This window comes from Sceloporus occidentalis, unplaced genomic scaffold (genome assembly GCF_023333645.1).
Source record: "Sceloporus occidentalis isolate IW3139 unplaced genomic scaffold, rSceOcc1.0.p SCAF_155, whole genome shotgun sequence".
NCBI classification, from domain to species: Eukaryota; Metazoa; Chordata; class Lepidosauria; order Squamata; family Phrynosomatidae; genus Sceloporus; species Sceloporus occidentalis.
The window spans coordinates 414,456-475,403 of NW_028317135.1; the positions used below are offsets into that span (position 1 = coordinate 414,456).

The window sequence follows — 60,948 nt, forward strand, 5'->3', positions numbered from 1 at the left end:
GTGGAGCGGACATGAATTCTGCCGTCCTCATTTTGATTGATCCACTCAATCAACATCTTCTCAGTGAGGAAATACTGCCTTACATCAAATGTACACCCATGTCCTCACTTTTCCTCCTCTGAAATACCTTTCCCTCCTGTCCTATTTAAATGTCCCGGCTCTCTTCTCTCCCCCAAGCCGTGCATATTGGGACCACTTAGTCTTTCCCGATTATTTTTATTCCGTAATCCATGTACAATTTCGCCTCTAGGGTCTCTCTCCAGGATACCCTATTGATGGTGAGCTCTCCAGGGTGGGGTCTGACCGGTCATTAAGATGCTCGAGAGGGACGCAAATAGGAGTAAAAAAAAAATTAGGCAAGAATGAGCCAAAAAGACACATAAGAGATGTTCCACAGCTTATGTCTGCACGACAATGTTCTTTTATTGTTTTATTTATGACTTTTCCATCTAGTTTTCATTGACCCCCAAATAATAAATTCCTTTTATAATAATATATTCTGGCTATGCTATGTGGGTTTGGATAGTATAACCACCCTGCTTGATAATATGGAGTAACACGAAAGGGGATTAGATTTACTGCAGCTTGGCGTATTAGCGGCAGGATTACTGGGGATCTCTTGTAATAAGGGAACTTTACTGGGATTCTCAAATCCTAATTTAGTTCTCATACAATCATATCCTTTCCAGCTTTAGCATGAAATGTATGAACGCACACGTGGATCTCTTCCCACCCAGCCAATGTGTCCATGTCACTTTAATGCCCATGCGTGGTCTTCAAGATACCCTCTATAGAACCCCACAGGGGCAGAACCGCATTAGCAACATAAGCAAATGTCTAGACTGAGTCCCAGCTGTAGAAGAAGAAGAGCCCCACAAGCTTAGAGTTACTTAAAATTTAGAAGATGCTGTCTTAGCACCTGGGAGATATGTCCCACAGGTCAGTATCAACAGGGAGAAGATGGCTTCCCATTGGAACGGCCAGGTACTGGCTGTCTGGTCTTAGATAAATTATGTGAGAACAGTCAATTTCATGTAGGTATGATCATCTCATTTCAGTCGATTGGATAAAGCTGGCAAACCCCAATCTCCCAGCACCAAAACACCCAAGGAATGTCTGGGTCTCAGTGCCCCAGGAGGCATGCCAATAATGAACTTGCAAGGGGTAACAAACCCACCAAGTGTGGTTTGGGAGCTGAGGTGGCCCCACTTCTCACCCGCAGCAGGATGCCCCAGGGCAGACCTGGAAGTAAATTCAACGAGCCGGGTAACAACGTGGAGAACACTTTCCTTTTCTGCTAAATGCCAGCAAGCCGTGCCAAACGCTCTATACACAGAGATCTGTATCCGGGAGTTCCCCTTTAATAACCGATTAGTGATGTTGGAGCAGACATGAATACGTTGGTAGAAGATAGTGGCTGTGATAACTGTCTGTGATAGCTGGGATGACTCATTCGTAACAAAGTAAGAGCTGAATCCGTAACACGAAGAAAGGGAAACTTCTCTTCACCTAACGAGTCCTCTGTAATCGCCTTCCCATTCTGCCAGACTCTTAATACGACTCAGGAGACATTGATCCTGACAAGGGACTGACCTGACGCATCCGTTCTTTGTTAGTATAAACTCATTAAGTACTTAGTGGAGATCGGGAGTGGGTTCACAGGCAGAACTTCAAAGACGCAGTCAGTACCGGGCCAAATAATTTAACGCTCATCATCCGGGGCGATCATTACATGTGGACGATCACGCGTGACACCCATGTTGGTCATCTTATTCGAGCCAAATCCAAGGTGGTGGTGAGGGCTTTACGGGAGAGAAAAAGTTAAAGCTAGACAAGAGAGCCATTTTAGGTTGGGACAGTCCTAAACATTGGGAGATCTCAAGGCAAAGGCAGAAAGGTCTTGTTTTCTCATGACATGTTTACATGACCTCGCTCTATTAGCCTCTACCACTTCTGCTGGGAGACTGTTCCACTTTTATCTCCCCTCTCGCTAAACGAATGACCTGGTGATTTGCCCAGTTCTCCTTAGGGGCAGATAGGGAGAAAAGTCTTCCGAAGATGGTAAAACGCAGACATTATTCCAGATGAATCGCTACCTGCTAACGCAGGGGCGGCATCGAGGATTCCTGCGCAGGAATGGGGTCTGTAGGAAGGCTACTTGGTGCTCGCCTGTCAAATGGGTCAAGATACTGATTGATTGCTTTATAAAACGGGAGTTAATTAAAGCAGCGTTACAGTTGTGTAACATGCATGTTCAATAATAAGATGCTCTTGGGAGTAACAGTTAATTTTGAATGTTAGTAATTAGAATCAAATAATGTTATAATTAAAAAAGCAATAAGATCTTTGAATGACGCCAAAATTCCTAAGCATGTATTTCTGGTCGTGCAGGGAGAACATGCTAACCTTATGTGACCCGGGGCCCGTGAGACACGAAACCGGGCAAAAGAAGAATGTTTGTGTTTGGAACGATGTTATCATTCCACTCCTAAATTGTGAGATTAGGCTATGATCATCTTGTTGTCTTCATCCTATTCTGCGTTACACTCTGAAACTACAAAAAATACATGAATAAAGAATTTGTCAGAAGTCAAGAGGAAGCAACAGGTTACTGTCCGATGTCTCATCCTGTGTCCCAGAGACACGACCAACGGAGTCAGCGCCGGCGCATTCGTCTGCATCAAGCACCGTCATACTGGATTTTATGTGTCATTTATATAGATATATCCCCTTAATATAATATGTTATGGGGACATAATACGACGTAAAGATGATTCCTGGGACAGGACAACCTCATAAACCAGGAAGGCAGCAGATTAAATCTGGCTATTTTAGGAATATATGAGGTCAGCTTTTCACCAAAATATGCTTATTTGCTGTTCCAAGAGAAGAAAAATAATAGTGGGGGGCGGGGCCGGCGCTGAACCAAGATGGCTGCATAAGTTCGCAGCTCCGTCTACCGTCTCGGGACTATTAGCCTTTTTTACGCTCCCGCGATCATGGGGAAGTCGAACCGCGCTGCCGGTACCCCTAAAGCTCCTGGCACTCGGGAGAGACCTCCGGCGTCGTCGGTACGCCACTTCTTTCGGGGCTCTCAAGACTCCGAGACTCGCGGCCATGTGTCCAAGATGGCGCCGTCTCCATCGAGCCGTGCGAGCGAGTGCTCTGACGATGCCTCGCTCGACCAGGATACCACGCTTTCGGATCCTCCGGCGGTGTCACTTACCTGGCAGGACGCTTTGAAGCAGCTTCCCACGAAGGCAGATCTCGTCTCCGTGATTGACGCCGCCCTGGACCAGGCCTTGCAGGGAGTTCGTGCTGATCTTACGGCGATTAAGCAAGACATCCAGCATATTGGTGATCGGGTTGCAACGCTGGAGGAGGACCATGCTAAGACCTGTGAAACGGTGGATGCTTTATCCGCGATGCACCGGGATCACTCTGAACTTTTCCTTGCCCTACGCAGACAGCTTGAGGACCTGGATAACAGGGGACGCCGTAACAACTTGCGCGTCCGGGGCCTACCCGAATCAGTGTTGGCCGATGATGTCCGTATGACGCTACAGACCCTGTTTAATCGGCTCCTTCAACAGCCCGACGATACCCCGATAAAGTTTGATCGAGCCCATCGGGCGCTTCGTCCGAGAGGCCCTCCCTCGGCTCCACCGAGGGACGTGGTCTGCTGTCTACATGACTATTCCGTCAAGGAGGCTGTGCTCAAGGCATGTCGCCTCTCGGGCGACTTGGATTACGAGGGGGAACAGGTCAAGATTTTCCAGGACTTGTCCCCGATCACCCTTCAGAAACGCCGGGCCCTCAAACCCGTTACTGCCGCGCTTCGGGAGGCGGGTATCCCCTACCAGTGGGGTTTCCCGTTCGTCCTTATTGCTCGTAAGGACAAGGATGTCTTTACCCTTAGGCACCACGGCGATTTGGAGGACTTCCTTACTCACCTTGACCTTCCAGCCATTCGCCTTCCGGATTGGGAACTCTCTCTGGAGGTTCCGAAACAACTCACCAACCCTGCTATGTCCTGGACGGCTCCGGTGCAGCGTAGGAAGAGGTCTCGGCGGGCCGCGTCTGCCGCGCCACTGCCGGAGGGAGATGCCTGATGGATTGGCCCCGCTTGCGACGTTCCGTCCCTCGTTGGTTCCTGCGTCTTGGTTGGCGGTCTCCCTTGCCTAAGACTTTTCGCCGGTTTGGGTGGTGAGTTGGTGGAGTTGCGGGCATTGGTGTTTGTGCTCCTGTTCGCCCCTCCGGATGGAGAACTTTGGACGCTATTCTTCGGACTTTTCGGACTTCGGCACTTTTGTTTTGTTTTTTCAGTTCTTTTTCTTTCGCGCCCGCCCGTTTCGTTCCGGTTCTTCGCTGTGCACTCGCCGTCCCTCGTGCACCACATTACACTATTGTTGTCCGTTGCGCCGTGACTCTGCAGTCTCCGTATTTTTGCATTGTCAGGTCCCTTGTTCTATGGGAGGTTTGCTGTCTCATGGCCTTGTGATTTCTCTGCTGCTCTTCACTTTGTTTGTTTTTTTTTCTCACCTTTTTTGCCTTTTACTTTCATATATACTGCAATACTTACCTGCTGAGCGCTTATTGCCTTCGGCGACCGTCAGTGGACGCTTGTCAGGAGCAGGAATCAGGAAGGACCAGTTCAATAGGGAGCAGAGCTCAATATGCAGGCAGAGGCGTTTAGCAGATAAGGCCAACAACGCTGTCAGGAAAAGCCGAGGTACGGTACACAGGCGGGTCACGAGGTACAGAAGGAGCAGACTAGCCAACGTCAGGACACAAGCCGAGGTACGGTACACGAGCGGGCAACGAGGTACAAAAGGGTCAGGCAAAGCCGTAGTCAAAGGAGAGCCAGGAATCACGAACCGTTTAGTAGATAAGGGTCAGGCAGGAGCGAGGTCAAAGGAAAGCCAAGTAGGTACACGGAGAATCACTAGGAAGGCGCACTCAGGATGTAGCAGGGAAGCACAATAACTGAGCACTGAGCAAAGCTCAGTGCTTGGTTTTAAACTTGCCGCTCGGGGGAAGCTCCGCCCCCGAGTGGGAGGCTACAGCGGCGAGTTCCCGCGAACCTTGTTCGGGGAACAATAAAGGTAATAGAGGGCGCGCGCGCGCGCGCCTAGCAAAAGCCGGATCCGATGCCCGCGGGTAGCGGGCATCCAGGTAAGAGACCGCGTCGGGTCGCCGGACCCCGGCGGGTACCGCATCGGGTCGCCGGACCCCGGCGGTTACCGCAACGGGTAGCCGGACCCCGGCGGTTACCGCAACGGGTAGCCGGACCCTGACAGTTCCTCCCCCTAACGGAAGGCCTCCGGCCTGTACGAGGACCAGGGCGATCGGGATGCCGTCGGTGAAAGGAGGAAACTAGAGCGGGAGCATGGACCGAATTGGCAGGTTCCCAAGAGTCCTCGCTGGGATCATAGCCTTTCCATCGGATCAAGTATTGCAAATGGTTGCGAAATAAACGCGAATCCAGGATCTCCTTAACCTCGTATTCAGGGGAATCGTTGACGGTGACTGGTGGGGGAGGACTAGCATGTCTCCCGGGAAATGGGTTCATGACCCAAGGTTTAATTAGGGACACATGAAAAACTGGGTGGATGGATAAAGATGATGGTAATTGTAATTTTACTGCCGAGGAGGAGATAAGTCGTACAATAGGGAAAGGACCAATGAACTTGGGACCCAACTTCTGCGTAGGACAAGTCAACTTAAGATGTCTTGTGGACAGCCAGACCTTGTCTCCAAGTTGGTAGGATGGGGCTGCTCTCCGGTGACGATCTGCAAAGTCTTTATAGCGGTGTTGAGCCTCAACCAAAGTCTTGCGTAAATGTACGAAAGTTCTTGACATACGTTTGACATGTTCGGCAACCGAGGGTACTGGGCTGAGGATCGGTGCTCCAGGTAGCATGGAGGGGTGATATCCGTATGAGGCAAAGAAAGGAGATGTCTGAATTGAGCGGTGGATGTGATTATTGTAAGCAAATTCAGCGAGTGGTAGGTATTGGCTCCAATCGTCTTGTAAATACGTAGTATAGCACCTCAGATATTGTTCGAGCGTCTGATTAGTTCGCTCTGTTTGTCCATTACTCTGAGGATGGTAGGCGGAGGATAGGTTACGGCTCATGTGAAGTTGAGTGCAAAATGCCCTCCAAAAATGCGAGGTAAATTGTGATCCTCGGTCAGAGACGATTCTCCCAGGTAAGCCGTGTAGTCGGAAAATCTCCTTAATGAATAAAGCGGCCGTCTCGGTGGCAGAAGGAAGGCGCCTATAGGGAATAAAATGTGACATCTTCGTGAACCGGTCAACAACCACCAGCAAGGTGGTAAAATGATCCGATTGTGGGAGATCTGTAATAAAGTCCATTGAGATGTCTGTCCAAGGATTAGAGGGCACAGGAAGAGGCTGTAAGAGACCTGTCGGACTTTTAGGAGCCTCCTTGGCACGAGCACAGGTGTTGCATGAAGCGACGTATCTTCGAACGTCCTTATGAAGAACCGGCCACCAAAACATCCGCTGGATCAAGTCTATGGTCTGATGAATGCCCCCGTGACCGGCAAATGGGGAGTCATGATGAGCTTGAAGGATCTGTAAACGAGCCTCAGGAGGAACATAGATGCGCCCCCGGTGGTAGTATAATCCTTGGCGTCTTATTAAAGTGGACGTCTCCGAGTTGTGGCCTCTCGAATGTTCACGTACGCAGTTCCAAATGGTATGTGTGAGAGAAATGAAATGAGTGGTTGGTAACACTGTATCCTGTTGCGCGGGATCTTTCACAGGTGCCTCAAACATACGAGACAAAGAATCAGCTTTTACATTACGTGAACCAGGCCGATAGGTGATGTGTAGTTGAAAACGAATAAAAAACAGAGCCCATCTAGCCAGGCGAGGTTGTAACCGTTTAGCTGATCGTAGATATTCAAGGTTTTTATGATCTGTATATACAGTCACTGGGTGTAGAGCACCCTCCAGGAGATGTCTCCACTCTTCAAGGGCCAGTTTTATAGCTAATAGTTCCCGTTCCCCAACGCAATAATTCCTCTCGGCGGGGGACAGAGTACGTGAAAAGTAGGCCACAGGGTGTAATTGTTCATCTTTGGCTTGTCTTTGGGATAAAACCGCTCCTACGGCAGAGTCAGAGGCGTCAACCTCAAGAATGAAAGGAACTTGAGGGTTAGGCATTTGAAGAATTGGAGCGGAGACAAACCTTGTTTTAAGAAAGTCAAACGCTTGTTGAGCTGCCTTTGACCAGATGAATGAAGTGGTCTTGGAGGTCAAAGCTGTGATGGGTTGTATGTGTTTGGAAAAGTCTCTAATGAACTTTCGGTAATAATTAGCGAACCCAATAAATCGTTGCGCTCCTTTACGATCCGTAGGTGGTGGCCAATGGAGGATGGCTTCGACTTTCTTGGGATCCATTTGGATGCTGGTTGGAGAAAGGATGTAGCCCAAAAAGTCCACGCTTTGTACCTCGAACATACATTTGTCTAATTTAGCATATAGGCCATGAGTTCTTAATCTGGTAAGCACCTGACGAACATGCTCTCGGTGAAGTTCCAGGGTGGCAGAAAAGATGAGGATGTCGTCCAGATATATGATAACGAAGTGATCCAGGATATCACGAAAAACATCGTTAATGAAATGCTGAAATGTGGCTGGAGCATTACAAAGTCCAAAGGGCATCACTCGGTATTCGAAGTGGCCATAGCGACACCTGAACGCGGTTTTCCACTCATCTCCCTCCCGAATCCTCACTAGGTTGTAGGCACCCCGCAGGTCAATCTTGGTGAAGATTTTAGCCGAGCGAGCATGCTCAATTAATTCCGGTATAAGTGGTAGAGGATAGCGATTTTTTACAGTGATATTGTTAAGTTCGCGGTAATCAACACACGGACGTAAACTGCCATCTTTCTTGTGTACGAAAAATATGCCAGCACCCGCCGGGGATGTGGAAGGACGGATAAATCCCCTGGCGAGGTTATCCTCGACATAGTCTTTAAGAACAGCGAGTTCAGGTTCCGACAACGGATAGATCCGACCGAAGGGAATGGCTGAACCGGGATACAATTCGATGGGGCAGTCATACGGCCTAAATGGGGGTAGAGTCTCGGCCCTTCTCTTCTCAAAAACATCCGAAAATTGACGATATGATGCAGGTAACCCTTGAAGGTTGGTGGCCGACTGGGAGATGCAAACCGTAGTAGGAGACAGGCAGGTCTGGTTGCAGAAATGCGAGGTAAAGCGGAATACCCCCGTCTCCCAGTTGATACAAGGGTTATGGGTACGAAGCCAGGGAAGTCCCAATATAATAGGAGAAATAGGAGAAGGAGCAACGTCGAAGTGAAGAGATTCCACATGTCTGTCTCCCAACTTGACGAGCAGAGGGATGGTCTCCAAGACAATAGGACCGGTCTTTAAGGGACTGCCATCGACTAGCAAAATGGAGAGGGGGTGCTTCTTTCGTTGAGTAGGGATGGAGTGAGTCTGAACATACGTGGAGTCGATGAAGTTACCACTGGCTCCGGAGTCGATCATGGCTGAAAGGCTAACAGCTCCTTTATTCCACTGTAATGACACGGAGAGGGAAAGGTAAGCAGATGTGGCAGGTAATTGATCAGCATGAAGTTGAAGATGAGCTATAGGCCTCTTACCCTTAGCGTGGCGAGCCCTGGCTCTGCAGTCCTTGAAAATATGCCCAGGTCTGCCGCAATACAGGCACAATCCCAAAGTCCGGCGACGTTCCTTCTCCGCAGCTGACAAAGGACCTCTGATGATGCCAATCTGCATGGGTTCTTCCTGGGAGGAAGGTGCAGGAGATGGAAGTAGAGAACGCACCGGAGGCCCGGCAGAGGTGGTAGCCAACCGTTCTCTCCGTCTTTCACGAAGGCGGCGATCAATCAGGGTGACGAGGGTAATAAAGTCTTCCAAACCGGTAGGGGTAGTAGTACGGGCCAGCTCGTCCTTAACAGCCTCCGAGAGACCCCAACGAAATTGGTCGTGTAATGCAGCCTCATTCCAGGAAGAGTCGAGAGCAAGACGACGGAATTCGGTGATATACTCCTCCACTGGTCTTCTCCCTTGCTTAAGGTCTCTTAAAGTGGAAGTGGCAGTAGAGGCTCTAAAAGGGTCATCGTAGAGGGTGTCCAGAGCCTGCCTGACAGAAGGCCAGGAATCCAGGACCGAGTTTTGGGTGTGGATCAAATTATGTGCCCACATCTGAGGTTCATCCGCCAGGAGGGCGATGACTGTGTGAACCTTAACATAGTCCGTAGCATAGGTTCTGGGCCTCAAATTAAACAGGATTTGACAGGAGGTAATGAATGTACGGTATTTGGTACGATCTCCCGCAAATCTATCAGGAAGCGGAATAGCAGGTTCGAAGGCCGGAACTCCCTCCGGGGCTGGAACAGGAGGAGAAGCGGCAGCCTCGGATGCAGCTCCCTGATGAAGCTGAAGTTGATGCACCTGTTGCTGAAGGTGATGTTGGTTGGTCTGCATGTCTTGGAATGATTGTGTCATAGCTGTCATTTGCTGAGACAGGGTAGTTAGTGCCTCTGTAAATCCTGCGGGCTCCATCAGGGCTCAGTTATTATGTCAGGAGCAGGAATCAGGAAGGACCAGTTCAATAGGGAGCAGAGCTCAATATGCAGGCAGAGGCGTTTAGCAGATAAGGCCAACAACGCTGTCAGGAAAAGCCGAGGTACGGTACACAGGCGGGTCACGAGGTACAGAAGGAGCAGACTAGCCAACGTCAGGACACAAGCCGAGGTACGGTACACGAGCGGGCAACGAGGTACAAAAGGGTCAGGCAAAGCCGTAGTCAAAGGAGAGCCAGGAATCACGAACCGTTTAGTAGATAAGGGTCAGGCAGGAGCGAGGTCAAAGGAAAGCCAAGTAGGTACACGGAGAATCACTAGGAAGGCGCACTCAGGATGTAGCAGGGAAGCACAATAACTGAGCACTGAGCAAAGCTCAGTGCTTGGTTTTAAACTTGCCGCTCGGGGGAAGCTCCGCCCCCGAGTGGGAGGCTACAGCGGCGAGTTCCCGCGAACCTTGTTCGGGGAACAATAAAGGTAATAGAGGGCGCGCGCGCGCGCGCCTAGCAAAAGCCGGATCCGATGCCCGCGGGTAGCGGGCATCCAGGTAAGAGACCGCGTCGGGTCGCCGGACCCCGGCGGGTACCGCATCGGGTCGCCGGACCCCGGCGGTTACCGCAACGGGTAGCCGGACCCCGGCGGTTACCGCAACGGGTAGCCGGACCCTGACAACGCTATAGCTCTTAGGTCTCTCTTCCTCTGCGCGGTTCATTTAATTTAGCTCCTGTCCCGTAGATGGGGACGTTTGGTTTGGCTCCCGCCACCTTTGTTCCCTGTGACCGATACGGTCCTTTCCTTTGTGCTCTTTTTGGCACCCCCCCCCCAGAGCTTTCCTGTCCGTAGGTGGACAGTTGATTTGGGCCTGCTTGCAGTCCCCGTGCTCACCCTTCATATTGCTACAGCAATATTACTAGGGATGTTTTCCCTTGCATCGCACCACACCTTACACACATTTCACACAGTTTGGTTTATGTTTTGTTTTCTTATGTTTTTTGCATGTCCCAAGGGTCCCGGGTACAGGTTGTACTCTTTCTGGTGCTCTCTACTTTTTTTGTATGGCTCCTCAGTCTCTTAACTTGGTCTCCTTGAATATTAGGGGCCTTAATAAACCTCAACAGCGTTCTAAACTCTTAGCGTTTTTTCACTCCTTTAAGACGCATATCGCCTTCGTGCAGGAAACGCATTTTTCTACTAACAGGGAATTTCCTCTTTTAAATAGGCACTTTACCCACTCCTTTCTGTCCAGCTCTCCTTCCTCTAAAACCAAAGGGGTAGCTATCCTCATACATAAGTGTATCCGCTTTCGTCCCTCTGCGACGTGGAAAGATGACGAGGGGCGAGCTGTGTTTGTTAAGGGCTTTGTGGGCTCTCATAAAGTCACCTTGGCGAATATATATGCTCCTAATAGTAACCAAGCCCGCTTTGTTGTCTCGACCCTATCTAAATTGGCTGATTTCCAGGAGGGTATCACCATCTTGGGGGGAGATTTTAATATGGTTTTGGACCCTAAAATGGACACCTCCTCTGGGAGTTCCCATATCCCCTTTTCTATGATCCGTAAAGTATCCCACCATTTGCGCTTGAACCAGCTGGTTGATGTATGGAGGGCCCTCCATCCTACGGTGCGGGATTACACCTACTTTTCCCCTAGCCACTGTAAATATTCGCGTATTGACGCTTTTTTCCTGTCTCACTTTCATTTGTCGGTCCTGCGTTCGGCTAGCATCGGTGTGGCAACGATTAGTGACCACGCCCCGATTTTTCTGAAGCTCGCCCTCTCTGGTCTCCCTAGGTCTTCTTGGCATTGGCGTCTCAACGAGAATTTGTTGAGCGACCCTCACCACGTTACCCAATTGACTTCTCATATTAACCAATATTTCGCGGAGAATGCCACCCCGGACGTCTCGAAGCCGACTCTATGGGAAGCCCATAAGGCAGTTTTGCGAGGTCATTTGATCAAGTTGGGTGCTTCAGTTAAACGGTCCCGGGCGGCAACTATTTTAAACCTTACGCAGCAAATTGCGCGTCTGGAGGCCCGCCATAAGCTGACCCTCCTCCCCTCCGCCCAGGTGGAGCTCTCTGCATTGCGTACGAGATTGGCGGCGCTTCTGGATGATAGGACTAGGCGTAATTATCTTCTGGTACGGCGTCAGTTTTACGAATTTGGTGACAAACCTGGCAGGCTCCTGGCTCGGGCGCTGCGGGCGAAGCGAGCTCAAACTTATGTTCCGCGTATTAGAGACTCTGCTGGCCGTCTTCGCTTTCGTTCGGAGGACATTGCCGACTGTTTCAGACGGTACTATGCCTCCTTGTATAATTTGCCGGGTCCGGGATCTCCCTCCTCTGAGTCGGAAGCGGCCACTGCGGCTTATTTATCTGAATTTATTTCCACTACCCTACCGCCCGAGGCCAGAGCTCTCCTTGACCAACCGTTTTCTTTGGCTGAGGTAGCCGAGGTTGTGAAGTCTTCTCCCGCTGGCAAGAGCCCTGGTCCGGATGGTTTTACCGTTTTATATTATAAGAAATTTTTTTCTGTTCTGGGCCCTCATATGGTTTCGTGCTTTAATGCAATCGCGCAGGGTGTTCCGTTTGCCCCGCAGGCTTTGTCCGCGCATATTGCGGTCATCCCTAAACCCGACAAAAATTTTGATCTCTGTAGTAGTTTTCGCCCTATCTCTTTGATTAATGTTGATTTGAAGCTGTTTTCCAAAATTTTAGCCAATCGCCTATTACCTTTTTTACCCCATCTTATCCATTCCGACCAGGTGGGTTTCGTTCCTGGACGCGAGGCCAGGGATAATACAATTAAGGTGATCAACATAATAGCTCATGCCCAGTCCTGTGACCTTCCGTTGGTCGTGGCTTCGATGGATGCCGAGAAGGCGTTCGATCGGGTGTCCTGGTCCTTTCTTTTTGGGGTGTTGTCCGGGATTGGTGTCGGTTTTAACTTTTTGACTTGTGTCCAGGCATTATATGATTCTCCGACCGCTCGGGTGACCGTTAATGGCTTGTTGTCGGACCCGTTCACGCTGGCGAACGGCACGCGACAGGGGTGCCCCCTTTCCCCTCTCTTGTTTCTTCTAGTACTTGAGCCCTTTGCGAACGCCGTCCGAGCCCATCCGGATATCACGGGGGTTCAGATTGGACCCCGGTCTTATGCCTTATCGTTGTTTGCGGATGATATCCTCATGACTCTCACCCATCCTATTCGGTCCCTCTCGACTGTCCTGTCGGAGCTTGACAGGTTTCAGGAATTGTCCAATTACAAAATTAATTTGTCCAAATCCGAGATTCTAGGGTTTCGCATTCCGGCGCGTCTTCGTGACCGCATTCGGACTGAGTTCCCTTTTAAGTGGAGGGAGGACTCTATCAAGTACCTTGGTTTGTTTATCCCTGGGGACCTCTCGAGGCTGCGAGTTCTTAATTTTGAGCCCTTACTCTCCGCGTTGGAATCGGACTTGCGTAAATGGGCGTTTCCTCATGTTTCATGGTTTGGGAGGGTGGGAGTTATAAAGATGAACCTATTGCCCAGATTCTTATACCTTTTTCAGACGCTTCCCATCGCTCTCCCGAGATCCTTTTTCCAGAGATGCAGGAGGGTCTTCCTGCGATACGTTTGGAGGGGTAAGCAGTCCCGCCTGGCGTTTTCCTATCTGACTCGGCCAAGGCTACAGGGGGGGATGGGTCTTCCAAATTTGGAACTGTACTGGCAGGCGTCTCACCTGCGCCGCGTTGTTGAATGGTCCGTAGATTCTGTTAAGCAATGGGTATTAGTGGAGGGGTCTTTCCTGACGTGTCCGGTGTCCGTGTTACCGTGGATCCGTGTCCCCGCGAGGTGTGTCACGTTTTCCGCCCATCCTTTACTTCTCCCCACCCTACGGGTTCTTCGTAGATTGCTGGGTGCTGGCGTGGTGGCTAGGGTCCCCGGCCCATTGACCCCCTTGGTTGGTAACCCGGACTTTCCCCCGGGTTTGGCGGGGAGGGGCATACAAGCTTTCCTCCCTCCGGGGATTCGCACTCTGCGTCTGTGTCACGTGGTCGCTGGGACAGCCTTGAAGCCTCTGGAGGCCCTGTCGGGTCCGGGACCCTGTTCTTTCTCCCTCCGGTTCCTTTATCATCAGCTTAGTCATTTTGTCTCGTCCTTGGCGGTCCTGTCGCGCATGGACCAGCCTCTCTCTCCTCTGGAGAGGCTTTGTTTGGATTCGAAGGAATCCCCCCATCTTTTGTCTAAGCTGTATTTACTTTTGCTCTCCCCTGAGTCGGTCGCTAAGCCGTATTATTTTAGCCTATGGGAGAGGGATTTGGCCTGCTCGTTCGACCCGGAGGATTGGTCTAAGATCCTCTCTGTTGTCCACAAGGGAACGGTGTCTAGCCGGATGCAGGAGACGTCTTTTAAGATTCTTACTAGATGGTATAGGGTTCCCTTGGATATTCATAGGTTCGCTCCCCAGGTTTCCCCTTGCTGCTGGAGGTGTGGGACCCACCCGGGCTCCTTGTTACATATTTGGTGGTCCTGCCCCGCTATTAGGCCCTTCTGGGATTCCGTTACTGCGGTGATCCGTGATGTGGCCGATCCCGACTTTCAGGCTTCTCCTGAGTCCATTCTGCTCCACCACACACAGCTTTCTTATTCCTGTTATAAGCGGTCCTTGACATTTCACCTGATTAATGCTGCCAATGTGGTTCTCCCCCGCCACTGGAAGTCAGCCACTCCTCCCCCCTTTCTGGCCTGGGTGAACCAGGTCGAATTCGTTTACCAGATGGAGGTTTTGGTGGGGTCGGCTAGGGGTGCGGGGCACAGGGTTGAGCTTCGGTGGTTTCACTGGAGGACGTTTGTCACGTCCCTGGAACACCGCCCTTTACCTATTTCCATTTAGGGGGTTGTGACTCACTCTCTCTGGGTCGTTCTCTCATCTTTTGTGTTGGCTCTCGGTATCCTTCATTGGGCGACTGTGTATTGGAGCTACCCGTTAGACCTTGGGACGGACATGTTTTATTTTGTTTTGGTTTCTTTCTCATGTAATGCATTGTGGCACTGTGATTTTGGGTACCCTGTTTTATCCATGTATTACACTGTGCTGTCTCCCTGGGGGATGGCTCTTTCCCGCTGATGTACCTGCGTGGTTCTACTTTTGTTTGTACCGTGTGCAGTATCCTCCTATGCTGTTTGGTAATCTGATCTCTTGCTGTTACTCTGTACTTCTTATTTTGTGCCCTGCGTTTGTTACCACTTATGCAATAAACTGAGAATTGATAAAAAAAAGAAAAATAATAGTGGCACAGAACAACGCAGGTCTTTGCGAACGCAAATGAACCCTGACATTTAAAAAAAACCTGACCATGTGTAATCCAGACTATCAGCTATGTGAAGGTCCACCAGTGCCTACAACCTAATGACGCCTGATTCAAACACGGCACAGTAACCACAAGCCCGGGATACCCCACTGGGTGCTCATATTTCTAATACATTTTCCGGGCAAACATAATACATCCGTGGTTTATTGATTGTAACAGGCGGGGGTTGAAGACGCTTTTTGGCTGCCCTTCGCTGCTTCAATTAATTTTATCCGTCCCACATCCCAAAGTGAGAGACAGCCTGTCCCGGGGAGCAGTAAAGTTCCAGACCCCCCCCACGGTGATCATTTAACAAGATATTGATACATATCATTCTACATTAGATGTTTGCTTTTGGTCTGGAAATTAGTGGCAGAATATGGCAGGCGAGTGAGTATCAGATGGGCCTGGGGTTTCGGTGAAGGTGTAGATGCTGACTGCGTGAAACATTTCCTGCCATCGTAATACCTATTTTTACTGCCCATAAATAAAGCGCGGTGGATTGCTCCTTAGTGCTTCGCGATTGTATTCTCTTGATCCCTTTATACTCATAAGCGCTCTTGTGTTCTAATTAAGGGACTCAAAACGGCCGTCCTGCCCCTAACAATTTGGGTGAGCATAGCTCTCAAGCCGCACATTAGTGAGAAGTGTAATTACCGGTGCATTAAAATCCTAAAGAGGAGTTAAAATAGCAGCGCTGACTCGCTAGGATGTGCTGACTCTTCTCCTGACCCACCCGGCCTGTCCTAGATGTGCCAGAAGGGTTAATGGAGTGCATGGAATCCGTACAAATCTACCCTGAAAACCTTAACATTTCTCCCTGAGTAATCACACCCCGGACTGACAGCCGGTAATTTCTGTAATAGCAATTTAATACTGTCCCCGTCGCATTGAATTTCCATCTATATACCATATAACCAACTTACATATAAAGCACGGCTTTGCTCAAAGAGCTTGATTACATGCTGAGCCCCCCTAACAGGGCTGCCATCTTTTTCAAATGGGTTTATTATTGGCCCCGGGGCAAATAGTTTATCAGCCAGTCAGTATAACACTTGCTAGATGATAACCCTATCCCTTTGTTCAGGCAGGGTGCTTGGTGGCAGAAATGGCATCTGCCTCGAGGTTGCTGCATTAAAGCATTCAGGCGTTGGGCAAACCAGTGACGGCACTGCTCGGGGGCAACTTAGATGAGATGGAGGGCAAACACTGTAGCCGGCCAGCTAAGATGTGGGACAAACGGCCATGCAGCGTACAACACCCAGTACCATGTTCCAGATAAACCACCAAACGCCACACGCCCAGTCTCCCCAGCTAATGAGGCCTATTCACTGAACCGTGGCCTGGGTGCTAGGGACTCGCTTGTGTCATTAATCAGTACCCTAGATAATTAGGACCTTCACTTTGTCCAACGCTACAATATCATTTATTATGTGCACAAAACGCTACTATATAATTCATGGACAGCTCAGGTATTCAGGATGGAATCCACTGGGCACCTCCCCAAGTGTGTCAAAGGGTTCAAATTTATACCTGATAATTATGGTTTCCATAAATATTTATCAACAGCACATTCATCATTCCATAACCTCGAATAGGGTCAAGGGCAAATAGATAACCGAAGTAACAAAGGCAACTGGTGGTGGTAACAGTCATGAATCGTTGATAAATATCTCATGGGGAGATGTGGAAGAGCACTAGGTACACCCCTTACCAGTATCCTAAACCAGTGGAACCAAGGATACCAAGCAACAGCGGGTACTACAGCTCCGGAGGCAATGAAAATCAAAAGAACGCTAGAACATAAGAAGAAGTCGCCAACTCGTGTTATTCACATTATAGCAGAAAAACTCTTGTGGGTTCTTCTCCACCAGCCCGATGGCAAAATTGCCCGCTGTAGCCGTAGAATCATAGCCCCTTAGAAGCCCCCTTTCGAAGTAGTGCGCTGTAGTTTACACTGTATATTGGAACATCTGACTATTACACCAACAAGGACTTTGATGACATCACATTCTAAATACATTAATATGAAGTTGGTCCTCCTTTGCAGCTATAACGGCTTCCACTCTTCTGGGAAGGCTTTCCACAAGATTTTGGGGAGTTTCTGTGGGATTTTTCCCTTTCATCCTGTAGAGCGTCAGTGAGGTCAGGCACTGATGTTGGATGAGACGCCGGGCTGCAATCTTCTTACCAGTTCATCCTAAAGGTGTTGGATGGGGTTGAGCTCAGGGCTCTGTGCGGCCGCTCAGGTTCTTCCGCACCAAACTCATCCACCCATGTCTATATGGCGCTTGCTTTGTACGCTGCTTTTCTCGTACCGTTTTCTCGTATAAGGCGGAGGGGAACCTGATTTCCCGTATAAGGCGGAGGGGCGCTTTCTCGCGTAACGTGGAGGGGAGCCTTCTTTCTTCCGTAACGCGGAGGGGTGCCGGCTTTCTCGCGTTAGGATAAGGGGCGTCCGCTTTCTCGCGTTACGCTGAGGGGCATCCGCTTTCTCATGGAAGGCGGAGGGGCGCCCGCTTTTTCGTGTAACGCAGTCTCTCTCTTTCCCCTGCTAGAGGGTCTTGCACTATAATCTGGGGTTCTCTGCTGTCCAGCCGTGCTATAAATTTGTATCATCTTTACATATGTGTGTGGAGGGGGGTAATGAAATTCTTTTTTTTATGAGCAACGGCTTACTTTAGAGTATAATCAACGCAATTATACAGTTACATCACCCGAATGTGTCAGCGTGACCGGAGCATAAATAGGGGCAGGTGCTTGCTCTCTGCACTGTATGGCAGCACTGCTCCTCACTGCACTCCTAGCACTGCACAGGTAAGCGAGCGAGGCTCTCAGGTGCACGGAGGTTGCTCGGCCTCCCTGCCTCTGGTTCTTACGCTGCATACGTGATGATTTAGTTGTATTTCTAAAGGAAAAGCTGGGATTCTGGGGTAAAATGCATGATAACAGGTCTACTCTGCTGGTTGCTATATCGACTGCACAAAATGTAGCACTTTGTTTAGAATTCTTCAGTTTTTCTGCATTGATAAAATTCATAAGCATTATCTGTGCATAAGAGTTTACCCTCTAAATATTACATTTAAACCCTAACGTTTGAGACCATTGGTGACATGTATTTGCTGTATAAACCAGAGATTTCCATAGAATCATTGTAAAATAAGAGACAGAAAAGCCCGATATACGGCTTTGAATGTGTGTGTGGGGGGGGAGTTGCATCAACAGACTTAATTGAAACAGAGAGATTCTGTTGAGAATTCACTTCTTGCTTTCCGATCCGGCAACAAATACATGTTTCTAGGAGTCTTGTTAACAGTTTTTTTACTGTTTGCACCTAAAATTAATTATTTGTATCACGGGGAATGCTGATCCCTTTAAAAGTTGCCTGTCATCAAAAAATAGGAGCTTTTTGTGGAATTTAATTACCCGTCATGTTGCGTTTTTGAAATGTTTCTCTGTTTCGGGGTAATCTCTGTTGTTTTTTGTTAAGTCAGGACGCTGAGCACCGATTCCTTTTGTCAGCGTATCATGAGCCGTACCCCTTCTCTTTGCAGGTTTTACTGAAACTTCCAAACATGTCAAGCCTCATGGAAGCAATTCACAGCATCGTGGAGGTCTTCCAGAAGTACTCGCAAAGCCCATGTCCCGGGCAGAAGCTCAAACCTGCAGAAATGGAGCAGCTCATACAGGTGGAGCTATCCGAGGCCATTAAGGTAATTACTGATAATGAGTTTCACTAGGAATGCGGTGTCACCCTGTGCTAATCAGCTGCAATTCTACCACCATCTCCAGCGGGAGGCGTATTAACATGTTTCAGATCACTGGGGTGTGAAATGTTCCACAAAAGGGATAGATGAACAAGGACGACAAGTGCCTTACATTAATCATATCTACAAATAATAATAGAAAAGATTGCCTTATTTAATGCATATGGAAAAGTTTGCTTGAAGCTAACTCAATTTATGTGCTTCTACTTCCTAAATCATGGAGAACTTCATGCCTCATTGTAACTATGTTGGAGATAGAAAACCCCATAGGGGAACCTGTGAGCACAGCAAGGTCTCCGGCTCTCCATGACTCAGCAAGTGATAAAAGAATGTATCCTACTAAACGACTAACCTTTCATTTATAATGTGAACAAGACAGCCATTTTATCCGATCATAACTAAATTGTATGTAAGTGCACTGAGGGTGTCTGCTTTGAGTGGACACGGTCAGCTGCTGACATTATTGTATTGTTGCAGAACTCAGACGACGCAGAGACCATCAATCTGGTCATGAAAGCTGTGGATCGTAACCGTGATGGGGAAATTAGCTTTAGTGAATTTGTCACGTTAGTATGCGTTGTGACCAAGGCATATCACCGACACCTGCTAAAAGGCACTCAGCAATGTGGAGTGCAACAGCAGAGTGCTGGAACCCTACAACAGAGGGCTAATGCTGGGCTTCCACTTCAAGAACCTGCACACCAGGCCAACCAGCAACAGCTGCCAGGTGTCGAGACCCAACAAGTGTATGTCACACAAAATGCACAACAAACGTACTACCCAGCATACACACCTGGTCCCATTTATATACCACCTCCACCATCAACTCAGGTATTGGCTCAGGCACCGACACAGACTTCACAAGAGCTAACTCAGGTACCAGCTGAAACGGTGACACAAGGCCAGCAAGTTCAGGCTCAGACCCAGCAAGCACCAACTCAAGTCCAGCAGGCTCCAGCTCAAAGTCAGCAAGTGCCAACTCAATCACAGCTACAACTATCTCAACTACAGCAAATTGCAGCTCAAGGTCAGCAAGTGCCCTCTCAAGTCCAACAAGTGCCAACCCAAGACCAGCAAGTACCAGTACAGGCGCAGCAAGGGCCCGCTCAATACCAGCAAGTGGTAGTTCAAGTCCAGCAAGCTCAAGGCCAACAAGTGCCAGCTCAGACCCAGCAAGTGCCAGCTCAAGGCCAACAAGTGCCAGCTCAATATCAGCAAGTTCCAGCTCATGGTCAACAAGTGTCAGCTCAGACCCAGCATGTTCAGGACCAACATGTTCCAGCTCAATCCCAGCAAGTGCCAGCTCATGCCCAGCAAGTGCCATCTCAGACCCAGCAAGTGCCAGCTCAGAGCCAGCAAGTGCCAGCTCAAAGTCAACAAGTGCCAGCTCAAAGTCAACAAGTGCCAAGTCAGGCCCAGCAACTGCCCACTCAAGGTCAACAAGTGCCAGCTCAATATCAGCAAATTCCAGCTCAGGTTCAGCAAGTGCCTGCTCAATACCAGCATGCCCAGCAAGTGCCATCTCAGACCCAGCAACTGCCAGCTCTAGGGCAACAAGTGCCAGCTCATGCCCAGCAAGTGCCATCTCAGACCCAGCAAGTGCCATCTCAGACCCAGCAAGTGCCAGCTCAGGGCCAGCAAGTGCCAGCTCAAAGTCAACAAGTGCCAGCTCAGGCCCAGCAAGTGCCCACTCAAGGTCAACAAGTGCCAGCTCAATATCAGCAAATTCCAGCTCAAGTTCAGCAAGTGCCAGCTCAGGCCCAGCAAGTGCCTGTTCAATACCAGCAAGTGGTAGCTCAAGTTCAGCAAGTTCCAGGTCAATCCCAGCAAGTGCCAGCCCAAGACCAGCAATTGCCGGCTCAAGGCCAGCAAGTTCCAGCTCAAGGCCAACAAGTGCCAGCTCAATATCAGCATGCGCCATTTGAGACCCAGCATGTGCCAGCACAAGGCCAACAAGTTCCTGCTCAATACCAGCAAGTGGTAGCTCCAGTTCAGCAAGTTCCAGGTCAATCCCAGCAAGTGCCAGCCCAAGACCAGCAAGTGCCAGCTCAGACCCAGCAAGTGCCATCTCAAGGCCAACAAGTTTCTGCTCAATACCAGCAAGTGCCAGCTCAGGCCCAGCAAGTTCCTGCTCAAGGCCAACAAGTGCCAGCTCAAGGCCAACAAGTGCCAGCTCTAGGGCAACAAGTGCCAGCTCATGCCCAGCAAGTGCCATCTCAGACCCAGCAAGTGCCAGCTCTAGGGCAACAAGTGTCAGCTCATGCCCAGCAAGTGCCAGCTCATGCCCAGCAAGTGCCAGCTCAGGGCCAGCAAGTGCCAGCTCAGGGCCAGCAAGTGCCAGCTCTAGGGCAACAAGTGCCAGCTCATGCCCAGCAAGTGCCAGCTCATGCCCAGCAAGTGCCAGCTCAGGGCCAGCAAGTGCCAGCTCAAAGTCAACAAGTGCCAGCTCAGGCCCAGCAAGTGCCCACTCAAGGTCAACAAGTGCCAGCTCAATATCAGCAAATTCCAGCTCAAGTTCAGCAAGTGCCAGCTCAGGCCCAGCAAGTGCCTGCTCAATACCAGCAAGTGGTAGCTCAAGTTCAGCAAGTTCCAGGTCAATCCCAGCAAGTGCCAGCCCAAGACCAGCAATTTCCGGCTCAAGGCCAGCAAGTTCCAGCTCAAGGCCAACAAGTGCCAGCTCAATATCAGCATGCGCCATTTGAGACCCAGCATGTGCCAGCACAAGGCCAACAAGTTCCTGCTCAATACCAGCAAGTGGTAGCTCCAGTTCAGCAAGTTCCAGGTCAATCCCAGCAAGTGCCAGCCCAAGACCAGCAAGTGCCAGCTCAGACCCAGCAAGTGTCACCTCAAGGCCAACAAGTTTCTGCTCAATACCAGCAAGTGCCAGCTCAGGCCCAGCAAGTTCCTGCTCAAGACCAGCAAGTGCCAGCTCAAGGCCAACAAGTGCCAGCTCATGCCCAGCAAGTGCCATCTCAGACCCAGCAAGTGCCAGCTCTAGGGCAACAAGTGCCAGCTCATGCCCAGCAAGTGCCAGCTCAGGGCCAGCAAGTGCCAGCTCAGGCCCAGCAAGTGCCCACTCAAGGTCAACAAGTGCCAGCTCAATATCAGCAAATTCCAGCTCAAGTTCAGCAAGTGCCAGCTCAGGCCCAGCAAGTGCCTGCTCAATACCAGCAAGTGGTAGCTCAAGTTCAGCAAGTTCCAGGTCAATCCCAGCAAGTGCCAGCCCAAGACCAGCAAGTGCCAGCTCAGACCCAGCAAGTGCCAGCTCAAGGCCAACAAATGTCTGCTCAATACCAGCAAGTGCCAGCTCATGCCCAGCAAGTGCCATCTCAGACCCAGCAAGTGCCAGCTCAGGGCCAGCAAGTGCCAGCTCAGGGCCAGCAAGTGCCCACTCAAGGTCAACAAGTGCCTGCTCAATACCAGCAAGTGGTAGCTCAAGTTCAGCAAGTTCCAGGTCAATCCCAGCAAGTTCCAGCCCAAGACCAGCAAGTGCCAGCTCAAGGCCAGCAAGTGCCAGCTCAAGGCCAGCAAGTGCCAGCTCAATACCAGCAAGCACCATCTAAGACCCAGCAAGTGCCATCTCAGGCCCAGCAAGTTCCAGCTCAGACCCAGCAAGTGCCAGCTCAAGGCCAGCATGCGCCAACTCAAGGCCAACAAGTTCCTGCTCAATACCAGCAAGTGTTAGCTCAAGTTCAGCAAGTTCCAGGTCAATCCCAGCAAGTGCCAGCACAAGGCCAACAAGTTCCTGCTCAATACCAGCAAGTGGTAGCTCCAGTTCAGCAAGTTCCAGGTCAATCCCAGCAAGTGCCAGCCCAAGACCAGCAAGTGCCAGCTCAGACCCAGCAAGTGTCACCTCAAGGCCAACAAGTTTCTGCTCAATACCAGCAAGTGCCAGCTCAGGCCCAGCAAGTTCCTGCTCAAGACCAGCAAGTGCCAGCTCAAGGCCAACAAGTGCCAGCTCATGCCCAGCAAGTGCCATCTCAGACCCAGCAAGTGCCAGCTCTAGGGCAACAAGTGCCAGCTCATGCCCAGCAAGTGCCAGCTCAGGGCCAGCAAGTGCCAGCTCAGGCCCAGCAAGTGCCCACTCAAGGTCAACAAGTGCCAGCTCAATATCAGCAAATTCCAGCTCAAGTTCAGCAAGTGCCAGCTCAGGCCCAGCAAGTGCCTGCTCAATACCAGCAAGTGGTAGCTCAAGTTCAGCAAGGTCCAGGTCAATCCCAGCAAGTGCCAGCCCAAGACCAGCAAGTGCCAGCTCAGACCCAGCAAGTGCCAGCTCAAGGCCAACAAATTTCTGCTCAATACCAGCAAGTGCCAGCTCATGCCCAGCAAGTGCCATCTCAGACCCAGCAAGTGCCAGCTCAGGGCCAGCAAGTGCCAGCTCAGGGCCAGCAAGTGCCCACTCAAGGTCAACAAGTGCCTGCTCAATACCAGCAAGTGGTAGCTCAAGTTCAGCAAGTTCCAGGTCAATCCCAGCAAGTTCCAGCCCAAGACCAGCAAGTGCCAGCTCAAGGCCAGCAAGTGCCAGCTCAAGGCCAGCAAGTGCCAGCTCAATACCAGCAAGCACCATCTAAGACCCAGCAAGTGCCATCTCAGGCCCAGCAAGTTCCAGCTCAGACCCAGCAAGTGCCAGCTCAAGGCCAGCATGCGCCAACTCAAGGCCAACAAGTTCCTGCTCAATACCAGCAAGTGTTAGCTCAAGTTCAGCAAGTTCCAGGTCAATCCCAGCAAGTGCCAGCTCAGACCCAGCAAGTGCCAGCTCAAGGCCAACAAGTTCCTGCTCAATACCAGCAAGTGGTAGCTCATGTTCAGCAAGTTCCAGGTCAATCCCAGCAAGTTCCAGGTCAATCCCAGCAAGTGCCAGCTCAAGGTCAACAAGTGCCAGCTCAATATCCGCAAATTCCAGCTCAAGTTCAGCAAGTGCCAACTCAGGCCCAGCAAGTGCCAGCCCAAGACCAGCAGGTGCCGGCTCAAGGCCAGCAAGTTCCAGCTCAAGGCCAACAAGTTCCAGCTCAATACCAGCAAGCTCCATCCCAGACCCAGCAAGTGCCAGCTCAAGGCCAACAAATTCCAGCTCAATACCAGCAAGTGCCAGCTCAGGCCCAACAAGTACCAGCTCCAGTACAGCAATCACTCGCCCCAGTACAACAGGTACAAGCCCCAGTGCAGCAGGCACCAGTCCCAGTACAGCAGGCACCAGTCCCAGTACAGCAGGCACCAGCCCCTGTACAGCAATCACCTGCCCCAGCACAACAGGTACCAGCCCCTGTACAGCAGACTCCAGTCCAGCAATCACTAGCCCCAGTAGATCAGATTCCAGTTCTTGTACAGCAAATTCCAGTCCAGGTGCAGCAGGTTCCCGTCCCAGTACAACAGTCTCCAGTCCCAGCACAAGTACAAGCCCCAGTACAGCAAGTCCAAGTGCAGCAGGTACCCCAGGTAGCACATCAAGCACCGTCTCAACTTTTACCACAGAGGCCCCTTCCATCACAATTTAATGTTCCAAACCAAGTACCATTTCAGGTGCCTATTCTTGTACCTCAGCAGGTACCTTCTTACGGAATATGTCAATGGTTAGTGCAGATGCCAATTGACAGCCCAGCTCAGCTTCCACCCCAGGCAACAGTTCAGCTTCCACCACAGGCACCAGTTCAGGTTTCATTCCAAACACCAGTCCAGGTTCCCCCCCAGGCACCAGTTCAGGTTCCACCCCAGGCACCAGTTCAGGTTCCACCCCAGGCACCAGTTCAGGTTCTACCCCAGGCACCAGTTCAGGTTCTACCCCAGGCACCAGTTCAGGTTCTACCCCAGGCACCTGTTCAGGTTCTACCCCAGGCACCAATTCAGGTTCCATATCAAACACCAGTTCAGGTTCCACCCCAGGCACCTGTTCAGGTTCCCTCCCAGGCACCTGTTCAGGTTCCCTCCCAGACACCAGTCCAGGTTCCATCCCAGGCACCAATTCAGGTTCCATATCAAACACCAGTTCATGTTCCTTCCCAGGCACCTGTTCAGGTTCCTTCCCAGGCACCTGTTCAGGTTCCATTACAGGCACCTGTTCAGGTTCCATACCAAACACCAGCTCAGGTTACACCCCAAGGACCAGTTAAGGTTCCATACCAAACACCACCTCATGTTCCATCCCAGGTACCAGTTCAGGTTCAAACCCAGGCACCAGCTCAGGTTCCATCCCAGGCACCAGCTCAGGTTCCATCCCAGGCACCAGTTCAGGTTCCATACCAAACACAAGTCCAGGTTCCCCCCCAGCCATCAGTTCCGGTTCTCCCTCAGGCACCAGTTCAGGTTCCATCCCAAGCACCAGTTCAGGTTCCATCCCAGGCACCAGTTCAGGTTCCATCCCAAGCACCAGTTCAGGTTCCATCCCAGGCACCAGTTCAGGTTCCATCCCAAGCACCAGTTCAGGTTCCATCCCAGGCACCAGTTCAGGTTCCATCCCAGGCACCAGTTCAGGTTCCATCCCAAGCACCAGTTCAGGTTCCATCCCAGGCACCAGTTCAGGTTCCATCCCAGGCACCAGTTCAGGTTCCACCCCAGGCACCAGTTCAGGTTCCACCCCAGGCACCTGTTCAGGTTCCATATAAAACACCAGTTCAGGTTCTACCCCAGGGACCAATTCAGGTTCCATACCAAACACCAGTTCAGGTTCCACCCCAGGTACCAGTTCAGGTTCCAACCCAGGGACCAGTTCAGGTTACACCCCAGGCACCAGTTCAGGTTCCATCCCAGGTACCAGCTCAGGTTCCATACCAAACACCAGTTCAGGTTCCACCCCAAGGACCAGTTAAGGTTCCATACCAAACACCAGCTCAGGTTCCACCCCAGGCACCAGTCCAGGTTCCCTCCAATACATCAGTTCTAATTCTACCCCAGCCACCAGCTCAGGTCTGGTATCAAACACAAGTTCAGGTTCCACCTCAGGTACCAGCTCAGGTTTCATACCAAACACCAGTTCAGGTTCCCCCCCAGGCACCAGTTCAGGTCCCCCCCCAGGCACCAGTTCAGGTTCCCCCCCAGGCACCAGTTCAGGTTCCCCCCCAGGCACCAGTTCAGGTTCTACCCCAGGCACCAGTTCAGGTTCCATCCCAGGCACCAGTTCAGGTTCCATCCCAGGCACCAGTTCAGGTTCCATCACAGGCACCAGTTCAGGTTCCATCCCAAGCACCAGTTCAGGTTCCATCCCAGGCACCAGTTCAGGTTCCACCCCAGGCACCAGTTCAGGTTCCACCCCAGGCACCAGTTCAGGTTCCATTCCAAACACCAGTTCAGGTTCCACCCCAAGGACCAGTGAAGGTTCCATACCAAACATCAGCTCATGTTCCATCCCAGGTACCAGTTCAGGTTCCAACCCAGGGACCAGTTCAGGTTATACCCCAGGCACCAGCTCAAGTTCAATACCAAACACAAGCTCAGGTTCCATCCCAGGTACCAGCTAATGTTCCATACCAAACACCAGTTCAGGTTCCACCCCAAGGACCAGTTAAGGTTCCATATCAAACACCAGCTCAGGTTCCACCCCAGGCACCAGTTCAGGTTCCCTCCAATACATCAGTTCTAATTCTACCCCAGCAACCAGCTCAGGTCTGGTATCAAACACAAGTTCAGGTTCCACCTCAGGCACCAGCTCAGGTTTCATACCAAACACCAGTTCAGGTTCCCCACCAGGCACCAGTTCAGGTTCCATCCCAGGCACCAGTTCAGGTTCCATCCCAGGCACCAGTTCCGGTTCCCCCCCAGGCACCAGTTCAGGTTCCATCCCAGGCACCAGTTCAGGTTCACCCCCAGGCACCAGTTCAGGTTCCATCCCAGGCACCAGTTCAGGTTCCATATCAAACACAAGTTCAGGTTCCATATCAAATACCAGTTCAGGTTCCATACCAAACACAAGTTCAGGTTCCATCCCAGGTACCAGCTCAGGTTACATACCAAACACCAGTTCAGGTTCCACCCCAAGGACCAGTTAAGGTTCCATACCAAACACCAGCTCAGGTTCCACCCCAGGCACCAGTTCAGGTTCCCTCCAATAGATCAGTTCTAATTCTACCCCAGCCACCAGCTCAGGTCTGGTATCAAACACAAGTTCAGGTTCCACATCAGGCACCAGCTCAGGTTTCATACCAAACACCAGCTCAGGTTTCATACCAAACACCAGCTCAGGTTCCCCCCCAGGCACCAGTTCAGGTTCCATCCCAGGCACCAGTTCAGGTTCCCCCCCAGGCACCAGTTCAGGTTCCCCCCCAGGCACCAGTTCAGGTTCCCCCCCAGGCACCAGTTCAGGTTCCCCCCCAGGCACCAGTTCAGGTTCCCACCCAGGCACCAGTTCAGGTTCCCACCCAGGCACCAGTTCAGGTTCCATCCCAGGCACCAGTTCAGGTTCCATATCAAACACAAGTTCAGGTTCCATATCAAACACCAGTTCAGGTTCCATACCAAACACAAACTCAGGTTCTACCCCAGGCACCGGTTCAGGTTCCATCCCAGGCACCAGTTCAGGTTCCATACCAAACACCAGTTCAGGTTCCACCTCAGGGACAAATTCAGGTTCCATACCAAACACCAGTTCAGGTTCCATCCCAGACACCAGTTCAGGTTCCATCCCAGGCACCAGCTCAGGTTCCATACCAAACATCAGTTCAGGTTCCACACCAAGGACCAGTTCAGGTTCCATCCCAGACACCAGTTCAGGTTCCATCCCAGACACCAGTTCAGGTTCTACCCCAGGCCCCAGCTCAGGTTCAACCTCAGGCCCCAGTTCAGGTCCCAACCCAGGCACCAGCTCAGGTCCCAACCCAGGAACCAGCTCAGTTCCCAACCCAGCCACAAGCTCAGTTCCCAACCCAGGTAGCAATTCAGGTTCCATACCAAACACCAGTTCAGGTTCTACCCCAGGTGCCAGCTCAGGTTCAATCCCAGGCCCCAGTTCAGGTCTTAACCCAGGCACCAGCTCAGGTTTTAACCCAGGCACCAGCTCAGGTTCCATCCCAGGAACCAACTCAGGTTCCATCCCAGGCACCAGCTCAGGTTCCATCCCAGGCACCAGCTCAGGTTCCATCCCAGGCACCAGCTCAGGTTCCATCACAGGCACCAGTTCAGGTTCCATCACAGGCACCAGTTCAGGCTCCACCCCAGGGACAAGTTAAGGTTCCATTCCAGACACCAGTTCAAATTCTACCCCAGGCACCAGTTCAGGTTCCATCCCAAGCACCAGTTCAGGTTCCATCCCAGGCACCAGTTCAGGTTCCATCCCAGGCACCAGTTCAGGTTCCATCACAGGCACCAGTTCAGGTTCCATCCCAGGCACCAGTTCAGGTTCCACCCCAGGCACCAGTTCAGGTCCTAACCCAGGCATCAGCTCAGTTCCCAACCCAGGCATCAGCTCAGGTCCCCACCCAGGCATCAGCTCAGTTCCCCACCAAGCCACCAGCTCAGATCCCCACCCAACCACCAGTTCCTGTTACACTACCAGCTTATTCTTGTGGATGGAATACTTGGCCTGGAAAATGGATTCCCCACCAATATCAATAAAATGAGGAAGCCTTCTAGGATGATACACGGCAGCGACATACCTCACAGAACAAATTATTGTACCCTCATTTTTCTCTCTCCAAAAATACCTCAACTCTTCCCCTCTTCCCTCTCTTGCCCCAGGGCTGTATTCCTGGGCAGCACCTACCCTATGTAGCACTTACTAGAAAGCAATAAAAAAAAATTCTGGATAACTGCATTTGTTCAGTGTTTTTCTTCTGACTAGATTCTAAAAGGAATGCACGCAAATTATAGGTGATAAATTAATATTAACTGTGTGTAGCCAATATTTTGAGTTATTCCTGGTCTCAATATACACATTCTCCCCACCGGAGATAGCAGCTAGATACTTGGTATGGAAAACGCATGGACTCCAGACTAAAGCTGTCCATTCATTAGATCTGACCCTTTTAAAAATGAAATACAAAATGAACACACATTTTTGCCCATCCCACATCATAAAAATCTTCTTCTAAGGACTGCAGAACTGAACTAAACACCATGCGTAGAAAACAAAAACTCAGTTTACCACTAAGAATTTAGGCAACATATGGACTGTAGCATAAAACTGCAACAATGTTACTCCTATGTTACATTATATGATGAAATAGAAGTGAAATAGAAAGTATTTATTACCACATTCACAGTGACCTCCATACAAACAGCTTCTCCTCCAGTGGCGTCGGCAGGGGGGGGCCAGAGGGGGCCATGGACCCCCCTACATCATGCTGTGCCCCCCGGTGTGCCCCCCCAATTGAAACGCCGGCTTTTTTTTTTTTTTAATAGACCCGGAGGAGAGAGTGAGAGGCGCCGAGCGGTTGCTGAGGAATAAGTTCTCAGCAACCGTTCGGCGCCTCTCACTCTTCTCCGCGACCGCGAGGCCTCTTCCTGGTTCGCAGTGCCGGCATTTCAAGCCGAGCGCCGGTATATGTCGTCATATCCGGCGCCCAGCAGTGAAGCCGGCAGAACCAGGGATACAGAGACCTCGCGATCTCACCGCTGGACAAGCCCAAGGTAAGTGAACTTCAAAGGGGGGGTTAGAAAGTTAGGAGGGGGTTAGAGAGTCAGAAGAGGTAGATAGGAAGTGAGAAGGGGTAGATAAGGATAGATTGGGAGGGAGAGGGGGGTAGATGGGATAGATTGGGAGGGAGAGGGGGGTAGATGGGATAGATTGGGAGGGAGAGGGGGGTAGATGGGATAGATTGGGAGGGAGAGGGGATAGATTGGGAGGGAGAGGGGGGTAGATGGGATAGATTGGGAGGGAGAGGGGGTAGATTGGGAGGGAGATGGGGGTGGATGGGATAGATTGGGAGGGAGAGGGGGTAGATTGGGAGGGAGATGGGGGTGGATGGGATACATTGGGAGGGAGAGGGGATAGTTAGGATTGATTGGGAGGGAGAGGGGGTAGATAGGATAGATTGGGAGGCAGATGTGGTAGATAGAGAGGCAGTTGTGGTAGATAGGATAGATTGGGAGGGAGAGGGGGTAGATAGGATAGATTGGGAGGGAGAGGTCTTTATGGGACAAAAACGGCGTACGTTCAGCTGTTTGGGGACAAAGTTGACATAATGTGTAACTTAGGTGCTGGTCAGGTTCCATGTGGGCAGTGTGGACACCAGGGTTGGCTTTGGGGTGTGTGACCAGTGATCTATGCCTGTAATTTAGGGGGTTTTATCTATACCTTTAATGCAGAGTTTATATGTAATTTCCAATTGATTTATATCTGCAAAGCTGGGTTTTGTGTCATTCTGTTCATCTGTATCGGCTATATTTCCATACATTATTAATGTTTACCTGCAAATATAGGATTTGCATGTCTTATTCAGTTGATCAATACCTGGAGTGCTGTTGATTATTTGATCTAAACCTTCAGTGCTGAGTGTACATGTGATTTCCAGTTGATATATACCTGCAATGCTGGGTTTGTGTGTTCTGTTGGTTTATACCTGCAATGCTATGTTTCCATACATTATTTATGTATACCTGCAAATACAAGTTTTTTTTTAATCTCATTCAGTTGCATGTGCTGTTTCCATGTGTTGTTTATTTGATCTATACCTGAACTACAGGGTGTAAGTAAAAGAGCGCTATGGTTTAGTGAATGAGGGGACAAAGGGACTCTGGGGATGATTACAGGGGAGAGGACCTCTCAATGTCACGGTGCAGTCAGAAGGAGGGAACACTGCACTGACTCTCACTGTCTTCCCCTGATCTGCAGTCAGTGTGGCAAATATATTGGCAGCAGGGTCTAATATTAATATATATTGGCTGCAGGGGCTAATATTAATATATATCGGAAGCTGGGACTAATGTTTATATATATCGGCTGCAGGGCCTATTATCAATAAATATTGGCTGCAGGGGCTAATATTTATATATATTGGCTGCAGGGACTAATAATATATATCGGCAGTAGGGGTTAATATTAATATATGTTGGCAGCAGGGTATAATTTCTATGTATATCGGCAGCAGGGTATAATATAAGTATGTATCCGCAGCAGGGGCTAATATTAATATATATCCGCAGCAGGGGTTAATATTAATATATATCTGCAGCAGGGTCTAATATTTCTATATATCTGCAGCAGGGTCTAATAGTTATATATATTGTCAGCAGGGGCTAATATTAAATAATGAAAAATAACTGTCACTTTAGCTGTTATTTTGAAATCATATTTTAATCACAGTCTTTACTTCAAAGAGATAAGTGCATATTATGTAGTAAAAATGCACGTCTAACGTGTGTGTGTGTGTATATATATATATATATATATATATATATATATAGTGTATATGTACCGTTTTATAATTGGCCCTCCTACTTTGGTCCCTGGCCCCCCATGTGCCCACCCTAAATATGAAACCTGGAGACGCCACTGTTCTCCTCCAAACATATTTGGAATTGTATCGCAATTTTTGTCAGATAAAATGTAATTATGCTATTATTGGGACTATAACTATATTACTTGATGTATATTTAATATTTAGAAAAGTAAAAATAAATATATTCATTTAACAGCCGGGTAAAATGACAGGAAAAGAACGACAGAAAACACAGTACTCACACTGCTGGCTGCAATGAGCTTCTGCTGTGGAAAAAAACCACAATGTAGCATCAATGATAAGTTTTCCTTTGATCTTATAAGGCACGTGGTGATTTAGACGTTCAGGCTGCAATTATGAGATCCACACGCTAAGCTCATACATGCATTTGAGCAGTTGGAGGCCATGTTTTTAATTTGTTACCTAGATTTCAGACGGGTAGGTGAATCTAGCACCAGGTTTCCGTGTACTGACACATGTATTCACAGTGCACAGGTCTTAAGCTCTGCAACTGGGGGGGGCGACATTTACCCCTGAGAACAAGCCCCTTCGGGCATCACATGTTAACAGCCTGTAAAAGGCAGAGGTGAGGAAAGGAATAAACAGGGAACAGTGTATCCATTTATACAACCGAATGTTTTACCGAGCTTTGCACAGTAACACAGTATGCTGCCTTTCAGCTGAAAAACTATGTTGATCAGGAGACAGCCCCCCATTTTTACCTAAAAAATTTCACATTTCCTCCTGTTTCACACTCAACTTGTGGAGATTGGGTATGTTTATTCCTGTAGCGCCCCCTTTTGTTCCAATATCATTTTACAAAAATACAGATCAAGTTTGGGCTTGTAGATCACCAGCCGAGGAATGCAGCCCGGGGAGACTATTCACGTTACAAGAATAGAGCTTTTATTCACTTTCAGTCATGGAGAACACCTAGGCAACGGGTATTCCTCTCACGCCCAGCATGGGTAACAGCCCACAGTCTATAACCGGCCATGTGGGTCTCTGTGGGCCCTGCAAATGTACTGAGCCACCTGAACAGGTAATTAAGTAACTGAGTAGGGCGAGGGGGCTAATGCGACACTTTGCCAATCCTGGACTCGAGCAAATGAAATATTCACCGGAAACCCTGTGCGCCCTCCTACAATTATAACTGAACAGATCTAATACCAAGAAAATAGCCTATTAAATACGATCTTCTGGAAGACTATTAAATGCCTGCATTGTGGGAGAGTCTGCATTGGCATCCTTCTGGATTTGAGTCCTTCGGAAGTCTCTATGTTCCCAAGACCACTTGAGGGTGACCATTTTTATACAAGTGGATGGAGGAACTAATTTCACACCTTTCTCTGACTCCTGTATATTCAGATCACATTAGGGTGTTTTTGCCGGCACTTCATCTCCTACAGCCGGCTTTCCAGCCTTAGTGTGAAGGAAGAGATTGTAGTCCTGGACTAGGTGTGTTTGGCCCCCGGCGCTGAGCTGCGCAGTTTATTTTGTAGGCTTAGAGGTAAAAAAAAAACTGTGCAGCCTAGAACAAGTCTAGCGACTGTGCTAAAACAAAGGCCAACCGTGGATTACTGCAAAAAACAACATTTATTAGGCTGTAACAGACAGCTTTCACATAGAACAGTTACACAGTAACCGGTTTCTCAAATGTAACTTGCCAACTCAGCCCATTCTCCCTTAATGCAGTCTCACACCCTGCTCAAGAATAGGAGATACGTTTTACTTTACTGAGAGGGTGGTAGATAAGTGGAACTACCTCCCAGCAGAAGCAGAAGAGGCTAATACAGCGAGGAAATTAAAACATGCATGGGCATATGGCTCCTGAATCTATGACGACACCAAGGACCGATTAGGGTTTGCAGAAGCAAAACAGGCAGACTGGGGACGATCTGCTAGCAGGTTCTGGTACAATGGCTCTGTTTAGATTACACCTGTGCTCAGACAGGTAAACCTGGTGCCGACATATCCCAGCTATAATAAAACAACAGGGGACTCAATCAGGGAGGTTGGAATCCCCAGAGGCAGGTGGCCGGAGTGTTTAATACTTTATGCCAGTTAAGCTGGGTTTACAGCGGGTAACGATAAAAAGATGAGTGATGAGGCAGAGGGGTTCCTATCGCTGTATTGAATGCCTGTCTTCACATGTGGTCCATCCTGGAGCAGCCCCCGGTGATACCCCAGCATAAGGTGGCAGATACGCTTCCTTACAGGCCAGTGGTTACTGTGTCAGCGTGGAAGCAGTTACTGTGCGAGTAGCTAGGAGGCAGGAATGCAGAAATTAGGGAGGGTGCTGGCTGTCGGCCGGCTTGGGTGCGGCTCTAAACTCTTCAAACTCATTCTTTTTCAGAGCTCCGCAGATCCCCCACTTGCTCTCCTGTGCACAGACCCAGCTTGAGTGCCTCTGTCTTCGCTCACCATGGTAAGTGCTGCTCGGCTCTGGGAACAGGCTTCAATCTCACTGTATTAAACTTCACAAGACTGGGATATACTGGTAGAGGGGAGGCTTCTTGCGTATCTTTCTTACCTGGGGTGTCCAATACTTAGCTTAGACATGCCCCAGTAAGCATAAGGAGGGTGTTCTTTATAATTGTGCATCAGACTTGGGGAGGGGGCAGATAAAGCCCTGTCTCTATGCTCTGCCTATTTGCAGATTAATGGATCTGGGTTATTTAGTGTTCAGCGCTTGGCATTGTAATCTTTTGTTGCACAACTGGGTTCTGCATGGTCCGTTTGGTGCCAGAAAGGGCCAGAATGCAATGACCTCCTCCTGCCCTGTTGTTAAGGCATCTGGCATCATGTCTGTGGCTTTACATTCTCAGTAATTTTAGCAACTCTGTTACTGGTTTCCTCTGACTCATTCTCTATACACAGAGATGTTACCAAGCAGTAATAGCTTCTAGCACACCTTAGTGAACCAGGACCAGAGGATGAAAACCTAAAACCAAAAACAATCCATTTCCTCTTTTATTCAGAATGCATTGCAGTGTTTATTAACCAGCTAGCTGCCAGATGTATGGGTTGTGTATGGTTTTGTGTCCCTGGTAGGGTTAAGCTCATAGAGTTCAGTTGCTGAAGCTTTGGTCGGGTTCCTTTAATCTTCCCCAGGTTACGGAGTTTGGGACGGACCTTCATTAGACTTCTTAGCCCCACACGAGTAACTTGCTCAGAGGAAGACGTTATGAAGGTGACGGGTATGAGTCTTGTGCTCTTTGCTGGGATGAGGAGGATCCCAAATGCTTTTGCTTAATCTCCAGTCAGGGCGGTTAGCCTGCGCAGACTCGTAAACTCATAGATGAAAATGCACTCTGTGATAAGATCCGATATAGCTTCAGCAGGCTGGGGTAGAAATCTTCAGCGGCATCGTCCTTCCTGTGGCTTCCTAAAAAAAGAGGTTGCTATAAACCACACAGGAAGTAAGTCTTTCTGTGTATGACATCATAGTTACATAGAAACCCAGAACCTGCTGGCAGATAAGGCCCATTCGGCCCGTCGAGTTGCTGTTTTTTTTGTAGTTTGCATCTTTGTGACCATTGTGTAGGGAGTGTTCACCCCCAGGTCTACCTCCTGTCCCGGCCCCCAGGGAACGTCCTCTTCCTTCTGCTGGCCGATGTTTGCAGTCGGACGAGTGGCTGCGTGTTTGCTCCTGTAAACCCCAGGAATGCCAAGGTTTCACGTATGTTTCATGATGATATGCTGCTGCTAGGAGACATGTTAGAACCACAGCCAAACAGGACAGGGTCTGAGAAAGCACCAGTGGGGCAAAAAGTAGGGCAGGGTTTCAGGGTCTCCTTGTGATAACAGATGCCAAGGGAAATAAGGGTGTACTTACTAAACTATTTATAGTTAAGCATTCGGTCTCTCTCAACTCACTATGCATTAGGAAGTCCTGTATAATGTATAGCTGTATCTCCCCACATTAACTATAAATGATGTATAGGCAGAGTATCTGGAAGGCCATTAACACTGCCAGGAATAAAAATTATTTCCATTGATGTCCGAGCCAATGTAGAGCACATGCCATCCACCGTGGCCATTCCACATTCCTGGTGGGCTTCAGTGGTGAAGGAGCCTTCTGCGTGTGCTGTTCAGGGTAACATAAAAATCTGACCCATAACCCGTACTTCCCACACACAGGCTGAAATGAGGAAGTCACCTCCCACAGAGATTGAGCGGTCCATGGAGAAGATTATTACGATATTTCAGCGGTACGCCGGCAAGCAAGGAAGCCAGGGTGCCATGGACTACACCGAGTTTGAGAGCTTCATGAAGACAGAGCTTCGCTCCTTCACAGATGTAAGAGCTAGTGGGAGTTCCTTGAGTGCCGCCCGGCACAAGTGCCCATTTCTAAGCTGCATCAACCCGTATTAAACCACCTCTGCTGTGGTGACACCAATGGCTGCTTCCTGACATCCATTAATATAGTGCTGGACGGCCTGGGGTATCTTTTCATGGTTTAATATGTCTTTCTGCTTACTCTCAAATCTTTAGATCTACTTCTTATCTCAGAGGCTTTTTCTAAGTTTGCCGACCCGTTGGGAATGAGCCCTTTCCTCTCTTCTGTCTTCTGCACCGCCTTCACGGAGTCTCCGTCCTGTTAATCGCTCGCTCTTCCTCTGGCTTTTTTACTCTCATGATTCCTTGGGCAGACATCCCTGGGTTTTTATTAACCTGCTGTTTATCAGAACCAGAAAGACCCCAATATTGTGCAGAAAATGATGAACTCGGTGGACGGCGGTGTGGACGGAAAGCAAGACAAGCAGCTCGACTTCCAGGAGTTCCTCAATCTCATCGGTGGGATGATGGTGGCTTGTCATGATGCTTTATCCAAGACTCCTGCTTTTAAAAAGGTATTAAAGTCCAACCAGTGTTTGTATTGAGCAGGCCTATCGAGAACATGTTAAAAACCCTAAATGGTGGGACAGGTCCACTGTACAGAAGGTGAAGGTCCAGTTATGGTTTGGGGGCTTGGGGTGTATTATCTTCCATCAAAGTATAATTTTACTCTAACCCTCAGCAACCAACCCCGCTCATCCCTCCGACGGAAATGGAAACTGCCATGGAGAGCATTATTAGGGTATTCCAACACTACGCGGGCAAGAAAGGCGACAAAAATCAAATGAACTACACAGAGTTCGAGGCCTTTATGAAAATGGAGCTGAAATCTTTCACTGACGTAAGTATATCTCCCTATTCTTTATGCCTGGAAAAGAGTAGCTTGTGTGAACGTTTAAAATACTTTATTTTGGGCTGCTGTATGCCTTCTATACAATGCTTTTCTTTCAAGTCTGTCATATAAAATGAACGTGGCCTTAGCTTGTTGCTTTGAGATAATTCCAAGGATACAGATTTTATGCTCACAGCGATTAAGGGTTGTCCAGATAAGTATGGAAGAGGTTAATGTATGCAGGGCACTATCTTGCCACTAGGTGGGGTATTGTGAACACAATCTGGAGGGCTGGAATCCAGCTTCTCATCCTGCAGTTATCCACTTCCACGAGAGAGGACCTTGTTTTATTAGTTGCCCTTCATCATTAGGCTGTAAGACATGGTATTGGGGCTGCCTCTGTTACAGATATATCATTCAGATTCCATGTTTGCTTCGAAACACGTCGGCCTTTCCTCTCTAACTATCCAGAGATGGAGAAATCAGTGGTCATTTGTGAAGGTGCTGACCATGTTGATTTATGGCCCATTTCAGTCAGTTTCTTAATGATTCCAGTGGTGGCATACAATGTATGCACCTTTTTTATCTCCTATGGCTCACTGCCGTCCTCTGTAAGATGACACTGGCCTGGCTCATTTGCATAATTGGATCTTCAGTTGTGTGGGATCTCTGGGTCTGTTTGGATCTTTGTGGACCATTTCTTCATTAATAAGGGCTGTGGTACAGGGAATTTTCCTCCTAAATGTCTGCTTTGCTTTCCAGAACCAGAAGGACCCAAATATTGTGCGTAAGCTCATGGAGTCGGTGGACGGAGGTGTGGATGGTAAACAAGACAAAGAGCTGAACTTCCAGGAGTTCATGAATCTGATTGGAGGGATGATGGTGGCCTGCCACGAGGCTCTCTTGAAGCATCTCAAGAGGGTCTGAGGGCAACAGCCGTGCCGTCTTGCATTTCAAATTCCGACTGTCTAAATCTGTCTGTTTTGTTCTAATAAAATGTTTCGGAGCCAAGGATCTGGAGAAAGAATGTGGGCTCAATCTGAAAGTTACATTGACTGTGTTTAAGCTGTGACGGCTGGCTTGGGACCAGTCACCGAGCGTTTACCGGCGTGCAACGGAGAACAATAAAAAATACTACTTTGTTACAATACATACTTCTATATTATTTGACTTTTTATTCTAAGATATTTTTTTTAAATTGTTTTCAAATCAGTTGCCTTTAGAACCTGTTTTGCAAAGCAGCCAAGTACTGCCAGTTATTAAAAATAAGATAGTGAATGGTAGGTTGGGTGCATGCTGCCAACGGTTATGAACCAGGGGCGGGGTGGCCAAAAGTCTTCACAATGAGACCATTCCACTTGCAGAGAAGAGAATGCAGCGGGGTCACTTAACATATTACATGATCCTGATGGAAAAGGAAGGCTGTTTACACAGAAGGTAAACGGCGAAGGGGGATGTATGTATATGTTAGAGTGTGTGAGCATAAATGTGTTCATGTTAATGTGTGACAGTCCGCATGTTAGTTATGGGGGGGTCAGGAAAATGGCCGGTTCCTATTTCTGTAGGTGTTCCGCACAGGCTTTTGTAGATCAGATTACTTTAGGTGAAACCCATTTATGGCACAACCTATGTCATGCCAGCAAGTTACTAACGACCGCTGAATCGTTTAAAAGAAAAACATGCTGTGTGACACCCAAAAGGTTTCAGCAAATTAAGTAAGAGTTACATTTATATGGGATCACATACACCAACGAGGAAGCTGCTAAACTCCTGACATGAGATCATGTGAGCGGGTACAGGAGGGGTCAGAAGAGTTATTGAGACGGCTAAAAGTATTTACAGGAACAGGAGAGAATAGGCTGAAAGTGACTGCCCCGTGCCTTCTATGCATGTACCCAGGGAGAGGTGCATGGGAAATAGTCCGGGATTTACACTTTGAGACGCCCAGCCTTTAAGGCGAGACCCTGACATATAGTGGTATAATGTGAGACTCTGTCCCAAGGAGCTTACAGTCTAGCAGTATAACGTGAGACTCTGTCCCAAGGAGCTTACAGTCTAGTGGTATAATGTCAGACTCTATGCCAAGGAGCTGACTGTCTAGTACTATAACGGCAGACTATGTCTCAGGGCATACACTATTACCCTACTCCATGGGTGCATCTTAGCTCCCTGCCAGGTCGCATGTCCCGCAGCGACAGCTCACACACCTATACATTCCTCTGCGCCTCAGGCATACCATGGGAGTGGAAGGGAGGAAAATGGCTTCAAAAATTCCAGGACTGGGGAAATCTTCCTTGAAACAAAGACACAAAAAAATGAATCTTCCAGGAGTGGGAGAGAGGAGCTGGGAGGTTGGCAGGGATCTGGAAGTGACTCAGAGAAGCCTCAGATTTCAGGGGCGGCCCTACACACGGGGAGTCCTTCCCACCCATCAAACTGCAGACGCAGGCGAACCCAGCACTCACTTGACTGAGCACAGGACCTGGAGCCTTCAACACACCCTGATCATCTCCGCAAGGTGAGTCTATCCTGGCACAATGCAGGGGGGCCAGCTACATGGGGACCTCTCCCACAGGGTGCACACAGTAAACCGGGGGGCAACAAGAACATTTAAACCTTAAATGTACTTTTAACATGACTCCAACCGGAATAATACAGGAAGGGCCACTAGTAAATTTGCTGTGACTGTTCTCCAGCTCATGTGGAAATTAAGACTCTCATCAGCTGTAGATCTATGACAGCTGGAGGGCTACCTCCAATACACAGACAAAAGGGGGTTAATCCAGCAGGGCTGTGGCTTGGTATGCCAGGTGCGATCTGCGCATGCATGCAGCAGTGGTGGATGGTACATGTGTGAGTTCACTGGGATATCACTGTCCTGCGGGGCTGGGGTGTACAGAGACTGCACGAGGAAAGTGCCCTGAGCCAGATGTTGCCCTTGGTTGGGCGCTCTTGTTACAGGCTGGCAGGGTGCCGCGTTTATACCCTCCTTACATCCCTCTCCGCCAGGGCACACCCTTCCCTCACACAGGATCTGGAATCCTGCTGCTCTCTGGCCCATCCATACTCATGTTAACCCACTAAGTGCCCTTTAGGGAGCAGCCAAGGACGACAGCCTTACAAGCGAATGCCTGGGATGTGTATAAAGCTCTTTAAAAAGAGATTCATGCAAAGCACGTTATTTTCTGCCACATGCCTCCAACCTCCTGCACTAACTCTGCCCCACAAAGTGGACTTTAACCCTTTCTCTAAATTATGTCAAGGAAGGGTTAAAGCGAGCTGGCTTTTGTCATAAAAAAGCATAAAGCCTTAAATCAGGAAGTGAGAGGCGGGTTGGTGCAGCCCCGGCTGAGGTTACATTTTACACTTAGATTAGTAATAATATGTTGTAATGACTTGCATTAGAGGTGTAGGGAAGGGAGTGGCAGACGCAGAATAACGGACTAATACCCCTGGGTCGATGGTCCAGCAGAGTGAGGCCGCCATGTTGGAGCAGATCTGGGGCCACACCCTTGCCCTGTGGCCCCTCTCCCGTGGCAGTACCCTCTCTATGCTGCATCCTCAGAGCTTCTGCATCGCTCTGGCCCAGTGCTACAGAACGGGGCAGCCTGTGCCGTGCATTTCCAGGCAACCCCGTCGACACAAAGATTTCGCTAGAAAAAGCCACAAGTGTGGAGAGTTGTAAAAACCACAAAGTGCCGATAAAAGCTCTGCCCAGAAACGATATGAAATGCGATGGGTGATGCGGCATAGAGATACAAAATACCAAAATAATTACATGAAGTATATTGTATATATATAAGTTCATAGGTTGTAGGAGTACGTACCGAGAGCAGGACTGGGCAACAAAAGCCTCCTGGTCTTTTCCACTACAACTCCCATCATGATTAGATGGTGAATAACCATGCATGATGGGAGCTACGGTGCACAATGAGATGGAGTGTCTGCGGCAGTCGGGGCTCTAGATGCCTCTGGTTTGCAGGTAGTGGTACCTTTGTCTGTAAGGAGTGGCGGCTCAAACCAGATTATGAGACTCTTTCTCCATCTGCATTTCTGACACAAGAAACAGAACATAATTTTTTCACAAATGTCCCCAAATCTGAATCTTTCTTATGGAGGCTTTGTGTATGCGGCTAATGGAGACTGCGGCAGCCACCATTGTATTACTGCTATGTGTAACGGGGTTTGGTAAGTAAAATGCCAAACAGGTGTTACATGTAACTGAGAGGTAAGATGCTTCATTCAAACCTCGCTGGGCATGTGGCATAGAGACACCAGGTCTCCCCCTGTGACGGTGGATTATTTATTTTGCTGATTTTGAGATTTAAAGCGCCGTTTTAAGGTGTTTGAGGCGGGCACACGGCGGTTACCTGCTCACACATTACTCTAGGTGATCCTCTGGCTGGATTCTCTGAGAGACTCGGCAGTGTTTGATTTATCAGTTGGCGGTGAGCAGGGTGCGGTGCTCCGAATTCTTGGGATGCTTGTAATGAATCCTGCATGGAGCATTCCCAGATCAGCCAACACCCCAACTGTCCCTGACCTCCAACCTGTGGCACTAAAGATTAAAACCTTTACGTTACTAGCCACATGATCGAGTCTGGGATCCTGTGCGTCTTTTGTGTGAACACCAGTTTTCACGATGGTGGGCCCTCCAAAAGCTGGAGTGCCAAGGGCCACGTGTTCCTGCTACAGAAAAAACTCCATTATCATACATTCCCTATAAATATCTATAATGTTCTTTAAATTATATAGTTTATTTAAAACAAAGCCGTGACCCCATACAGGGGTGCAGTTTTCAGTGAGGGGTCTGGAAAGTCAGGCAGACAAAATGAGACGTTAAAAAAACCATTTCGCAGATTTAAACGGTGTGGGTTCAGTTCAAATCGTAAACCTGTTCCTTTATAGACACGCCATTGTTGGATTATGGCGTCTCCTCCCTTGCCGCCCCCTGCCTGAGGCATCTCAGGAATAAACTCACGTCCTCTGCAATCTGCAACAATAAATATTTGGTATATTCATATTACCGGCTCCTAGAAGTTGTGAATACAGGGATGGGCGTGAGGCAGACACCTTTGGGTGCCGCTCAGAGCCCTCGTGTGACACCAAAAAGAAATGCCTTTGGCCGCTTCGTTCAAACCCCTTTCTGTACAGTCCAGTGACGTAAGTCTGATGTAGATAGGAAACTCCAAACAGCTGGGGCTGGGTGAATAAATGGAAACATTTACACATACATGCAGCTTTTAATGGCAGCCCGGCGTTTCTGTCACACCACATTATGGGTGCGGAACCAGAGCGTCAGCGTGCGGCCGAGAGCATTAACAGAGGACCTTGTGTTCAACACGCATTATAGAATCTCATGAAGTGTGAAAGGTAAAGGATGATGGGAATTGTAGTGCACCATAGCTGGCCTATTAGTCTTATAAGTGTGAGGAATAATCCTTTATCCTGGGTGTAGCCTGCAGGACCCGCTCCATCAACAATCGATGACCCATTAGCCTGCGCCAGACGTTCCGGCTGCTGAGAGCTTCCCGTTAATAGCCTGTCCTGCTAAGTGAGTCAGTGTGATCCCACCTGAGCGCTGAGCAGGGCGTATCGATCGACCAAACGAAGATTACAATTAGAGGCTTGTGCTGAACAGAGACAGAATGAAGCCGTCTCACCACGTTACCGACGCTGCGTTAGTGTTATATTTACATAAATATCAGTTTATAATTGGCCAAAAGAGGGGCACCTCCGCGAGCGAGAATATATGTTGCGATGATAGACGGCTTGACGGAAACAGAGTAACCTTGTCGTGGTTGGTATTGCGGGGAACGTGATCAGAGTTTAGTCCTTTGTGGAGTGTGTGAAACAAACACACGTTGATAAATAAGCTTTATGTGAGGATCATGACTTCCAAAGCAGCCGTTCCATTGAATCCCTCCTGTTTTTTGATTCACAGTACGCCCCGTTCATATCTGCAAAATGGTGGTCCCTTCTGAGCTGGAGCAGTCCATGGAGACCCTGATGTTCACTTTCCATAAATACGCCGGAGACAAGAACTACATGACCAAGGACGACCTCCACAAGCTCATGGAGAAGGAGTTTGGAGACTTCCTGAAGGTGGGTGCGAAACACGGCCCGGCTGTGACGCTGGGGAGGTCACAACTCTGCGGCATTATCAGCATTCATTTCTTTCAAGCTCTGACATATTCTGTAGCCATGTCCAAAAACGGTAGAAATGAAGACTAACAGCTAAAGCAAATGATGTTCTGCTGTGGGTTATGGGAGCTGTTGAGTAATGAGAGCTGTCTTCCAGTGAGTTTGAGACAGCATTGTCCTCTCTTCGCTTGCGTGCTACAACAAGTCCCTATGGGAAGGTTAGGCAGCCCCATCCTTCTGATAAACACAGATCCCCAGTCACCCTCCTGCCAAACTGCTCTGCAGATAAGGAATAACTTGCCTTACCTGCGGGCCCCATCATGTTACCCAGCGTGTATAATCCCACACCTTCCCTGGGTGTAGAAGACAGAAGTAGAGACAAAGGGCAGGAATCTGCAAGGCAAGAAAGTAACCACAAGGAACATAGTGGGCTTTAGATTGTATAGTATGATACAGGGCTGGTGCGACCAGCAGGGATGGCACGGAAAGGAAGTGGGGGTTAATAAGAAAGAGATCCTATAGATAAGTTATATGAAGCCATATTGGATCTCTTTAGTTCCATTCTGAATGCCTTATACATGTCTTCAAATCATCCTGCCACCCAGTCATGGTCTTCAGGAATCCATCGTGGCCATAGTACACTTGGCTTACTTATGTCCCTTAATAGTTATATATTCTCACTCTTGAAGCTCCTCGGTCTCGAAGCGTACAATTCTTTCCCCTTCTCCATGTGCCAACCAGTGTCTTTTCTTTCAGAACCAGAACGACCCCCTGGCTGTGGACAAAATCATGAAGGACCTTGACCAATGTCGCGACGGACGCGTGAACTTCCACAGCTACTTCTCTCTGATTGCCGGCCTCACCATTGCTTGTAATGACTATTACACCAGACACATGAAGAGAAAGTGAAGGACCGTGGATGTGGTATTGCAGTCATAGTCAACCTGCTGGGACACATTCCCACCATCTGCTTAGCTTTCGTTCAGTCCATCCTCCCGCACATGCCCAGAATAAATCCCTCTTCTTTTTTGTATATTGAGTCCTCTTTATTATGTCCTCCTCATTAACACACCAGATACAATCCATCTTAGATCCAAAACATTCATAATAAGTGACGACACGGGCGTTAAATCGGAACCCAGCAGTACAGAGCTTGTAAAATCTGTCTTCCTACTATCAACAATTATTTTTACTGTTAACCCTTATTCCGACAGTCCATAACATTACTTTAATGTGCAATTAATGTTAAAAGTGCCGCTTCAGATTCCAATTTCCTGCGTATTAAAACGTAACAGTTTCTGAACAACGTTTATCACAGTATTCAGATCCTAGAGTCATGGTGATAATTTGTTGTCTTGGTAAAAATGACACAATTAAAGGTTCTGTGATTTCTTCACCTCACAGAACCAAGAGGTTTAAGAACAGCCTGATTACTAAATTTACACAAGACACGTCCACCCCGGAGCTCTTTATTAGTGGGTTTCTGTGAGACACGTCCACGCCGGAGCTCTTTATTAGTGGGTTTCCGTGAGACACGTCCACCCCGGAGCGCTTTACTAGTGGGTTTCCGTGAGACACGTCCACCCCGGAGCTCTTTACTAGTGGGTTTCCGTGAGACACATCCACCCCGGAGCTCTTTACTAGTGGGTTTCCGTGAGACACTTCCACGCCGGAGCTCTTTATTAGTGGGTTTCTGTGAGACACGTCCACCCCGGAGCTCTTTATTAGTGGGTTTCTGTGAGACACGTCCACCCCGGAGCTCTTTATTAGTGGGTTTCCGTGAGACACGTCCACGCCGGAGCTCTTTATTAGTGGGTTTCTGTGAGACACGTCCACCCCGGAGCTCTTTATTAGTGGGTTTCTGTGAGACACGTCCATGACGGAGCTCTTTATTAGTGGGTTTCTGTGAGACACGTCCACGCCGGAGCTCTTTATTAGTGGGTTTCCGTGAGACACGTCCACACCGGAGCTCTTTATTAGTGGGTTTCCGTGAGACACGTCCACCCCGGAGCTCTTTATTAGTGGGTTTCCGTGAGACACGTCCATGCCGGAGCTCTTTATTAGTGGGTTTCTGTAAGACACGTCCACGACGGAGCTCTTTATTAGTGGGTTTCTGTGAGACACGTCCACGACGGAGCTCTTTATTAGTGGGTTTCTGTGAGACATGTCCACGCCGGAGCTCTTTATTAGTGGGTTTCCGTAAGACACGTCCACGCCAGAGCTCTTTATTAGTGGGTTTCCGTGAGACATGTCCACGCCGGAGCTCTTTATTAGTGGGTTTCCGTGAGACACGTCCACGCCAGAGCTCTTTATTAGTGGGTTTCCGTGAGACACGTCCACGACGGAGCTCTTTATTAGTGGGTTTCCGTGAGACATGTCCACGCCGGAGCTCTTTATTAGTGGGTTTTCGTGAGACACGTCCACCCCGGAGCTCTTTATTAGTGGGTTTCCGTGAGACACGTCCATGCCGGAGCTCTTTATTAGTGGGTTTCTGTAAGACACGTCCACGACGGAGCTCTTTATTAGTGGGTTTCTGTGAGACACGTCCACGACGGAGCTCTTTATTAGTGGGTTTCTGTGAGACATGTCCACATCGGAGCTCTTTATTAGTGGGTTTCTGTAAGACACGTCCACGCCAGAGCTCTTTATTAGTGGCTTTCCGTAAGACACATGAACGTCGGAGCTCTGAATTAGTGGGTTTCTGTAAGACACATGAAAGTTGGAGCTCTGAATTAATGGGTTTCTGTAAGACAAGTCCACGTCTGAACTCTTCAAAGCCATTGGGAGTGTTGATTTTATTTGCCCCGAATTCTATATCAGTTCTTACTCAGGTGACTTAAATCCCACACCTGCCCCGTCAGGATTTGGGCTCTCGGAAATCTCAGGAGCTCTGACCGAGCAGCACCCGGAAACTGCTGGAAACGGGAGAGACCCCCTCACCGGCTGAAATTCCTGGAATAAAATGCGTTCGTTTCACTGCCAACAATGTAGCTCCGCGCAGACAGGGCTGGTTTCTTACACTGTGGGTAAGAAATTGCGACACGATAAAGATATGTTGTTGAGAATGCAGCTGGATGACTGTGATCTGCCACAGGTCTGACAAGCATTTATTTGTATGGAAGGAACACCCTTTCATAACAAAAGCTGTCAGCCGGCAGACACTATATGTAAAGGGCACGGGGCAGGCACTCCCTAGCAGTTAGGCCTCAATAAGTGGAATTATCAGAGGGCTACCAGATGTTGCATGTGATGGGGTACATACGGAAGCTGCATTTTCAGTTAAAGGAAAGATTTCTCACCCCAAATCGCAGCCCTTACGCAAATTAGTGGGATATAACTTTCTGGGGTGCTTGCATGGGAAGCCTGTGAATTTACCCAAGTATTCCCAGCGCTATCAACTGATGCCGTTACATGGTGATTAGCTAAATACACAGGGTGCAGGTCACTGTGTGACTCGCACAAGGCATTATAAGCTGCCCTACAATAATAGGAAGCCAAATATTTACCCTGAGCTTGACACAAAGAACGTACAGGGGATACGGAGTGTGTGTGGAAGACGTCTGTCCATGGAAGTCCATCACAGAAGAACCATTCCACCTCCGCTTTGGTGGGTGCAACCTGCATACCATTTACCCCTTAATCCCCATTAACTGAACTCCCCGGAAGGGGGTGAAATGTCCCTGTTACTCAGGGGCAGGTCTGTGCAGCTCTTACAGTACCCCAACTTTCAGGAAAGAAAGCGTAGCAGAACCAAATAACAGAAAACAAGGGTGGACCCGATCGTGACACTGTGAGAACTCGTTGTTTTGAAACAATGAAGCAGAGGCTCGCTGAGTGCAGCATCTCACCGGCATCTGCACCAGGAATGTCTGTTTTCTTTGGAAAAAAAATCTCCACTCTGGCTAGAGATACAGCCCAGCCCTGCTTGGAGTGTTTGGACAAAATAGTTTGAGTCGCCATAGTAATGAGTGACTGTAACTGCAGCTGTACGTGGTGTGGAAAGAGTGGTGTGAATCACAGGGAAATGACACAGATCGGTATTTGGGGATATCCTCTTAAAACTGCTGCGGTAACACCCTGTACTAAGAAGCTTACAATCTAGTGGTATGATGACAGACTCTGCCCCAAGGAGCTTACAGTCTAGATGTATGATGGGAGACCCTGGTCTGGTACTGTCCAATAATTATTCTAATTAATAATTTTGTTGCAGCATATCTACTAAAAATAATAATCGACCACATAAAAGTACTAATTCGATAACTAGCGGGTCAGGCATTCTCTGGCGGGGCCTTTGGCTCCCAGTCTCTTTTTCATTGTTCTAATGAAGATCAGATTGTTTGCACATGTGGATCACTGCTGGCTGCCCGTGGGATGATCCTTGGTGTAGGGATCGGGGTCTGCCGCCTGCCCAGTGCTTTGGCTGATGGCATAGAGAAGCAGCAGTGAAGTCATGCTGTCGGTAGGCATCCGGCCAGAAGGAAGGGGGGGGAGTGAGGCTGAGGGTGGTGTCTCTGCACTGCGGAGGGCGAGTGAGCAGGGAGTGTCAGCTTATTCCACGTTAATGCTGCTCGGGATATGGAAAAGTACAAGAAGAGACGGGGGATTCAGCAATATCACAATGGGGAAAACATGCACAGGGGGGGCAGGACAACAGATGGAATGGAGTAGAAAGTAACGCTAAACTTACAAAATTCAGTAAGGACCTGACTAATATTGTGTAGGTCTCCCTTTTGCCCCGTAGAGGCATGGACTCCAGTAGACCTCTGTAGTCCTGTTAGTTGCGAGGTACGGCCTCCATGTATGCGTCCGTGTGCCGCGTGTTCTCCAGGTAAGCTACGCACCCGACCATCCACGTGATGCAGGTGTAAAAGAAAACGTGATTCATCAGAACGGCCACCTTCTTCCATCGTTCCGTGGTCCAGTTCTTCTGCTCATGTGCCCATTGTTGGTGCTTTCGGCAGTGGACGGGGGTCAGAATGGGCACGCAGCCCCATACGCAATAAACTGCGATGCTCTGTGTGTTCTGACACCTATCTATCAGAACCACCAGTAACTTTTTCAGCAGTTGCTACAGCAGCTCGTCCACACGGGCCGGCCTTCTCCCCCTCGTGCATCAGTGAGCCTCGGCCGCCCATGACCCTGTCGCCAGGGACACCCCACAGTTTTGGAGATGCTCTGACCCAGTCATCTCGCTATCACATTTTGTGATATCCCTCTTATATCCCGAAGGCCCCACAGGCTCCCAGCCCGAGTCCCCCCCGGCAGGCAGCAACACAATGACCTGCAGTGTTTGGCTGCTGGGGAAATGGTATTTTCTGTTGCTACCCAAAGGCAGGGAGCGTGCCGAAAACATAAAAACAAGTAGGGCTCATTTATATTTACAGCAAACATCTTGAACCCACAGCTACCCCTTAGAGATGGCATTCCCTTCGATTTGTTGCCCTGATCAGGAAGCCTTGTATTATGATTATCATCATTATCTTGTATTTCTATGGCGGCGCGTTACAGTCCATACGTTCGATAGGTCTGAGGAAACAATGCTTATAGCCTAAGACAAACCGATACATTAGGTACAGAGAACCCTTCTGACACGTTTACACTAAAGTCTTATTAAGTACTGTACGGCAGAAACAATGCTGCATACCCCTCCCAGTATAACACAGAGCCACATTGTGTGTGTGACTAACATAGACTTGTTCATTTTATTTGGGTGCTCAGCTCTAATCTTATCTCCACCTTCTTAAGTAAGCCTAACAAGGCTTTAGCTCGTATAATATGTGAGTCACAGACTGAGGTCGGGATCAGGCTGCATACACACATGACAGCCTGGAGGGGGAGCTCTGGGGCAGTGATAATTACACTGGGGTACAAAACAAGACACAATCTTGGGGGTTTCTCCTCTAATCCTGATCTCTACGCAGGTAATAATGTTATCTACGTCATCTGTGTGACTCCTGTTAATGTTTGGTTAACAGTTGGCATCCTTTTTACCTGGGTAGACCTGGGCACGGTGCCCATGAGTATCTACCATTGGGCATGGCTGGCTACATTTTACGTGGATAGATCTGGGCTTAGTGGCTGTTGGCGGTAAATCTGATAACTCCTTCCCGCTCCTAATCTTGTTGCTGTTCCTCTAACTATGCTACTTTAAGGCTACAGAAGTTCCAACAAAGGAGAGGGAGTTAAGATTGCTGCTCCAATTCGCACACACATAAGGTAGCTTTCTTATAATATTTATTGCCTTTTTTTATTTTTGGTCCACGGTTGTATAGGTTTATTAAAGTGTGTAAGATATAGGATTTTGTACTAGTCATTGTGCTCCTATGCTGCTGTATAAATCCAAATGTGTTAATATGCCGTACATTTTGGAGTAAGCTAGCCCCGTATTAATATTTATATGTAATTAACAGTCACATAAATATGAACACAGTCCCTGGGAATCCCCTTCAGGGAGTGTCAGAGAGCTTTTGTGAATTCAGCTGCAGAAAAATGCACCCCCTGCTGGTAAAAGGGTAGAAATGCTACCATCCAACATGCCACAGACTCCAAGATACAGCGTCATGAAATCAAGCTACAAAGAGCTGTACCTCAAGCATACCCCATGCACACCAGCTGCCATCTTGGGTCAGGGTACTTGGCAAAGTTTCTGCAGGCTTAAGTGTGGATCCTGCAAAGGAGCATCGACCTTTGTGAAACGCGTCGGGCCTGAGTTGGCAGCCAATGGGCTGCTTTCAGTCTGTTATGCAAGGACCATAAACCGATGGGAGACACTGGGAGAACTCCCTGAGTCCAGTCCTAAAGGGGGGCTGGGGCTGTTTCCTTTGTGTGAATGCCTAAGATATGATAATTATCACAGTACTTCCAATTGGTGTTTTGAAGAAACTACAAAGCAAGTAAGAAGGTGACACTTATGAGATGTATGTCCTGCAGCATCATATGGGCTTTAATGTGGCCCCACAATTTTCATTCATCATAATCGGAAGGAAGACATTGAGCATTGATAAAAAAAAACAAGACACACATACCTGGCAGCACTGTGTGCCCATCAGTATCCACCACTAGGCACAGCTGGCATTCAGTGCAGTGTCTGCCCATCATCATTATCCACCACTGGGCACGGCTGGCATTCAGTGCAGTGTCTGCCCATCATCATTATCCACCACTGGGCACGGCTGGCATTCAGTGCAGTGTCTGCCTGTCAGTATCAACCACTGGGCACCGCTGGCATTCAGTGCAGTGTCTGCCCATCAGTATCCACCTCTGGGCAAAGCTGGCATCCAGTGCAGTGTCTGCCCATCAGTATCCACCTCTGGGCCACGGCTGGCATCAAGTGCAGTGTCTCCCCGTCAGTACCCACCAGTGGCCAAGGATAGGTTTCATACAAGGGGCACATTAGCCTGGGGGTGTAATATCACAGGATGGGGCATAAAGGGGATATCATGGCAGAGGTAACACAGGGATGGGTGGTGTACCAGGCTGGTGCTGTCTCCCAGCAGTGGCAGTTACACTGGGTATTACTGGAATGTGTGGTATTATTGCCCCAGCAGTGGCATTTATACATGGTATTACAGGAATATGTTGCATTGTTACACCTGGGTAGTTTATGTTCCAGCATTGGCATTTACACTGGGTATTACTGGAATGTGTGGCATTATTACACCTGGGTGATTTATTACCCCAGCAGTGGCATTTACACATGGTATTACAAGAATATGTGGCATTATTACACCTGGGTGGTTTATGTACCAGCAGTGGCATTTACACGGGGTATTATTGGGAATGTGTGGTATTATTGCCCCAGCAGTGGCATTTACACGTGGTATTACAGGAATATGTTGCATTATTACACCTGGGTGGTTTAATACACCAGCATTGGCATTTACAGGGGGTATTACTCGAATGTGTGGTATTATTACCCCTGTATATTACCGAGTATATGAGATATTTGTATACCTGCTGCTTTAATACCCCGTAAGAGGCAGTAACGCTGGGGTAGCACACAGCAAACACCCGTCCTGTCGCGCGCACGTCTCGTTGCCCGGTTAAACACAGCAGCCGCCTGTCAGGCGACGCGGGCGCTGCGTGATGACGTAACGCCGGTCAGGTTTCACATCAATGTGCTGCTGAGACCTTGCAGAAACAAGGCAGGTGAGAGGGCAGGGGCAGGAAGGGGAAAAGAGGGAGGAGAAAGCAAGGGCAAGAAGGGGGCAAGAGAGGTGAAAGCAGGGGCAGAAAGGGGACGAGAGGAAGGGTATAAGAGGGCTGGGGCAGGTAGGGGCAAGAAGTGGACAAGAGGAAGAAGTGGGCAGGGGGCAAGAAGGGGGTAATGGGGGTTGCATGGGGATAAGGCAAGGAGTCGAAATGGGAAAGTGGGGGCAGTAGAAGGTGATTAAGAGGGTAACATTCTAGTTCATGTTACACACTGGCTTGGCATGTATGGGGTTATGTATATAAAGATACCACTTTTAAAGTGGCCTTATCACCATAGCAACCCAGAAACAGCTACTGTTGATTGGACCGCTCTGTGTGGTTGCTATGGTGATACAAGCACATTTCAACGTTTAGAGCCGGTAAAACGCACACTAAAAATGGCTAATAATAATGGGGGGGGGTGAGTGCACGCATGCGCGCCCGCCTATGTCTGTGTGGGCAGCACTTTGCACCGATTCATGTGACCGTTTGTTGATCTAGCCTGTCACTGTATACACGCGTGTGTGCCCAGACTAACTGTCTGTGTTCTATCCCTAAAGGTGTCATCATGCTTAGAAGCTGTGCCAGGCTGATCCGTGGGGGCACTGCCATCTGTCACCCCCGCACACACCTCCCAAATGCCAGCTCCATTCCCTGCCACTTCTCGGTGAGCTCCACCTGTGTCTGAAGAGCCTTTCTTTCTAAAATCGGGGGCCGATCCCTTTATATCTTTTTTTTTTTTCCTCCCCAGATCACCTGTCCGTGTCCTGTTGAGGGACTCAGGGATTTCGGTTTACCTAACGCTACCTGGAGCCAGAAGCTGCTGGATTTATTTAACAAGTTCGAGGAGCTGAGTAAGAACGGGGAGTGGAGGAGGATTCCCTCCTATAACACGACCGTTCACCACATGGAAGGTAAGTGTCGGGCAGAAATATGTTTTTTTACCCCTGCCAGGTGCAGAAAGGGGCACTTTGTTTAAATGCAGCTGCGCTACGAATCCAGCCTGGGCAGGCATGGGAAGATACCTATAGATAGCTATGGATTACAGGATTAGTATGAAGATACTGGCTGTCTGCGGGATTAAATCCACACGCTTGTTCGTGTTACTTACACTAAACTTTATTGTTCCAGAAAAGCATGTTCTGAGCTACAAATGCTTACTCGATGGGTAAACTGCCTTCCTGCCCTGCAGTTGTGGGCCAGATTGTCCCCTCTGAAAGCCTGCGGTTGGCATGGGTGATTATGGATTAACTGTTTAAATCCCTTCATGGATAAACTGCCCACGCCCCACGACACAGGCACTTGGAACATCACTACGCATGGATACTGCCCCTGACTTTTTTTCCGTACACAGGAGATGTGAACGCAGGGAGGGAGAATCGTCTCTTCACTAGGAACACTGACCAGGACGGGGTTGGCTTTGAATACAGTATGTTTTATAACAAGGCAGAGAAAAGGATGGTCTGTCTCTTCCAGCCTGGACACTACCTGGAGGGACCCCCGGGGTAAGAGATTAGTAAAATGAGGGTGCAGGTAACTTAGTCAGTCGAGATGTATTGAGGTATAAAAAATACTTAATAGAATATTGTGCGTAATATATATATATATATTAATTCCCTCTCCTGTGTGCAGGTTTACTCATGGAGGCTGCATCGCCACAATCATTGACAGCACGGCCGGAGCAGGAGCTGTGTATGGCTGCGGCACAGTCATGACGGCCAACCTGAACATTGACTATCGCAAGTAGGTCTGCCGCAGGGAAGGGCAAATAAGGCACCAATTTACCATTCGCCTGACAGGCAGACCCCCCCCATGGACAGTTACATTTCAGCCACTAATAGATTGTAAGCGTCGTCCTTTTTGGGGGCTGTATGGCCAGCCTCATATTCTTACATTCCAACGTTAACTATTAATACAAATGTTGGGTCCAAGCCCTTGGCGGCCACTAATAAGCGGTGCTCAAACCCTCCTATGATTGGTTCTTGAATTAATTAATATCACAGCACAGATTGAAAAACTCTTACAGGGCTACATCATAAATTTCTGGCTTTTTGCTCTGTGTGTAGCATTCATTCACATCACCCCTAGACATATATCCCATCTCTGTAGTGACCACTTCTTTCTTCAGCCCCATCCCCCTGGGCCACACGGTGATCGTGGACAGCAAGGTGGAGAACGTGGAGGGTCGGAAGGTGTTCTGCAGCTGTCACATCCGGAGTCACGATGACGAGGTGCTGCATACAGAGGCAACCGGTGAGCAGGGTGATCATTCTCAGACAAGAGCCGGATACATAATCTAAACAATCCCTGGCCTGGGGTGTACCTGAGTCACTGTCAGACAGATAGCGGCCGCTGGCGCCAGGTACAGGTGGTTGTCTAGCTGTACCTCAGCCAGGACCCTGCCAGGGACCCCTGCAGCTGAGCTTCCTTGTTTTGTGGTTTTCTGCCTTTTTTGTTTTTGTTTCTCATCCCTCCCTCTTGCTCGGCTAACCTTTTTGTTTTGCTGTGTCTTGTTTTTTCTTTCTTAGTTCTATTCGTTAAGGTGGGCTCTTGAGTAATGCTCAGACGGTGCTGGGACGGGAAATGGTCAAGTACCCCAGCCCTGAGCAGGAGAGTGCAGGATAAGAGGATATGCAGATACCTTTCATTTCTAGATAGCAAGTCGATACCGCTAAAAGGACAGTCCCAGGACCGAAGGACTCGTATCCAGACGTCGGTAACAGAAGATCGATTAGATGTTTCTCCTTGAATAGCTGGACCCTCATTGCAATGAAAACCAGTATTTACCAGTAACTGTTAGCAGCAGCTGGGAGCCGCCTATTCTGGGGAACAGGACAGCCACACAGCCTCATCCAGAACTCAATAAAAGCTCTTTTAGTAGGATAACTGCCAGGTATTTTGGGTTGTCCAGTCCCATTCTGCTCCATGTATTAACCATTTCAGTGTGCCCATGCTCAGAGCGGCCACTGCATGGTTACTCTAATGTTGCTGATCTCTGCTTGTTCGCACAGTGTTCCCCCCAGCTGAAGCCCTCCGACCTACTTCTTTTCATTTTAGTATTTATTACAGTATGTATTTCTACTTAAACTCTGCACTCAAAACGCAGTAATGTATGGATTGGGCAGTGTTTCCAGCCAGCGGGCTTTTCTTAACTGTTTAGTTATAGAGACACATGAAAGCCCCCAATGAGTTAGCCAGGGAAGGCTTCCTTGCTGTTCCGTCAGGCGATAATGGAGCACGAGTGCTGATCTCATTCACTGTACAGTGTCTAATAACCCCAGGCGTAAGCGATATAAACGGCATTCCGGTTATCAGACACAAGCAGCTTGGAGCTGAGGCATTTCTTTGTGTTCTTCTGCCATTGTCTTTGTAACGAGTGATAATGCCTCTGTATAACCACAGGCTGGTCTGATCTCTGAAATCGGGGCTTCTCGCTGGGTATAAATCGCGCTGAATTCTCCACCGGTTACGGAACTTACTTTGTTTGTAGTATTTCTCTAACGTTCTTTTTGTCTGCTGCTTCCTTGTCCTTGGGAGCCCTCGGTATATACCGTATTGGCTCGAATATAGGCCGCACTTTTCCCCCCGACTTTAAGTCTTTAAAGTGGGGGTGCGGCCTATATTCTTGGTCTAGCGCCCGACGCCCGGGACATGCAGTTCCGGGCGCCGGGCAGGCAGCAGGGTTAGGATACAGATCCCCCGCAGCAGTGCAGTGGACCCGTATCCTACTCTCTGATACGATGCGTTTTACCTCTGCCCCCAAGACTTACCAGAGAAGACTCCCGGGTGTCTTGCGCGGCCGGCGGGGGACACCTACGCAATACGCATATACAACTTCCGATGCCGGCACATCCGCTGAGTCCCGGCACCGGAAGTTGTATACGCGTATTGCTAGATGTCCCCCGCCGGCCCCGCAAGACACTCGGGAGTCTGCTCTGGTAAATCGGGGGGGGGGGGCAGAGTGGCAGCATATCTCGGGGGGGGGACAGAGTGGCAGCATATCTCGGGGGGGGAGACAGAGTGGCAGCATATCTCGGGGGGGAGGACAATGGCTGCATATCTCGGGGGGGGGGGAGACAGAGTGGCAGCATGTCTATTAAAAAAAAGGTTTTCTTTAAAAAAGCACCAAACTTTTAGGGTGCGGCCTATACACGGGGGCGGCCTATATCCGAGCCAATACGGTAATACGACTGAGAACCTGCTTTGCAATCTGGTTTTACTTTTGTATTCTTAGCACTTCTTGAATCTACTGCTTTCCTCCAAAAGGGTCAATAAAGGTCTCCCTTTCCAATGCTCAGTAATTGACTTTTTTTTGGAGGTTTGGTTTAGTTGACTGGGACTGGTAATATTAGAACACCAAAAATAATACGGGCACGACGTGTTCCCCAGAGCTTCCAATCCATAACATTCTCTGCAGCATAACATTAAACACGTGTGCTTGTGTTCCTTCCGTGTTCTGGGTGAGCAGCAGGTGCCTCCTAGTGCCTGGTAGTGTGAGCTGTGATTGACAGCAGGAAAGAGGAGGAAGAAGTCCGGGGAAGCTATCCTGGTCTGGGGTGTTTACAGTACATTCTCTTACAATGGGCAACGACCTCACTACACCCTATGTCTGAAAAAACACTTGTCATCAGTTCTTTCTGAGAAGCCTGGCCGATTTCTGTGTGAACACGTTACCTCTTTACTTCTAATGCAGCGTTCGACAAGTGCTGGCCAGCTTGCTCTATAGCTGGTCCATTTGACCACCTAGTACCACACGAGACCGGCAGACCCGTTTTCAAAGACTTTACAGCCTAGTGCTACAATGGCAGGCTCTGTACCAAGGAGCTTTCACACTTGCACCTGGATATGCCGGTAATTTACATTCACAAACACATGAATCACAGGCTCTTTGAAAGCTGCGTTTGAAGTAGAGTCTCATGAATAGATCATCCATACGTTACCAGGAGAGACCAAGCCGAAGGCTCAGAGTCTATTCAGGTTAGAGTATTATTCTGGAACTAACGGGAATATTCCCCCACCTCATTATCCTACACATGACGGCATGAGACACCACGAGAGAGAACAAATAAATAACCAAAGCGATTTGAGACATTGTATCAACGCATAAGTATTTCTAAAGCTGAAATTAATTTCTTAAAACACATGAAAGGGAGTGCGAGATCCCATAGATCTCTTCGGATCAAAGTGTGATCTATAACCCTGGACCAAGCTGATTAATAGGGCAAACATCTCCAAAAAACCTGCTGCCACAAGGTATTTTCTCACTCCAGCCACAATGTTAATTGTCAGAAATCTTAAATGTCTTGTCTCTGGAATAACCCTTAAATTAACAGAGGAAGAATGCCCCAGTCGCACAGAGGGTTAAATGCCTGGGGCGGAAGATTGACGGAACCTTTCAGGGCAAATAAACCAATTTGTCACGAGACAAAGCGCGAAAGTAACAAAGTCGGGTAAATAGGTTAATTAGGAGCCGGAGAGGAAAGAACACAGGTTACACAATCACAATGGGAATGGACACATTGGCATTCTCAGAGCCTTGTGCCTGCTGTGCCGAGCCCGGGATACGGGCAGAGAGGTGCGCAGAAGAGATACTGCAGGGAGTGACGTCCCATTGTGTGTCTATAAAAGCCATGAGCATCATGCGCAGACGGTGAGGAGCAGCACTGAAGCATTGCTCTGTGATCAGAGACTGCACGGAACCGTCTACGGAGGCTGCACGGAACCCGGTACCCGGACCAGGCGGCAGGACGGCGACTGAATGGGTACGGTGTTCTAGACTTTATTCTGTGAAGGTGTTTAATGTTTCTTGTGTGTGTATATTTTTAGATTTAAACTTTTTTTATATAAAGATTTTATTGGGGTTTATGATGGACACAGAAGGGGCATGCATGTGAGTGACACTCAGCATAGTACATATTAGTCCAAGCATACGCATAGATAAATCCACTAAACATTTTTGTTTTCCTTGTTTGCGAGGCAACTTCATAAAAGGCAACATCAGAATAACAGATCGAGGGGACAGGGTGAGGAATAAGGTCGACATGTCTAGGTGTGCGGGCAGCTGAGCAAATGGGCTCATTGAGTAAAGGGTTAATAAGACCCGCTATGTGGATTTCCAGTCTTGGGGTACCATTAACACAAGAGATAAGGTATGGGACCGGGCAACAAACATTCCTGGAAACTCAATTGTGTGCCCTGGGAAATAGAGAACACACTTAGCAATAAGGATTGTCAGGTGCGAAACGCGTTGGGAGGTTTCTTTCTCGTTTCCCTGTTATACCTGCTCTGAATGGAGGCTTGGGTCCCATTAGGTCTGATGGGACATCTGGGGGTTCTGAGGTATTAGGAGAGTCTAAACCTTTTTGTTTACATTTTCCAGTCTGGTTGGTGGGAAATGGGGTAATGTGGGGTAAAACGGGCATTATAGAGAAACACTGAGGTTGAGCGCTCTCTGCCGGGTCTGTAGCAATGTGTCTGTATGTCTGTCTGTCTCTCTGTGTCTTGTCTCTCTCTGTATGTCTGTCCATCTATATCTATGCATCTATGTATACGTAGAATTATTTATCTAACTCTTTACTAGTTACCTGTCTGTTCTCACATATGAGTTAAAGGAGACCAGTACCTGTGCCCCGACCATGAGTCTTTGTTATCCAGGGCGGTTTTGGGGTTCAAAGCTCAGATTCTTGGGCTGTCATGACGTATCACAGGATTCCAGGGTGTTGGGACACATGGACGGATTCTGGGGCTGTTGGGATACATGGCCAGGTTATGGGGGTGTCCCAAAACATGACTCTCTAAGCGCCTATGGCGTTCTCGACTCTTGTGAACACATGAGCACTGCTTTGGTCTGTAGGTGTTTTCACACACTGAATTTTGGGGACCTCTTGGTGTTTCATAGAGCTTGACGTGTGATGAAGACACTCATCGCTGTGAATGACACGGAACATAGGGATTCAGTGTCCTCCTCACACACAACTGGATTTAATTTATGAGCTATTAAAGTGACCTTACATTTCACAGACTCTTATTGCACATGGTCCTTGTCACGGAGCTGGCTAGTCTGACCGACTACCTCCGCTGTCTTGTGCTCCCTTAGCCTGGGACAACACACTTTCTTCGGTTCCCCAGTCACTAGCCGAGACTCAGTGTAGGGTAAAACCAAACGAAGACTGGATATATCCAGCAAAACACACATTAACATAAAACAAGATATTGGGACACAACCCGCCCCTTAATCTGCCTCCCAGAGACAACAGGGGCAGTAACGGGATTAACAATACCATAAGGGGGCGAGACTGATTTATATAACATTAAACTGAAACAATGGTGGTCACTCCCTGGTGGCAGATCCTGGCTGTCTGCTGGAGATAATCCCCTCAACCAGTGATGAGATGATACTGCTGGGGGTAGCCACAGAAGCCTTTACAAACCCAGGGCCCATAGTCAATAGGGAGGAGGCTGGCAGTCAGGCTTCTCCAGTGGTCCCAGTGATGGAGGCTTCCGTCACAGTCCTTCCCAACCCAACTAAGAAAGAAGCGAACACTAACCGGGCAGCAAATACATATAACCGCCGTGTGATCTGTATCATTGCACATGTATGTTTTCCTATGCCTTGTCATACCGTTCTCTTCTAGAGGCACCTACTAAATGTCCTTTTTTATTTTCAGATTAAGCTGTCGATATAAATCAAGTGTCTTCTGGTTTCCATCCTGTCTCCAAGTCCATAAGATCATCTTCAATTTAAATGTTTCACCACAAAAAGAAGGTTCTTCCTTCTTGCCCTAATATCCTTACTCCTGACCAGATCCCTAAATTTTTTATACCTCCTAAACTGCCGTCTATGCTGGGCAAAAGTGGACACGCTCGAGCGGATCTAGATAAGACCAACTCAGAAATGGGATACAAGACTGTGCCAAGGGCGCTGCTTTGGTCAGCCAACCGGCACGTCATCCAGGTGGAGGATGCGGAACCAGAGACAGAAGAACCCGGGGAAAATCCAAATCCCAACTTTCCAGTGTCCATCATGGGCAGTCCATACCTGTCCGAGAGCCCCCACACTCGCAGGAGGGAATCTCTCTTCCATGAGATGTGTGAGACACACGGATCCTGTGAGAAGACCTTGTCTCCCATGGACTTTACAATGGGCTGGAGGTCATCGTCATCCTTGGAAGCAGATCTTCAGCATGTTTCCCTCGGTCATACGGAAAACGACACTACTTCATCCTCAGAGTCTTCTCCCTTTAGCTCTCCTCTGCTAACACGTAACTTGGCCGGGAACCTCGTGAGCCACGTCTACAACAAGCAGCGCCTCTTTTTTCAGTCTATGACCGGGAGAACCCTTGATCGGGCAAACTCCTTGTCCACTGAGGAGACCAGCTCAACAGACACCAGCCCCAACTTCCCTCGAAAGCATGGCCAGAAAGACCTGGGGTCCTCTATGATGCATTTGGTTCCTCCACCCATCTTTCATTTGGATTTCATCTGCTGTCAGGAGAGGTTGACGAAGGAGACAGAGGTCATGCTAAGTAGGGGAGGTCTTCTCCACCTGTCGGCAGAGTACATGAAGGAGCTGATGCGGCTGAGGGTGAAGCTTGTCAGTGCAGAGAACCTGTACCCTGTTAATCAGGACCCCAAGACAATAAGCTGTTGTGTTGTCCTGTACCTGCATCCAGGGAAGTTACAGAAGCAGAGGAGCACCGTCATCCGCAGAAGCAGGAGCCCCATCTTCAACGAAGACTTCTTCTTTGAGGGGGTTGAGAAGGAGAAACTGAATACTAGCAGCCTAAGGGTGAAAGTTATAAACCGCGGGTCAGGCATGCGGCGGGATCTTCTACTGGGGGACATTGTGCTCCGTCTCTCAGACATCGTACCCTAGCTTATCGGTTCCTGATAGGAACGAAGGGCTAGCGCTCTCTGCAACTCTTTATTAGAGGAGTATTTGTGTGAGGGTCAGGACAGAGCTAACACGTGATTGCACATTCGTTTTTTAAACAGTGTCCATTGTAAGGTTTGGAGGTGCAAATAAAAACCAACGTGTTATTCGAGGTGGATGAGTTTGATACATTTAGTACCGCCAAGTATCCATAGAAAATAACCCTTGAAATAAATACATTGTATATATAACACAATGCTGTTCCGTCGAGGCTGGGTAAAAAATACAGTGGCTCCGTGGCTGGTTTCATGGGAAGGACTACGATTAAGAATATCCAAAGATCTCAGCAAGGTTCACAGCCTGGTCACAATGCTTTGAAGGTTTAGGCCTTTTCAAAGATCCGGAAGGTGCGAAGGGTTTCAAGGTCCGTGTGAGATGCCGTGTTGTGGTATCACTGCAAACATGGGGTCACCTGTAGGAACTCATTCCCCAGACTATCCTGACTCCTTCAGACTAGATGCACTGAATGGCGTTTATCTACTGCCACCTTCTAAGGTGAGACCCAGACCGGCCCCGCGCGTGGATCAGTGTTTGTAAGACATTTACACACTAGAGGGCGAACTATCCCAGGATTCCACAAACAGGGACCGTGCAGACTTTGTAACAGTATATGTAACAATTATTATCATCATTATTATTATTACTGATCCATGTAAAGTCTTCAGCAGTCCAACAGAGTTTTAATTCTTTACTTCATATAACCCCTATAACCCTGCCTATTACTACATATACATCTCCCTATAGCCCCTCCTATTACTCCATATAACTCCTCACTATAACCCCTTCTATTACTACATACACATCTCCCTATAACCCCTCCTATAGCGCGATATAACCACTCCACATACTCCATATAATCCCTCCCTCAACTCCCTCCTATTACTCCATATAATCCCTCCCTAAACCCCCTCCTATTACTCCACCTAACCCATCCCCTTAACCCCTCCTATTACTCCATATAACCCCTCCCTAAAACCCCTCTTATTACTCCATATAACCCCCTCATAACGCCATATAAAACCCATATACAAACCATCCTATAACCTCCCCAACAATTTTGCATTACTCCCTAAAACCTATTTTTAATATTCTATATTAATAATACATTCTATATATCTGCAGATATCCTAACATTTTATTATATGGTTTCACATCAAGCTTTCTGGTAAGATACTCTCTTCTGTGACGTCGTGACTAGGCCTCGTGTTCTGGGGACCCAGCTGATCTTCAGATGGAGGAACGTCTTCAGAAGAGGTAGAGATGTTTTGAGTGTGGTTTCCCCTGTGCCGTGTGACGGTGCATTTGTGGTCCTTACAACCAAACCTAGCTGTCATTTTTCCGTCTTTCTTCAAACAGAGGAAGCAAGAGATGGAGGTTAGATAGCAGCGAGTGATTTGTATCTGTGCTCTTAATGCTTGGCAGCAGAGGGGTCAG

The 60,948-nt window shown here is 48.8% G+C and overlaps 4 protein-coding genes across 4 annotated transcripts; all 4 read left to right on the plus strand.

Moving 5' to 3' along the window:
* The first annotated feature begins 32,070 nt into the window (after nt 1-32,070).
* Nucleotides 32,071-37,175, plus strand: LOC149280443 (uncharacterized). The gene is made up of 8 exons (XM_089500455.1): nt 32,071-32,117; nt 33,432-33,503; nt 34,190-34,275; nt 34,623-34,729; nt 35,219-35,377; nt 35,767-35,931; nt 36,099-36,257; nt 37,011-37,175. The coding sequence occupies exons 1-8, from the start codon at nt 32,071-32,073 to the stop codon at nt 37,173-37,175; spliced, it is 960 nt and encodes a 319-aa protein (XP_089356581.1).
* Nucleotides 37,176-42,215: 5,040 nt separating this feature from the next.
* On the plus strand, nt 42,216-43,301 carry LOC149280444 (protein S100-A10-like). Its single transcript, XM_089500519.1, has 2 exons — nt 42,216-42,353; nt 43,149-43,301. The coding sequence occupies exons 1-2, from the start codon at nt 42,216-42,218 to the stop codon at nt 43,299-43,301; spliced, it is 291 nt and encodes a 96-aa protein (XP_089356645.1).
* Nucleotides 43,302-48,925: 5,624 nt separating this feature from the next.
* Nucleotides 48,926-53,207, plus strand: LOC149280445 (acyl-coenzyme A thioesterase THEM4-like). The gene is made up of 7 exons (XM_089500456.1): nt 48,926-49,022; nt 51,143-51,249; nt 51,334-51,502; nt 51,940-52,087; nt 52,215-52,325; nt 52,711-52,835; nt 53,125-53,207. Exons 1-7 carry the CDS (start codon nt 48,926-48,928, stop codon nt 53,205-53,207), a joined length of 840 nt encoding a protein of 279 aa, XP_089356582.1.
* Nucleotides 53,208-58,422: 5,215 nt separating this feature from the next.
* Nucleotides 58,423-59,457, plus strand: LOC149280446 (C2 calcium-dependent domain-containing protein 4C-like). Its single transcript, XM_089500457.1, has one exon. The coding sequence runs from the start codon at nt 58,423-58,425 to the stop codon at nt 59,455-59,457; it is 1,035 nt and encodes a 344-aa protein (XP_089356583.1).
* Nucleotides 59,458-60,948: the final 1,491 nt, after the last annotated feature.

What these genes read in the sequence shown, in the direction of transcription:
- LOC149280443 (XM_089500455.1), top strand. Translation starts at nt 32,071, where the DNA reads ATGTGGGTCTCTGTGGGCCCTGCAAATGTACTGAGCCACCTGAACAG. An exon ending in GTGGCTGCGTGTTTGCTCCT is followed by an intron (nt 34,730 to 35,218) that starts GTAAACCCCAGG and finishes TCCCACACACAG; the next exon opens with GCTGAAATGAGGAAGTCACC. An exon ending in AGCTGAAATCTTTCACTGAC is followed by an intron (nt 36,258 to 37,010) that starts GTAAGTATATCT and finishes TTTGCTTTCCAG; the next exon opens with AACCAGAAGGACCCAAATAT.
- LOC149280444 (XM_089500519.1), top strand. Translation starts at nt 42,216, where the DNA reads ATGGTGGTCCCTTCTGAGCTGGAGCAGTCCATGGAGACCCTGATGTTC. An exon ending in AGTTTGGAGACTTCCTGAAG is followed by an intron (nt 42,354 to 43,148) that starts GTGGGTGCGAAA and finishes CTTTTCTTTCAG; the next exon opens with AACCAGAACGACCCCCTGGC.
- LOC149280445 (XM_089500456.1), top strand. Translation starts at nt 48,926, where the DNA reads ATGCCACAGACTCCAAGATACAGCGTCATGAAATCAAGCTACAAAGAG. An exon ending in TCACCACATGGAAGGTAAGT is followed by an intron (nt 51,503 to 51,939) that starts GTCGGGCAGAAA and finishes CGTACACAGGAG; the next exon opens with ATGTGAACGCAGGGAGGGAG. An exon ending in GCTGCATACAGAGGCAACCG is followed by an intron (nt 52,836 to 53,124) that starts GTGAGCAGGGTG and finishes CTATTCGTTAAG; the next exon opens with GTGGGCTCTTGAGTAATGCT.
- LOC149280446 (XM_089500457.1), top strand. Translation starts at nt 58,423, where the DNA reads ATGCTGGGCAAAAGTGGACACGCTCGAGCGGATCTAGATAAGACCAAC.